The sequence below is a fragment of the Neltuma alba genome, unplaced genomic scaffold (genome assembly GCF_004799145.2).
Source record: "Neltuma alba isolate B1F8T4 unplaced genomic scaffold, ASM479914v2 tig00011414_pilon, whole genome shotgun sequence".
Taxonomy (NCBI): Eukaryota; Viridiplantae; Streptophyta; class Magnoliopsida; order Fabales; family Fabaceae; genus Neltuma; species Neltuma alba.
The window spans coordinates 365990-438078 of record NW_021636098.1 but is presented as its reverse complement, the minus strand read 5'-3'; the positions used below and the strand labels follow the sequence as shown (position 1 = coordinate 438078).

The 72089-nt window shown below is 33.5% G+C and overlaps 5 protein-coding genes and 2 pseudogenes across 5 annotated transcripts in view; 3 read left to right on the top strand and 4 right to left on the bottom strand.

Annotated features, from left to right (window-relative positions):
* The first annotated feature begins 4965 nt into the window (after positions 1-4965).
* On the top strand, positions 4966-7192 carry LOC114713067 (uncharacterized). Its single transcript, XM_028897644.1, has 4 exons — positions 4966-5888; positions 5977-6129; positions 6344-6749; positions 6885-7192. The coding sequence occupies exons 1-4, from the start codon at positions 5037-5039 to the stop codon at positions 7190-7192; spliced, it is 1719 nt and encodes a 572-aa protein (XP_028753477.1). The 5' UTR covers positions 4966-5036.
* A 2522-nt stretch (positions 7193-9714) lies between these two features.
* Positions 9715-12067, bottom strand: LOC114713066 (uncharacterized). The gene is made up of 2 exons (XM_028897643.1): positions 11763-12067; positions 9715-11674 (listed from the first exon to the last, which is right to left on the bottom strand). The coding sequence occupies exons 1-2, from the start codon at positions 11957-11959 to the stop codon at positions 9715-9717; spliced, it is 2157 nt and encodes a 718-aa protein (XP_028753476.1). The 5' UTR covers positions 11960-12067.
* A 1919-nt stretch (positions 12068-13986) lies between these two features.
* On the bottom strand, positions 13987-17387 carry LOC114713065 (disease resistance protein RPP5-like). Its single transcript, XM_028897642.1, has 6 exons — positions 17274-17387; positions 17040-17123; positions 16183-16418; positions 14844-15939; positions 14483-14758; positions 13987-14382 (listed from the first exon to the last, which is right to left on the bottom strand). Exons 1-6 carry the CDS (start codon positions 17385-17387, stop codon positions 14011-14013), a joined length of 2178 nt encoding a protein of 725 aa, XP_028753475.1. The 3' UTR covers positions 13987-14010.
* Positions 17388-21878: 4491 nt separating this feature from the next.
* On the top strand, positions 21879-26349 carry LOC114713064 (ent-kaurenoic acid oxidase 2-like; annotated as a pseudogene).
* A 5028-nt stretch (positions 26350-31377) lies between these two features.
* Positions 31378-41594, bottom strand: LOC114713063 (TMV resistance protein N-like). The gene is made up of 4 exons (XM_028897641.1): positions 41253-41594; positions 40570-40710; positions 32513-32679; positions 31378-32200 (listed from the first exon to the last, which is right to left on the bottom strand). Exons 1-4 carry the CDS (start codon positions 41592-41594, stop codon positions 31378-31380), a joined length of 1473 nt encoding a protein of 490 aa, XP_028753474.1.
* A 7291-nt stretch (positions 41595-48885) lies between these two features.
* On the top strand, positions 48886-66783 carry LOC114713062 (ent-kaurenoic acid oxidase 1-like; annotated as a pseudogene).
* A 3427-nt stretch (positions 66784-70210) lies between these two features.
* The window catches only part of LOC114713061 (TMV resistance protein N-like), a 4169-nt gene continuing 2290 nt past the window's right edge, over positions 70211-72089 (bottom strand). The window contains exons 3-5 of the mRNA XM_028897639.1: positions 71764-72039; positions 70427-70515; positions 70211-70259 (exon numbers count right to left, since the gene is read on the bottom strand). Coding sequence (XP_028753472.1) covers positions 70211-70259; positions 70427-70515; positions 71764-72039 — 414 coding nt within the window. The remainder of the gene's footprint in view (positions 70260-70426; positions 70516-71763; positions 72040-72089) is intronic.

Sequence of the window (72089 nt, the reverse complement as noted above, 5' to 3'; positions counted from 1 at the left end):
TCACACTCGATGACCACAACCAGCATCATCATCCTCGATCTTCATGATCAGGGAGTCATCACCAGCAGCGCCCTTACCTCTCCTCGTCATCCATTCATGGCTGCCGTGGGATTAAGTTTGTGTTAGCAAAATTTGACACCATGTGCAGTTAATTTCATCAAGGTTCTTAGAGATGAAGGATTCGGTTTGAGTTTCAGAGTTAATTTGGGGAGTTTTTATGTTCAATTTCTTTGATTTAATTAAGTAATAGATTTTCTGAGTTAGAATTAATATTGCTTGATTAAATTTTCTAAGATTACTGGTTGTAATTCTTAGTTTGGAATTGAGTTTTTGTAACTGGCATTAAGTTATGCAATTTGAGATATATATATATATATATTGTTTGAAGTTCCTTGCAATTATGTTGTTATTTCATAGTTTGGATGAATTTTATGACTGCATTGTACTTGTAGGACATCTCAATTTGAGTGTTATTTACATAGAGACCCAAATTGTATTAATCTAATCCCAATTACACATTAATCAGTTTTCAATGATATTTTCAATTGCTGGTTATAGTTATAGTTCTAGGATATCTATTAATTAAAATTACTTGATTTAATTAGTGATTAAGGTTTTAATTTTAAATTAGTGAACAAAATAACTCCCAAATCATTTTAAGTAAGGATAACCCAATTTTCATTTTTCAAGAAGCATTCTCTCATATTTCCCTAAAATCCAAATTTCATCAATTGCTATCTTTTTAATTAATTTTATTTGATTTCCAATTCCAAATTACCTTTTCATTTTTTTATTAAAAAATCCAAAAAAAAGGTATTTAGAATTATTTTTAATTTATTTGCAAAATAGTTTTCAAAATTTGAAAAACTCAACAACAAAAAACCGCTTTTTAATAGCAATTTTGATTTTAGTTAATTTAGGACCTAGTTAATTTTTAGCTCTAATGAGAGAACGATTTTGGTTTGCATCATTGGCTGCATTCTAAATTTAATTTAATTTGACCCTTAATGTGACATGAGAATCACATCAAAAAAGGTGTTTAAATCATCACTTTCAAGAGCAGCTCAAAGCCTATCTGTGAATTTGCAAGTTTTGAAATCTCCTTTGAAACTTAAATAAACATGGATTGGCCTTGATGATTGTAACATCACTTATCTCTAACCTGTTACTAACTTTTTTAAACTCCAAATTTAATAATACTAACCATGGTAGAAAAGAATCTTAGTATAATATTTGAAAAGGCTACCATGGTTATAAAAAGAAATCTTGGTTCGCCAAAAATGTTAACCATGATAGAAAAGACTTGAACTAATTATTCAAAATGTCTATTATGATTATAAGAGTTTTACCAAGCAAATTGTATGAAAATCATAATTAATAATATTTCACAATAACTGGACCTTGGGCTTTGCAAACCCCAGAATGTCACAATTCATCTCTAAGCCCATAACATGATATTTTTTTGAATAAAATTTGTCCAAACCAACAGTAATCAACTACTTTCAAAAGTTATTGTGGGTTCACAGCTTACAGACCCAAGCAACCCAGTAACAAAAGTAACTAAGACCAAAAGTCTCAAATAAAGCAGAGTATGCAAAAAGAGCTATATGTGGCAATATACAATACTCATCACATGACAAAAAGGAGGCTATACAAGATAAACTTGATAGCTAAGCCTTCGCTGCCTTCCCTGACGGACCAGCCCTAGAGCTATTATCTGAAAATGTTAAACCACAGGGTGAGACAAAAGCCTCAGTAACCAACAATCCTACTCATTAGGCATATAAGTAAGTGCTTGAGAGGTGTCAAGTGGAACAGTTACTAAAATTATAACATTCACAATTGTCACATGGTTTTATATATATATATACATATCAAAATACAATATCTCACTCTCAATTCCACCTTATTTCCTCTGACTAAACCCATGGGCTAGTACTATCCCATGTGACTGATAGTTCAACATAATAAGCTTACCGATCAAGTGATGTGAATAGGTCAAAATTCACAGAGCACAAGATTAGACCATGGGTTCCCCCTCTAGTCCACTAGCGGGGTGTCATACGCCCTACAACACATGATAGGGCCAAAGGATCAACTAGTGTACATCTGTCGTCCTCCCACCTTATTACCTCTATAATATGTACAAAATTCACCCCCTTATTCTCCCTATAACATGTCTCCCACCAATCAACGTTCACTGTCCCCTCTCGTATTTATACTCATAAGAATAGTCATTTACCAATAACATAATAACTTTCACATTTACCAAAATCGAGATTTCAAAATTTTAATAATCAACATCAATCCTCAAACCATTTCTCAATAAATTCTTGTTCCACATGACAAATTTATAAATTCATAATTTCATACTATTTTTCAATAACATAAAGTATCTGAAGGCAATTTCAACAATGATGCCTTTCATTGTTCAAATAATAATTCAATGGCATTTCAAAAATCTCATATAATTCGAAATCACTCACAAACATCATACAAGCATACATAACAAGTGGAAAGTGGTTACCTTTCACCAAAGCTATAAAAAGAATTACTACAAAGTCAACCCCGTGCTCAAACCAACAATCCAATAATCAATCTACACCATTAATATAACCACAAATTAATATAAGCTAATTAATTAAGCTTATATATATAGTTAAATTTCTAATTTAATAATTTTTATTCTAAATTCTCACAACTCTCATAACCCAAAATTAAATATTTTAGAACTAACTTATAAATTTTTCTAACAGGCTAAAATATTCATTTCCATCCTCTGGATTATTTACTTTAATAAAAAGAATTCTCCAAAATTCTCAAATATGAAATTATTATATTTTACATTCTAAAAAAAACTCTATTTAAAGTTTAAACCTCAAAATAAAATCATCAAAAATTCAATAGTAATTCAAATATTTATAAATAAATAATCTATTCAAAATTCTATTAGTATAACTATTATATTTCTTTTTCTTCACAAATAATAATCTCTTTTACCTAAAATAATTATTTTAAAATTTACAGTCATCCAATAACTAAAACTAAACCGATTAAAATCTTAATAATATGCCAAACAACTCAAATAAATTATTTAACATAATTTTGATTGGTACAAATATAATATATCTCATAAATAACAAAATTTTCAACTAAATAAATTAATTTAAATATTAAAAACCAACAAATAAGCAAATCTAAACCGATAAAAATGATATGCTATAATAGATCTACAATACTGTGGTTAAAACTCATCAAAATTCAAAACTTATCCCATATATAAGTCTCAAAATTTTCTCTAATTACTGTAATAATAGTGTTATTGGAAAGCTCAAAATATATAAGAAATATTTATGAAGAAAGTTTAATGAAAAGAAGTAATTTTATGTACCTAAATTATCTCCAAAACTTGCCTTCTCCTTCACAAAGACCGCAACTCCACTCTTGCTATCTCTCTCTCACTCTCTCTATCTTTCCCTCTTTCTCTCCCGTGCACTCACATCTTCTACCTCCCATTCTCTCTTTTATTTTTCATCTCATTCCATCCTCCAACCACCCCATCTCCAATTTTCCTCTTTCATTGACTTCTTCTCTCCCAAATTTCCTTCTTCATCTTTAATGCTACCTCCTTTTCCACCGAATTCGGTGGAAAAGGAGGTATGTTTTTTTTTTAATTACTAAAATATTATTATATTATAATAATAAAATAGTATTATTTTTTAGGGAAAATGACAGATAAAGAAGGCTGAAATAATAAAATGCCAGAATGGGAAGCTAAGCAAATGTATTACCAGATAGGGAAGTGTTGCCTGATTTGGGATTATGCAAATGTTGCACAATTACAAAACAGCCCCTGTCAGTCAGCGTTTGAAAGCGGAGAGAGAGAAGGCGCGCGCGAACACTCCTGCACTGACCGTCGTGCTTCCCGGTTTCTCGCTTCCACCATCCCCATTGTTGCCCTAAAAACGCCGGCAAGCTGGACAGTTGAGGACCCCGAAATAGTGTGTGCGTAAGAGAGCAGAGGAGTTGGAAGTGGAAGGGCGTGCTGTTCGAAGGGCGAACGTGGTCGCGTCTGACTGATTGTGTGGAAAGACGAAGGTTGGCGCACGGTGATTCACCATTGCAGTTAACAAGCATCAACAGCATTTCAGTGAGGTAAGTTCAGGCATTTAAGTTTCGTGCTGTGGTCGACGTTTCTGGGTGAGTCTGGGAATCAATGATAGGGCAATATTTAGATATGACGCGATGAAGTTTGTGAATGACAGGAATGGCGATTAAGGGTTTATGCTGAGTCGCTATGGCAAGCTATTCTGTTTTTAATAACGTAGTTGAGAACTGGAAAAATGGGTTTTGAAATCAGTAGGAAAATTGTCTGATTGACTGGAAAAATGATATGAACAACTGGAAATGACAATAACATACTGGTAAATGACTATGATCGAACCTAAAATGACCATATTCATAGTAATGACCTTACTGTCTGAATGAGTGGAAAGATTATATGAATAAACTGGAAATGACAATACCAAACTGGTAAATGACTATGAAGGAACTTGAAATGACCATATTCATAGTAATGACCTTACTGTCAGACTGTAATGGCCATGTTGGTAATGACAATGAATTAAGTGGGAATGACCATATTCATATTAATGACCTAACTGTTAGTCTGTAATGGGCATATTGGTAATGACAATAAGTTAACTGGAAACGACCATATTCATACCGGCATCCTTACTGTCACTCTGTAATGGCCATATTGTAAATGACAATGAATTAATTGGAAATGACCATATTCATAGTACTGACCTAACTGTTAGTCTATAATGGGCATATTGGTAATGACAATAAATTAACTGGAAACGACCATATTCATACCAGCATCCTTACTGTCACTCTGTAATGGCCATATTGTAAATGACAATGAATTAATTGGAAATGACCATAACGAATCTGGAAAGAACTAGATGTGTAGTAAATGTATTAAAATTATGATTTAATGATGGTACCTTGATGACTTTGCAGAACTATACGAGATGGTGTTGGAAGAAGGGGAAGGGTCCACAAGCAAAGGAGTCCACAGTGGGCTTGTGTTGTTCAGAAGGGAGTATATGGCTAAACGAGGTGAGAAGTGTAAAAACGCAAGAGAAGAAAAAATTGAAGTGGGGAAGGCATGGAGGGCCCTGAGTGAAGAAGAGAAAGATAGGTATAATGAGAGGGCAAGGAAAACGAAGCCACAGAAAGGTGAGAAGAAGAAGTATGATGTTCCCTTGTACACCCGGTGCTCATTGCCCGGATTTCTATCATTGGCTGAATATGTGAAGAAGAACAGGCGGTTGAGGCAGAAAGTTCAGAGGATGGGATTTGGGAACTTGCTTAATGTGAATGTGAAGCAACTTCCACGTGATCTACTTGTGTCATTGTTGAGATGCTATGACCCACCAACGCATTTTTTGACCATTAGAGGGCAAGGGCAGGCAATTGAGGCAAAAGATGCGCATGAGTTTCTAGGTGTACCTGACAGTGGGGAGGAAGTGAAATCTGATGTTAGTGAGGATGACCCGGAATACAAGAGGTTGAAGGACACTTATTGGAAGGTTCCATTTACCCAGATACTGAAGAGGATATTATCTGGGGAAGAAAGCGACAATTTTGAGTTCCTATTTATGCTTTATACAGTTGGAGCTTTTCTATGTCCTGGGTCAAGCACAACTGTACATATACGTTTGTTGAAAGTGATGCGTCACACGATGAATGGGTTTTGGAAATATGATTGGTCAACGTACATAATCAAGAACCTGTGGAAGGAAATGGGAGACTTTGTGAAGATGACAAAGAAGAAGAAGAAAGGAACCTGCAATGTTGGAGGGTGTCTTTATTTGCTGCTGGTAAGTCAATATTTTTCTTATGGTTCACTATATTTTTGTCTTTTGTTATTGTTGCAGAAGTGTGACCTATCTTTATTTGGTTTTGCAGCTGTATTTTGTTGAGCGTTTCCCGCTGGGATTGTCTGTTGACCGGGGTTCAACAAGCGCCATTGAATATTGGACCGAGGAGAAGATAAAGGAGAGGGTGGAGAAAGAGAGAGGCAGCAGCATGGGAATATTGCATGGAAGCAGTGGCAGCGAGGTATACTCAGCAGGACATGAGGACAGTTCAATTTTGCAGTCTTTAGATCCGGTATGTGGGAACTTAGAAAATATACGTGACCTGAGTTTAAGTCAGTCTATTAGCAAGGTTGATACTTGAGATGACAAGACTTTATTTAGAAATGACCAGTGAGATACTGGCATTTGATAACAGTGAACAATTTTTTTGATATCTTCATTTACTGTGTATGCAGGCATTGAAGGAGTTGAGGGCTCGTTTTGTGAAGAAGCTTGAAGAAAGCCAGAGGACGTTAATGAAGGCTCTTGATGATGAGCTACTCAAATTGCAGATTGGATTGAACGCCAAAGTTAAGGGGATGGGGAATGAGAATGCCACTGCTAAAGAAGGGGTTGAAACAGTTGGTGATGCAGCTGGTAACGATGCTGAAGAAGCTGATGATGTTGACCGAGTGGTGGAGGAGATTGCAAGAGAGGTTGCAGCGGGAAGTGCAGATGAGGAACTTGATGAGGATGAAACCAGCAAAGGAGATGATGAGAAGGATGAGGATGAGGAACAACATGACCTTCATGACAGGGAAGTCAGTGATGATTACATGGTTGAGGAGGTGGAAGAAGAGGGTGACCGTGATGGTCATGGAGGTGATGACGACGACGACGAGGATGAGGAGGAAGATGACCATGATGACAGGGAAGGAGGTCATGTGGTTGATGAGGAGGAAGATGACCATGATGACATGGAAGTCAGTCATGATTATGTGGTTGAGGAGGCCGAAGATGATGATAAGGAGGTTCGGGATTCAGATGATGAGGGGGAGGAAGCTACACATGTACTGACAATGACCCCTACCAATGTTCCTTTGCTGTTGGATCGAGAATGGGTGAGCAGTGACAGTGGGGAGGAAGGAGGGCCTGAAAAATCGATTGACCTTCGGAGGTCAACAAGGGCAAAGAGTTCCACAATTAAATCTCCGTGGATAGAATTCAAGGCAGCTCCGAGGACGAAGAGGCCAAAGGAGGAAAGTGACATCTTTTTCACTTTAATATCCCGTAGACCCAAGGGAGAGGAAGAGGGGAATATGTAAGTATATCCGTAGCTAGTGTTTTGTTTTTAAATGACACAGTGTGCCCTGAAAATGACAGCAATAGGATTGAAAATGACAATAACATACATGGGAATGACAAGTATTGATGTCCCCAACACCATACTTTCTGTCACTGACATCTGACAATGTTTGCAGGACTGTCATCAAAATGTTTGATGAAGATATAGACCGACAACAGCTGTTTTCCCTGGGTGGAGTGAACAGAGTAAATAACAGGGTATTTAAGAATGCTCTGTCCCTGCACCCACGATTATGTTTGATAATGTTTGGTGAGATTATTGTACCAGAATGACGTTTTCACTTGTGTTCTGTAGGTGCTTAATTTGGTGTGCAAGGCAGTGATGGAGGACATGAAGGCAGAGTTGGGGCCAGGGAAGAGGCACATTTTCGATGTTGATTTCATGGTGAGGTTGCATAATTCCAAATGCAAATACCAATGACAGCAATTGAATTGGAAATGACTTGTTCTCTGTTAATGGATTAACAATTTCATGTCATGCAGAACATGATGGCACATGATCCAACCTGGAAAGCCCAAAAATATAAGAAGCTCTTTCTTCCTGAGTTCGTTGGCTACAACTTAGCTGAATGTGATTTCATAATTGGTCCTGCTCTTGTTGGCCAACACTGGTTTTGCGTTGCCATTCAGCCTAGCACATTGGATTTCCACGTAATAGACTCCATGAGGAACCATTTCGGAACCAAGGACAGAAAGCAGAAGAAGAAGGTTGTCATCAAAGACCCAGTGGAAATGGCTGTGGATGATTGTGTAAGAAAAAACTCATTATCTTTACCCTAGTTTTTGAACTTGGAAAATCATTAAACTTTCTATGTTGGTCCTGAATGTTGTTGCAGAGGAAGAGGCTCAATATTATACTGGACTTGGTCAAGCCAGGATTGGTTGGGAAAAAGCCAATGTCTCCCATGATATTTGCAGCAGTTCCCCAGCAGAATAACCTGTCAGTTTTGTCAAATTCGATTTCTGTGGGGTAAATGCACATGTCAGATGTGTTAACTAACTGTGCTGATATTGTTGCGTCCACAGGAGGGATTGTGGGGTGCACTGCATGATGTGGCTGAGAAGATGGGAACCTGGTGTGACCCTTACCTACACAGAGGAAGAAGTTGCTGGCTTTCGTCGTGACCTGACATGGTGGTTGGTCAATCATGAACAGAATGAAAAACGTGACGAGGCATTGGCCCTTATTCGACGACCACAACCAACCAAGAGCACAAAGTCCAAGAAAAGGCGTCGGTCTTAGGTGTCTCGATGTTAGGGTCATAATTCACTTGTCCTCTGTTAGATTGCTGTATGTAATGTGCATTGTAGGCTGACCAAAAATTTACTGTGTATTGTTATGGTTAACAAGATTGGTGTCCATAAATGTATGATAGTTGAGAACCATGATGCCAATTTATTCCCCAGTGACATGAATGAATCTGGTTTTAACCACACAAAAACAGATGATGACAACAACCCCATTGGACATGTGCTATTGGTTTTCATTTTTTGTTCAGGTCACTAAATTTTACTTCAATATATCCTGTTGGTATCCAACAGAAAATGACCAGAACAAATTTAAAAATGATACGAAGTGAAGCGAATATGACAGCGATAATGACAAGGATCACCTGGTCTGATTTTACAACATCAGTTCAGCACGGCTGTCAGCTTATGCTGATAGCATCACTGCCAATGACCAGAACAAATTTAAAAATGACACGAAGTGAAGCGAATATGACAGCGATAATGACAAGGATCACCTGGTCTGATTTTACAACATCAGTTCAGCACGGCTGTCAGCTTATGCTGATAGCATCACTGCCAATGACCAGAACAAATTTAAAAATGACACGAAGTGAAGCGAATATGACAGCGATAATGACAAGGATCACCTGGTCTGATTTTACAACATCAGTTCACACGGCTGTCAGCTTATGCTGATAGCATCACTGCCAATGACCAGAACAAATTTAAAAATGACACGAAGTGAAGCGAATATGACAGCGATAATGACAAGGATCACCTGGTCTGATTTTACAACATCAGTTCAGCACGGCTGTCAGCTTATGCTGATAGCATCACTGCCAATGACCAGAACAAATTTAAAAATGACACGAAGTGAAGCGAATATGACAGCGATAATGACAAGGATCACCTGGTCTGATTTTACAACATCAGTTCAGCACGGCTGTCAGCTTATGCTGATAGCATCACTGCCAATGACCAGAACAAATTTAAAAATGACAACAAGTAATGCGCCATTAACAAAAGCTAACATCCCCATAACAGTAACTTCCTTTCATGTATTCAACAAGTGGACATTAAGATACTAGCCACACTTAATGCTCCGTTATCACTGAAATAACTATCAGCTTACTTACAAAAAAATGTCTCCACCTAGCTCCTAACTACAACCCCAGTCCCAAAAAAGTTGACAAGGGCGGAGCATACAACTATGTACACCAAAAAATGACCCATCCCCACTGTACTCGAAACTTCATGATGGGTTAGGATTTCTGCAATTCCTCCTTGTGTGTCCAGGCTGGTGGCATCTTCCACAGTGGTATATCCGTTTGTTCTGGAACTGTGATTCATCCCTGTTTACTTTTGGCCTTCCTGGTGGTCGGGATGTCATGGGAGGTAGCAAGAAAACTTGCTCACTGACATTTTCTATTCTATAGTAGTCATTTGGGTGAGGCATGTCTGTTGTTACCACAGGAATCATACTGCGAGCATAGATCTTTTCTTGTGATGACTTTTTATAGCAATTATCAATATAATCATAAACATTGCCGTGCACAATCTTGATGGCAGCACAAGCATGGGAACAAGGGATCCCCGTCATTTGCCAAGATCTGCAACTGCATTGGTGTAGTCCAAGATCAACCCGATGGTCTCCACGTGATGTTGTCACCTTCACTCTTCCCCCACCATAATTTTCAGCATACATATGGTCAGACCCAGCCACCATATCCAGCACCTTACTCTCTATATTTGGACCAACGCAATTCTTCCATTTGGTCATACCCACATAGGAGGCATGCAGCTTTCTTGCAACTTTATCTCGGTGCTCATAGATCAATTGGGGTACAGTATGCTTTCTCTCATTCACCATCCATGCATTGAATGATTCTGCTATATTGGTTGTAATATTGTCCCATCTTTTATATGGGAACCTACTTTTAGCCCACCTATCTACATCCCCATGATGAATAAGCCAATCAAATAGCCTTGGAGAAAAGGATCTCATGTCATCCATTGCTGCCTCAAATTTCTCATCCGTCCTTGCGTATGCAATTTTATCCAATAAATATAGTGCATCCTCCTTTGATCGGCCATTTGTCCTTGTTTGCCCCTTATTCATTTTCATAACTTCTGAACTAAAATTCTCCTTGATGTGTCTATAACAAAAGGCATGCCTTTGACCCCCAAAGATTGATGCCACTCCTCCGATGATAGCATTGTGTCGATCTGATACAATCGTTACTTCCACAGAACCCAGGATTTTTTTTATCATATAGAAAAACCACGTCCAGTCATCTAGTGTTTCTCCCTTCACAATTGCAATTGCAAATGGCAGCAGCTCGTTATCTGCATCATAAGCTGAAGCTGACAACATTGTCCCCTTGTATGGTCCGCTTAAGTGAGTTCCATCAACATACATAATATGCCTCGCGCCACCCAGGAAACCCTCAATGCATGCCCCGTAAGCAATGAAAACACGCTCAAACCGGTTCCCAATAGCAGTCCATTCAGCCACTGATTTTTCATCTGTTTCCTTTATCCTTTCGCATAGCCATGGTATGAGCATGTATGATTGTTCGGGCCTGCCATATATGTCTTCCAGTGACTTCTCTCTTGCTCTATAAGCCTGTTTATATGTTAGATCAATCCCATACTCTCGTTTCAACCTCTTCCTTATCTCAGAAGTGCGCTTGTCTGCATGATCCCTCATCTCATCAATTATTATTGATGAGTTCAAACTAGCTCTTCCACTATGCATCACGTCCAAGCTATCTTGGGCAGAATGAACATGCCGGTTTATAAATGTCGTCACTCGTAGCACATCACAACTCTTCCCCACATGATTTGCACATAGCTTCCATGGACAACCCTCAACTTTACACCTTATCGACATGAATTCCTTGCTATTCCTCATATACTTGGCCACAAACTTGTTTGCAAGTGCAAACTTGTATACAGACACCCGAAATACATCTGCACTAGGAAAACGTTGGCCCACTCCTGTTAAAAGTCCCCTCCATTCCGCATGAACCATCTCACTACCATCCGTATCTTCAGCTCCGATAGATTTATCCACATTAGGGGGCCCACTTATTTCATCATTGTCACATTCACGAGCATTTTCTTCACTGAGCCAGCCATAATCACAACACAAACTAATGGGAGACGCATCCAGTTCAGTTTGCTGTGACATGCCCATGAATCTCTCTGTTCTGCATTCATAATGACAAGACTCGTTAACACAAATGACAAGAAGAAATTCATAAATGACAACAAATAGTTAGGACAAACTCCACTTACATTTCTACATTGTCCCTTGGTTGGGGACCCACTTGTCTTTTTTCGGCGACATACACATGACCGCTGTTCCCATTGTATTGAAAGAGGTTATACATTTCAGCATTGTCATGAAGGTCAATCAATGTCTTCTCATCAAAGGCCACTGTGTACTTAATGTCATAATTTCTTCCATCGCCACCAATCCACTCAGATATCATTAGCCTCAATTCATCAAGTGTCAGCCCATCCTTAATGCTTCTTAACCTCACGCCACCTCCATTATATCTCACTTCACCTTCACCATTTGTCACAAATTTCCCCCCCACATGAAAATAACAGAACAGCTCCTTCCCACAAGATGACCCAGCTGCGAAATTCATTTATCTTCATTACCTGCACTGATAACATAACAGAAGTCGAATGATTATATGACTTAATACCATCATCATCAACTTACACGACCAACTTAGGGTTTGACACATTCATGCTTATAATTTGCAACAAAACAATCATTTCTTTCCTGTCCACACTAATGCTTCGTTTTCTCAGAATCAATCCACTCCATTATTCGAATCTCCCTCCAACATTGTCCATTTATCTGACACTAATCACTCTAACCCACTTGTGACGCCATCAAACCCCTCTCCCTCAGTGTTTTTCCTTCCCCTGCATTCACCCTCTGATCACCGTCCTTCCCCCCACACTTTCTATATACCCACGCCGTCTCCATGCTTCGCCACCCTCTCCACCTCAAAACCATCCCCACATCGACGACATTGCCATCCAACGGGAAGAGGAAAATCAACCGGCGCATAAAGGAGAGGGACAAAAGACACAGGCGAACAATATAGTCACTGGATACTAACCTCGCTTCCGTCGTTCAGTTGTTGCTTCGCGCGTTCATGCTCCCACGTTCGTGGTCCCTCCCAACTTTTTCCTCCAGCTCCCGCCACAACTTCCACACTTCCACCGGTCACTTTTTCGGTTTGCATATGAGGGGCTGTTTTGTAATTGTGCAACATTTGCATAATCCCAAATCAGGCAACACTTCCCTATCTGGTAATACATTTGCTTAGCTTCCCATTCTGGCATTTTATTATTTCAGCCTTCTTTATCTGTCATTTTCCCTATTTTTTATTTTTTCTTTAACTATTTTTTTTAAACCTAAAATAAAATTTAAGATATTACAATGACGATCTGCCAGCGAAACTCTCTATGCCACTCTCAACTCGCTGAGCTTTTGAAGATATTTTCATGGCTCTGCCAATGAAAGAGACCAATAAAACGAAAACAAGGGAGGACTGTTCAGGTGGAAATTTCTTGGAACTTGACCTGAAAGAGATATGAACAAGTGTTTCTAATTTCTACGCAATTGTGTGGCTTTTCGGCAAACTGCACCCCACTTGCCACTCACTCATGGCTGTCAATTCCTTCTTGACCATATTACATTCCTGACCATACCATTTAAAATATAAATAAAAAATCTCTTGCCCAATAAATAAAAACTTGAAATTTCTACCAATAAATAAAAAAAATTTCCGGTTTCCAAAGCACTACATATGAAGCGAATTTGTTCCTAACATGTAAGAGGATAAGAAAACTGCTTCATTTACACATTTTGACAGTTTTTTTACTAATTGATCGACACTTAAGTTAATATACGTGCCTGTAGTTTGCTAGTTAAGACTCTTGGAGCCTCGGGACAAACATGAGCAAAGAAAATTGAATAGGAATTGACCATAGTAATCCCACTAACAAAACCAACGTCCCATGATTCATCCATCGCTTTCGGAAGGTGAAGTGCGAGTGATTCTCCTGTTTTCTTCTTCTCATCATCTTGGCTTGGTTTCATTTAAGTTGAGGCTTCGACGATGATATATTTTGTGTTGCAGAGAATTTTTGTAAAAGAAGTGAAGCTACAATAATTCATGTTAGACGGCCAAAAATAGTCACTTTCAGGTAGGAAAATAGTGGCATTGGGTGAATCGGAGCAAAACAGAGCAAAGCAGAGTGTTGCTTGGACAGAATAACTAACTTGCTGAGACAAAAAGCAAAAGCGACAATCAGCAAGACCCACATTTGCAATATAAGAACAGAAGGGATTTGTTTCTATAAATAAAAGATATATAGGCATAAGAAACAGGAGCTGAATAAATAACACACACACACACACACACATATATATATAGACACACAGAGAGAGGGAGAGAAGGGCATGAGAAAGAGAGATGACTGGGAAATGATATAGCATTCCTGAACACCAAAGCACTTAAATAGATTTTCGTTTACATAATTTCTGTCTCTTACAAGAAAATGGTTGCTGCTGAGTTACTTCATTTTCATCAAGCACTTCAAAAGGGGAAAAATTCAAACAATGAGCAAGTTTTGAGCAGCAAGCCAGATTTAACATTTCCAAGTTGTTTAGACAAAACAAGGCATTAGGTATACTAGCAAGATTACTACAGCTTCTCAAATTTAAGAGCTTGAGCTTTGATATTTCAGCAATAGATGGATGAAGTTGCAATAATCCAGTACATGCTTCAAGATCTAAGCTTTCAAGATTTCGAGCCCCTCCAAAATCTGGCATCTTAACCAAATTTTTGGAACCACTAAGATTCAAGATTTTCAAGTTAGGGAGCGTCTGTAAATCAAATAGAGTGGGAGTACAGTCAATAATTAAACTCTTTAACACTTTGGGCAATGAAACAAAAAAAGTATAGAAAAGCGAATGTTAGCACTACCTTTCTGCCTTCCCATATATCTTCAATTTTACTGTCAGGCAAAATCAATTCAACCAATGCATAAGGCTCAAAGCTTGATGGTAAACTTGTGCAAGGATATTGATGCCACCAAACATATCGTAACTTGTTTGAAATGCAATGTAGGGTTCCGGAAAAGCTCACGTTATGAAATATAAGTAGTCTAAGATTGCTCAAGCCTGATAAAGCTTCAATTCTCAAAGCAGCCCTTTTTGAGTCTTCCAAAATTAGGACTATAGCTTCAACTCTCTCAACAGCCTAAGAATAAATTAATTTATATGAAAAGAAGTGAATTTTGTGGATTATAATGTTATACTAAAGGAAAAGAGTGAATAGAACGTACCATGCTTTCATCTTGTTGCATAACATAATCAATATCATCTAGAAGCCACAACCTATTCCATTCAGTTGGCTCATAAGGGAATTCTTGCCTAACAATATGTCGTCCCATTTCTTGCAACATATTATGCATTTCAATTTTGTGATTGGAAATGCTCATGAGTGATTTTTCAATCAAAACTTCAATTCCACTTTCTGCAGAGAAACCACAACACAATAGAATTTCCTTTACCCAATCAATCTTCATCCCTGTAAAAAAACATGCTATATCTAAAAATATTTCCTTGTTCATTTGATCTAACTCATCAAAACTTTTCTTGAGAACTTCCGTTATTTGACGATTAGGAATTCTCTTTAACTGAGCCAAGGCACTTCTCCACTCTTGCACGCTTTTTTGGCACAAGGATGAACCCAGAGTCACTATTGCTAATGGAAGGCCATTAGCATATTCAAGCACACTATGTGTCATCTCTTCATATCCTCTCACAGGACAGTTATGGCTGAAGGCTTTTACACAAAATAATTGAAGTGCTTCGTCCTCACTCAATAATTTAGGCTTGTAAATAGCATCCACTTCACATAGTTGAAGGACTCGTTCATCTCTAGTTGTTATGATAATCCTACTTCCCCTTCCAAACCAATTAGATTTCCGAATCAAATTCACTGCTTCCAGATTTTGTTCAAAACCAGCACCATCAAGAACTAGGAGAAACTTGTGGTGTCCTACACTTCTGTGTGTTGAGAACATTCCTTTCAGAATAGACCTTACATCTGGATCTCTGGTCTCCAGGTTCTGAAGAAGAATTTCTTGTAGAGATCCACCATCTTGCGTTAAAGCTTCATTCATATGCTCTAGGAAACAAGAAGCGTCAAAACAGCAAGAAATGCTTCTGTACAATACCTGAGCAAGAGTTGACTTCCCTATTCCGCCCATACCACAAATGCCCACTATTCCAACTTTGTCATCTAAACCCAAATTCAAAAGCCTTTTGACTTCGGCCACACGAGATTGCATCCCAACCATCTCAAAAGGAAAATCTCTTTGATGCAATTGTGTCAGGACCTCGTTAGTAATTCCTTTGATCACTCGCGAGCTTTGACTGAAGCAAAGAAGGAAAAAAACAAACACATCAAATGAATCGGCTTTGTTTTGTCCACAAGTGTCAGTAGGCAACCATGCATATAGCTGCCTGTTAACCTCAAAGATTTTATCAGTTAACCATGCATATAATTTGTTATTAGTACTAATTGTTTAACAGTTACTCTAATAAAAATCTCTACAATTGGCCTACGTATTGAGATTTAGGGACATGCATGATCTAAGAGCAAATGAAATTACTTACCCATGTCGGACATCCCAACCCGGGAGGTCCACCACTTTTTGTATAGCATACCTCCATTCTTGAAACCGTCCTATATATTTAGAAAAGCATTGTAACCGCATTAAATCGTCAATGGTTGGTTGGATGGAGAATAGTGCCTCGTTCGGGTCATCGTGGTAGATTCTCAACATATCCTCTGCTGTTAGTTTTTTGTCATTCCTGAGTCTTTTGGCCACATTCCAGATCGTATCAAAACCCTGGTGGCAAATTGGCATTACATATCATCAGAATTCTTGCAGATGATTAACTGATGCTTAAAAAGGAGGATTTGGAGATTGATGCATGAATCACTGATAATCACAATACATATGAATTTCAACTCCTTCTTTGAACTCAACCTCTTTTAAAAAGAGCACTACATATCACAATCAATTACACTAAAATCCTACCAGGCGCAGGAACAAGCAATAGGACAAAACTCATTCTGGTCAAGCCTCACAAGTGAAGTGTGTTTATAAGTTCAAAGAAGTTATTCTGCTAATAGGCTAGTCTTTTGAAATAGGTTCTCCTGGATTTTGTTCTTAGCAGTAGACATCAACAACCTTGAGAGGGGAATTTGTGGAGAGAAAGAAATGGTCAGTGGCAGCACCGCCAGTCAAGTTTGGATGAGGCCTCGGTTCGTACTTAGCATTAACATGTTTGTGTGTGGACGTGCATATAATTGTATTATATCAGAAAAGAAATGGAGCGAGAGAAATCTTTCAAGCCTATATAGCAGTCACACAACCTGAAGCTTAAGAAGGTAAATTTTCAAGAACTTGGATCTCTTCAAGGGCCAAAGTGATCGAAAAGAGAGACAATTGATAGAAGAATTTTACCTTTACCACCTTGATTGGATCGATAGAGTAGAAAATTGGTATCACAATGAGAAACTCAGGGAACCGAGAAATCCAGTGGATTTCCTGCAAGCACCGTGTTGAAGCAACATAAGTTTTGGACAAGACAACAACTAAAACCCATGATTCACGAATGGCTCTTTCAAGGTGTTTAGGTAGATGGAGGCTCATTATTGTGTCGAGCTTATTGTTGGGCGCAAAGGTAACTAAACCTACACTTTCAAAAGCAGCACAAAGCCTGTTGGTGAATTCGTAAACATCAACTTCATCGCCTCTGGAACTTACATAAACATTGATCTGCTTATTCGTTGATCGGCTACCCTTCTCCATGGAATTGATTCACAGTTGTTTACTCAAGGCTATTATGGATAGGCTTGGCCTTGTATCCCCTTAATATCTCTCGTCTTTTTCACTTGACGCCAAATGTTTATCTCTTAATTTTATTTTATCAGTTGATTTGGCTTCGTCTTTGTGGGGACTTCCAATCAAATTGCAACTTGTCTTGTCATAATAGCAAACTCCAACTAACCAATTTGACATTTTAAGATAGAAGCGAGATACGCTAGCAAGTCTCCTCTAATTTTGTTCATAAATTACTTTTAATATATTTTGATACAATAAAGGAAAACATTAAATATCATTAACTCTGCTTAATAATTTAATAATTTTCTTTTAAATTTTACTGCTATTATTTAATATTTATATTCTAAGAAAAGAACAATATACACAGTAATAAATGAAAGGCAAAATAATACATTTATATTAAAAATTTAACAATGTGATTTATAAATAGAATAATAAAACATTACCTCTCTACTTTATAAATATAGTTAGAGAACTATGTGCCAATGAGACAATTCAATAGGTTACCCTACAGTCAAATAAATTTTTTATGTAATATACCATTCTATCCTTATTATAGACTTGAGATCTGAGGGAAGTGGAGCTGAGTTCCATGAGGTGGGTGTGGAACTTGACTCTATTAATTTTGATGGAATTGAGTTCTGCAAGAAACTTAATTCAAAAATACCACTTCTCTGATTTGAGTTCACCATTGCCAAACGGGGCAAAAGAATTTCTTCAACATTTTATTAGAGGCTTTGTTTTACAAACCTAAATTTCTCCCTTGAATAAAATACATATCCAAAACTTAAATTATGTAATCAATAACATCAGCCCATTATCTTTAGCCACAAGCGCAAAGTTGCGTGTCATAGTACTCAAGCAGTCGCATGTCATTAAATTTCTTTCAGTTTTTCAAACCATATTAATTAGTCTCAAAGAATTGACATCTCAAGGTGCCCGCATCTATAACTGCCTAACAGTCAACAATATACTACATTTGATCCTAAATATAAGAACTAGTTTGTAGTGTAACCTGATCCTAAATATATAATCTAGTCTGTAGTGTAATTTATACTACAAATTAATTCGTATATTTAGAATCGAAAGAGGTACATGAATCGTTGATGGCTACTAACTTCGATCTTTATTAAAAGTTTCAAATAACAGATTTGTGTATAACAGAAAATAAGTTAAAATTAATTAAAAGCAATAAATAGGTAACTAATATACTCTTGATTTCAAATATGCTCGTATGATAAATAAAAAAAAGAGAGAGAAAATGTATGGAAAAAAATAAGGAAAAATTATAATCAAGTCCTAAGAAAGAGAAATAATTACTAAAATGTCCCAATAACAACTTGAGTAGCTTGTAATGACAAGTTTTGTAATTTTTTCTTTCTTGAGATGTCATTGTAATTCTCCCAAAAAAAATAATGAGACAGTGTGGGCCAAAAGAGAAAGAGAAAAAATAATTAAGAGTAAAATTAGCCAAATGATTAAATATTGAGATAAATCTAAATTAAAACTTATATAATAAACCATACTCTTTTATAAATTTGAGCTTATAATAGAAGCAGAGGGAATACAATATACTTGGCCTGTTCAGACAAAGTGTATGGACAGGCATGGTCTCAGGAAAAGAGATTGAATGAAGGTAAACATGATTGACCTAAGGTTGGAGGGTCAAAATGAACGTTAGAGTAATTAAGCTAGTTGAAAATAGATATGAACTAGGACGTAATTTCAGAGGGTGAAGACACTGGATCTTCCTTAGTTGAATTATGAGATCAACTGGCTGCTCATACAATGAGGTTTTGTGTTTGATGTGTTTTCCTTTTCTTTCATCAATTAGGAGTCTATTTGGGATCACAGTAGTGGCTCACAAAATTGACTTCTCCACTGAAAAAAGTAACTTCATGCTCAAAATAAATGTTTGGATTGGCTGTAAAAGTAAAGGTAATTATGTTTAAAAGTATTTTTTTTTCCCCAAAAGCTCCAACTTATTGCTTTTGGCTAGAGCCGGTAAAACAAGCCGAACTCGTTGGGCCGGGCTAGTAATTTGAAGCCTTCAAAGGTAAGTTGGCCTTAAAAGAAGTAGGGCCTTAAATTAAACAAGCTGGCTTGTTTAAGCCTGCCAACAATTTTTTTTAAAAATTCTATTTTTTAAATATGAACTTAGTGCTTGTTTAGTTGTTTAATATGAACTTAGTATTTTTTTTTTTGTCTGTCTTCTGTTTAGTTTGTCTATTCAACAAACTCTATTATAGTGTGATGGATGTTTTGGATGTTTACATATGATGATGTTTATGTTTGTGGCTTATTTTTATTTGCATTTATATATTATATTAGTAATTTGATTGTTTCATTTTTGTTATTTTAATAAAATCTGCAATAAACATTAAAAAAATTATACTTATAGTTAAACAAGCTAGAAGCCTGGGGGCTAGCCCTAAACCCGTCACCTCATAGGCTAGGCTTGAGAAAGCCACCTATTTTTGAGACTCGGGTTTAAATGGGCCGGCCTGTTTAAGGGCGGCTACCCTACCACCTACATTGCCGCGTGCCCAAAGAATCGAACCCGTGACCTTTGGTTAAGCTGGAACAATCCCTTACCAGGTGATCCAAGTACTTGGTGGTTATGTTCTATTAAAAATTTAATTGGTAAGAAGTAATTGATAGCTTTTATATACTAAGTGTAAATATTATACATATAGAATGCTTGTATTATGATTTAGATACTTTTCACTAATTATATTTTTAATAGGAGGACTTTTTCTCAAATTTTTCTAAAATTTATATGTATTATGTTAGTTTTAATTATTCTTAAAAAGAACTATTTTTATTTTTATAATTTTAATTTTAATTATTCTCCGACCATTATCATAATATAAATATGTAATATTCAATTTCTTTTTAGTTATTTTATATTTAAATTTATTTCTTATTAATTATCCAAATAACTTTCAGCTTCTCAAATTGAATTTTTTACAAAACCCAATCCAAATATAAATCATATTACAAGACCTAAATTTTACTTAATTTGACTTTTACAAAAATCATATTGAAAAAAATAACTTCTCCCATCATTAATTTAAACACACTCTAGCTCCATTCAAGGTTCAAAAAACCAAGCCGGCTATTGAACCGGTTGAGACAGTGGTTTAAGAGTTAATGGTTCAACCAGGATCAAACCATTTATAATTAAAATAATATTATTTAATTGTAATATACAAAGATATTTATATTTAATTATAAAAAAACAGTATTTAAATAAATACGTAGCCTAGTGATTGAAAATTGTGAGAGCCTGAGGGGCAGTGCGCAAATCGTGCTGGAGAAATTTTCAATTTTTCATTTTCCAGCGTTAAACTTTTGTAGCTTGGGCACCTCTATTTTGATTTTTTTTTTTCCCAGATAAAAGAAAACCTACAGATCTGACAAGAGGAGGAAGCGTGTGCAGGGAGAGAAGGATTTTAAATTGGGAGCTTACGACGTAAGAGAAACAGATGACCCAAGCATGCTTCTTAACCCATTTTTTTGAAATACTAATTTATCTATTGCTTCTGATCTTCTTTTCCTTCGGCGACCATCTTCTATGGAGGAGCGAAGGCTGAAGTCACACCTAGAGAGGGAGAAACATCACATATTTCATTAAACTCAATCTCATTCTTGCTCCTCCATTTCGAATTCATCTTGCTGGCTTAGCTCAACAATCATCACCCACCACTGCCCATTTTTTCATCTCTCCATCTTTTCAGCTCTCAGTCTCCGTCTTGGATCAAAGAAACCATAACCTGGGTAACCCAAGCAACCTAGCTGGCTATTCATATTGGTTATTACCAGTCCGTACCGACTCGAATTTTTCCCAGTTTAGAGGATGAACCAATCCAGGCAAGTGGCCAGGGTTCGGTCAGTCCAATCCGATTTTTTTGTATATTGGTTCGATTCCTTTTTTATATGTAGTATTCATGAATATAAATGCCTTTAGAAAACTAGTCTTGCAATGAACCACTTTTATTGGGCAGAGAGATTAATGAACATGCATTTAATTTCACTCCTCTAGTCATCAAACACCCATAAAAACAATTAACTAAAGTTGTTTATTATTATATGGGTCAAGGTACCTTCAGTATTCCTAACTATTTTTTTGAATGCACCGAATATCCTGAAATTATTTATGATGTAATTTTACCTTCAAAGTTATTAAATTGGTACAATCTCATTCAAAATCAATTCTCAGTTTAACTGTTAACTAGCTGAATTAGCAAAAATTTGATCAAATTAATCTTGGGTGGCATATAAAAGCACATGACATGGCAATTTTCCAAAGATAAAAAAATCCACGAGTGAGCAGCATGACTTGAAAAGAAGAGGCAGGCCAAGAAAAGGGGGGGGGGGGAGGAACAGGGACAAGAAGATACCCAGACTTCCCCTAGCAAATCTAATGCAACAAGGGTAAAGATCAGATCTGAGGCCATGGGCGATGACAAACAGGTTTGGTTAAGGGTAGACAAGATTGTATAAAGAGGAAGGTTGCCAGATCAACCAGATCTAAATCCCAAGACGCGAATCTTGGATCTAAAACAATTAGTCGAAGGTCGGACTCAACTAGGTCTAAGTGGTGCGCGTGCACCTCTTGCGATGCACAGAACGTCGCCGAACTCGGAGAATCCACTGATCAGAAGTTTCACTTTCATATGCTTTCGTTTTGGATCTAAATAAGGAGAGAGCAGAAGAGAAAAGAAAGCTTGGAGCTAAAGGCCTGGATCTGACCTTCGTCTTTGATTGTGCGTGTTCTTGAAAGTCATTGACTGGTTTGAACCCATCCATGAAAAGATTGCCATTATTATCACTATTAGCACCGCAATGCATGCACCTCTCCTTACAAAGATGACTGGTTTGGACCCATTCTAGAATTAGCTTCAGTGGTTGCTTCATGCCTTCTCTTCTTCCACCTTAGTCGCTTGCTTCATAGTACATTCTATTGTCGCCTTCTTCAGCCTCATGTAGCTTAAATCTTTTCATTTTCAAAGACTGATGAAGGATTGAAGAATTCACTGCGATGTCCATGAGTTCTATATCCGCAAATGTTTCTGCCATACATTTGTCTTTATTATTATTATTTTTTTAAACTTTGAAAAATTGTCATGTCACTTGCTTGTTGTATGCCCCGATTAATTCGGTCAAATTTGTGCTGATTGAGCAAGTTAATAGTCAAAATTAACTGAGAGTTGGTTTTGGATGGGATTACACCAATTTAATAACTTTAAGGATAAAATTGCATCACAAACAACTTTATAAGACATTGGATGTGTCTGAGAAAATAGTTGGGCGTATTGGGTACACCTTAACCCTTATTATATTAACCACTAGTAATGTTATGCATGGATATAGTCTCCAATTAATGTGTATCTCATCAATACATACATTAATTAGTCTCCAATTAATGTATATATCATCAATATATACATTAATACCATTAGAAGTGTATATAAGTGAACCATTTTCATTGAGTAAAGAGATTAATGAACATGATTTTAATTTCGTACACCTTTGTATTACCAAATAAAGTTATACATGGAGAGAGTCTATCTCAATTAATCTTGAAGAATGTATATGTAAATGAAACATTTTCGTTGGCCCAAAAACAAACCATTTTCAATGGGTAAATAAATTAATGAGCATGCATTTAATTTCGGACACCTTTAGTTGTCAATACATGCATCTCATCAAAGTTGTTTGTTATATTAACCAATAAAGTTATTCATGGAGATGGTCTCCAATTAAATTTGAATAAATGCAACTAAATCTTTCTTCATCATGAAACATCATGTTTAGAAACATTAGTGAATATGCATCCACGCTTTTAGTCATCGATGTATTTGTAAGAACTTTTAAAGTTGTTTATTTGATTGACCATTAAAGTTATTGTTTGAGAAAATCTTAACTTACACTTCCATTCATGTATAGTTATAAGCATTATACACAAACCTCTCAAAATCTGGAATATGTCCAAGAATGACACTAATTTTTAAGTTTTAGTGCAATATTTTTAGTGTTTAAAATTATGGTTTAATATTACGATAAATAAAAAATTTCACTTTATCCATATATGCTCATAAAAAACATACTATCCATTATTTATTATTATCAATGTATCAATATATTGATACTATTTACAAGTCATTTTTCAAACATGGCACAATGCATATAAAAATGTCTCCAGTTATATAAATAATAAATATAAAAACCTTATATTGTCGTGAAAATTTGTAATTATATAAATAATTTTTTCGTTATGAATAACGATAAATGAATGTCAATGCATCTTTTACTTTTAAAGAAAGGATATGCTTTTAAAATAGAAAATTGAATACTGAAATTCCAAAACATTTCATAGGGAGATGAATGAGAAGAGAATATTATAATTTACCATAACAAGGACCCATTAGTTTGTCCAAGACTAATATAAATAGATGATAACACAAAAAAAGAGAGACCCCACAATCTACCTCAAGTAACTACTCTTCTAATAGTAGTTCTACATAATATACATTGAAATGGGTCCCTTGATGCTAGCTGCAGCAATCTTTGGTGGTATTATGACGTTGAGATGGCTTCTCAAGAATATGAACTGGTGGATCCATGAGCGACCCTTAGGTGGCAAGTAGTGCTCTTTGCCTCCGGGATATATGGGATTACCTTTCATTGGCAATATGTGGTCTTTTCTCTTGGCCTTCAAATATGGTCGTCCCGATTCCTATGTTGACTCCTTTGTCAAGAAGTAAGTATATATGATCTCTTTCTCTCTCTTCTTTTCATAAATATGAGTTTTAATCTAATTATTGAAACTTAACATAATGATGTAGATATACCAACATTGGCATATATAAGGCATTAATGTTTGGTTTTCCAAGTGTTATTGTGACAACACCTAAAGGATGCAAAAAAGTTTTAATGGATGATGATAAATTTGAGCCTGGTTGGCCTGCTTCAACAGTAGAGCTCATGGGAAAGAAATCATTCATATCAATCCCTTGTGAAGAACACAAGCGTCTAAGGTGTCTAACTTCTGCTTCAATCAATGGTATGGACGCCTTCTCTTTTTACCTGACAAAAATTGAAGACATTGCCAAATCTTCATTAGAGAAATGGAGCAAGATGGAGGAGATTGAGTTTCTCACTGAATTACGGAGATTCACATTTCGCATCGTCATGCATATTTTCTTAGACTCCGAGGAGAAGGTGTTGTGCATAATCTGAAAAAAGTACACGGCTCTAAATCTTGGAGTTAGAGCTATGAAAATCAATATTCCAGGATCTGCATATCACAAGGCCCTCAAGGTATGTATGTACAGTTTTACTCTACAATTCGGATTACACTTTACATATGTTTATCTATTGTAACCTTTTTACTTGAAATTATGCACGCTCTTGTTTTTTGCCTTTCATGCGAGAAAAAAACTAGTGGCTGTATTTCAAAGTATTGTTGATTAGCAAAGAAAATAAATGAAGGAAAATGTTCCATGTAAAAAATTCTGGGACATGATCGATGTTCTTATGAATGCACAAGATGAAAATGGAAACAAAATGGATGATGAGCAAATCATTGATACTATGTTAATGTATTTGAATGCTGCTCATGAATCTTCAGATCACGCTACCATGTGGGCAACAATTTACCTACAACAACATCCAAAAATTTTCCAAAAGGCCTAGGTACCATGAATTTGCCCTTCTAGTTTCATAATATCGCAAAGTTCTGAAGAATTTGTGTTCTGCTACACTATTTCAAAATTAAGTGCAGATGAATTCTAAATTATAAGTTTTTTACATAGACAAAGATGGAGGGATTATGGTGTATTTTCACTTAGAGATTTTAATTTGCTATACGCATTGATTATTTGTGTAGGCTGAGCAAGAAGAAATCATTAGAAGAAGGCTTCCAGAATGGGTTGACACTCAAGGAAATTCAACAAATGGAGTCTAAGGGGTGTGTGTGGGTGTGTATGTGTGTGTGTCTCAATCTCTACACACTGACATGCACACACGTATGATTTGCAACTAAAAACCACTACGCAAATATTAAACTAACAAAGTCATATATATTATATACATGTTTTCTACATTGCATATGTAGGTGATTGATGAAACTATGATGAAACTATGCGTTTGGTTACATTCTCACTCACTGTCTTCAGAGAGGCAAAATCAGATGTGAATATCAATGGTTGGTTCCAATCCTTCTGACTTAAGTCATTTGGTTCTAATTTATCATAGCCATGGTTTTTGTTTTGTTTTTGGTGCTCTTGACTAATTTGGAATTGCATAGGCTACCGTGTTCCGAAAGGATAGAGAGCCCTTGCTTGGCTTAGGACTATTCATTATGATCCTAAGATATCTCCAATTCCTATGGAATTCAATCCTTCTAGATGGGATGTGAGTTGCACAGATAAATAATTTCATATCTAACTTTATATATTTCTAGTAACATTCCGTTATAACAATATCTTTTAACAGTTAACCCAAAAAAAAAAAATCTTTTAACCATTTATTTTATGCTTTTGCATTATAGAATTTTATCCCAGTAGCTACAGAGTTTATGCCATTTGGAGCAAGAAGTTGAGTGTGTCCAGGAAATGAGCTTGCAAAGCTAGAAATTATTGTGTTTCTTCATCACTTCCTTCTCCATTATCAGTAATAGTCAGTAACTTGTCAATTATTGGTTAAGATTATAACTGATTGTGTAAATACTCAAATTTTGATATAATTAGTTAATATCTTGGTTGGTATGTATGGAAGGCTTGAACACCTAAATCCACAGGGTCCTGTGATGTACCTTCTCCGTACAAGGCTTGTTGGTAACAGCGTGGCGAGGGTTCATAAAACCTCCAAAGCTCGATCAACCAGAAGTGATTATCATTCTCGCGTGGAATCTTTCATATAATAGTCAATGTTTTAATTATGTATCATGTCCTTATGTTGCCTTCTTCCAATAACATTCAGGAAATCTATCCTGATGTTGTCGTTTAATTTGTCTTATCTACTGTACTTTGTTTTATCTACTGTCCTCTATATAGATCCACATGTATGGTCTGAACTCTTTTGGATGTATGTTTTGATTATCAAATGAAAAAGAATAAATGATCAGGAAGCTTTATCCTGAGAATGATATGATATACACTCAATGTCTTTATATATTCTTGCGCATATCATTATCTCCTTTAAAAAATTTTAAGAATATTGATAAAGAGAATAAGCATACACTAAAAAATAAATTTGTTACATAATCTGTTTTTTGTAAATTTTTTTGTAATAATTAATTTAATATGTCCTCAACAAAATTCAATAATTTTAGTTAATTTTTAAGGTATCCACAAAAGTCTGTTTCCATTTATTTTAATTGTTACATATGCATATCAAACAGGACCAAGTATTTCATCCACCTCCAAGTAACCGATTAGAAGGATAAATTATCTTTCTTAATTATCTAAGATTCTATTCTATGTCTTTTTCCCTTGATTTCGCTAGATTCCCACTTGTTTTCTATAATTTGTGGATTTTAATGTGTAAAATATGATTTTGGTCCTCCATAGATGATATATTCTAAACTTCATTTCTCTTAAAATTACTTATCAATTTAGAAATACATCAAGTAAAATAACTAAGATGTATAGTATAATATCAAATAATTGATCTTCTAAGATTTTTATTACTTTTTAAGACACCATGACCCAAAAGATTTGATATGTAAAAGAATATTTTAGGTTGTATTATTCTAGCTTGGATGGGAACTTGTAAATTTCATTTATGGAATCTACATGCCAAAAAAATATGTAGGAAAAGCAATTTAAATTAGTCGGAACAAAATTTTTGCCAATTCAGAGCTAAAGAGTCAAGCGAGGGGAAATTAAAGGAAGGCCGGGTCATATTTCACGTATGGTTTATATATGCACTGATAGGGGTTAGAAAAAAATTCATACAATATTTTGTGATTATATTGCATTATTATTTCAGAGAAGAATTAGTTTCAGTGCTCACTACATTAACGAGCATCGTGTTACTCATCGCTATGGTAAAATCTAAATCATTGAGATTGTTTTAATGGTCCACATTTAAAATTTTTAACTAGTGAATTTCAAATAAAACATATTTTCTTAAAAACTTACAATTAAGATATTACATTTACTTTGGATTATGTACCTATTAAAAAAATATCTTAAAAAAACAAAAATACTAAATATTAAATCTAGGCCATCCATATTAAATCTGAATGATTGAAATTTGACGAGTAGCATGGTATTTATCATTATGATGAGTATTAAAGCTAATTCCTTTAAGAGGTATCTTTTAAAGAAAAAGTTCCCAGAGATTGGTTGATGTTTAAATATGTTAATTAATGCCAAAGTTCGTATAGTTGTATGCTAAGATGAATATGTGAATTATTCTTGCTAGAATTGGCGGTACCTTGCTGTGGAGTGGGAAAATTCGCTTGTTTAAGGTATTTAATTGGCAATAATTGTACTTACTCCGCTCCGCTCCTTAACTCTACTCCCTCCAGTTTTTAATATAAAAGCTCATTTGATCTTTATTTTGATCTTAAATATAAGACTTCAATTCATTTTATCTCTCATGTTTATCCATTTTTTCTCAAAATAATCCTTGTAATAATGATAATTTTAGCCAATACACTTAATTAGCAAGGATATTTTAAGAAAAATAATACCTATTTATTACAAATAATTAATTTAACAAGCTTTTTTAATCTACTCAAATTGGTCAACTAACTCTTATATTAAGGATCGAAGGTAATATATAACATACAATTTGTAGTTCAAATTGAACTAAAATTAAATCTTATATTAAAGACTGAAGATAGTATTACATATATATCCCTATTGTAGTGAGAGACTTATTTGGGCTTAATAGACCATCTCTTGGCATATCATAAGTTATACATAACAAATATAAGTTGAACAGCTCATCCAAGGTATATCGTCTTTTGATTTTATGAATCAGTTTAAGGTTTATGGTGCACCATATACATTCAAACTCAAGCTCGTAAACTGAACTTAACCTCAGCACTTTTAAGCTATCCTTAAACGTTGAGGATTATAACAAAGTCATTGGACCTTTTTTTCCTTTTTCCTTTTTGATATGAAGACTACATATATATATATATATATTAATAAAGGGCTAATTTCGATCGCACCATATAAAAAATTTTCTGCAAAAAAGTTGTACATTAAAAATTAGGTTAATGCCTAATTTTGTCCTAAAAGTTTTGGTTGATAAGTTGTGGGTATCCAGAATTTTTTTATTTTTACTAATGTCATCCTAGAAGTTATAAAACGTAACGATATTGTCCGGACTATTGGTTAAAATTAAGTTTGACGATTAAAAGACACGTAAAACTCACACATGGCACTCAACATGTCATCCCATTGCCCCATCATTGCCACTCAGTTCTTCTATCTTTCTACCTAATCATCACACTTATCAACTTCACTTTCCCTTTCCTCTCAGTGCATTCGAATTTCAGACCCACCGTCGATAACCAAGATCTCCTCAAAAAACAGTTCAAACTTTATAAAAGCTGTGACGATAGCTATTGCGATCCAAATGGGTTTACGTATGCTTTAAAAAAAAAAAAAAAAGCCGTATGAAACTATCACTGAAGCTTTCTATTATTTACAACGGCATTACACAAATTTTAAGTTTCTTCATGAATTGATGCTCCGTTTAATTGTTGGATTGTTTAATTGCTTTTGAGAAAGAATGATGGAATCACCTGAATCGAGCTTCTTGTCATCCAAAAAGGTGTTTAAATTGTCACTTTCAAGAGCAGCCCAAAGCCTATCTGTGGATCTGCAAGTTTCGAAATCTCCTTTGAAACTTAAATAAAAATGGAATGGCCTTGATGACGACGATGATGATCTGCCAATGAAACTCTCCATGAGTCTATAATCTCCCAGCCTTAATGATCAGCTGTCTCTATCAACTCGCTGAGCTTGATATTTTCACGGCTCTGCGAATGAAAGAGAACAATAAAACGAAAACAAGGGAGGACTGTTAAGGAGGAAATTTCTTGGAACTTGCCCTGAAAGATTGTGTTGCAGAGAATTTTCGAAACAGAAATGAAGCTACAATAATTCACATAGGATGGCCAAAAATAATCACTTGCAGGTGGGAAGATATTGGCAGTGGGTCACTCGAAGCAAAACAGAGCAAAGCAGAGTGTTGCTTGGACAGAGAAACTAGCATGTTGAAACTAAAAGAAAAAGTGATACTAACTTCAGTCCCTAATATAAAAACCAGTTAAGGAAGCTAAGTAAATTATTTTAAAATATTTATATTTATTATTTTTTTATAATAATACACATAAGTATTTTAAAGAGATCATGTAGCATATTCTATAACTAAATAATTTATTTAGCTTTTTTAATTTTTTTCAAATTAATCAACTGGGTTTTATATTAATAATAGGATGTAGCATATAGACATAAAAAATAGAAGCAAAAGAATAATATACGCTACCGGTTCTTAATATATGCCCTAATTGAATAATTTGATGAGATTAAGCAAGTTACTATATTACTTAATTATAACATATGTGACATAATCTCTCCAAAATATTTATCTATATCATAGATTATATATCAATTTATAAGTGAGATAAATTAGTTTAGAGAAAAAAAGATAAATATAAATGCTTTAAAATAATTTATCAACTTTCTTAATTTTCTCAAATTAGTCAATTGGGTTTTATATTAAGTATTGATATATACACACATACATACACAGGTCGAGAGGGGGAGAGAGGCATGAGAAACAAAGACAACTGGAAAATCACATAGCATTCCTGAACACCAAAGCATTTACACAATTTTTGTCTCCTACAAGAAAATGGTTGCTGATGAGTAACTTAATTTTCATCAAGCACCTCAAAGGTGGAAAAATTCAAACAATGAGCCAATTTTGAGCAACAAGCTAGATTTAAAATCTCCAAGTTGCTCAGACAAAACAAGGCATTAGGTATACTAACAAGATTACTACAGCTTCTCAAATTTAAGAGTTTGAGCTTTGATATTTCAGCAACAGATGGGTGAAGTTGCAATAGTCCAGTGCATGCTTCACGATCTAAACTTTCAAGATTTGGAACCCCTCCAAAATCTGGCATCTTCACCAAATTTTTGGAACCACCAAGCTTGATTTTCAGGTTAGGGAGCATCTGTCAATGAAATAGTGTGGCAGTACAATCAATAATTAAACTCTTTAACATTTTGAGCAATGAAACAAAAAAAAAAAAGTATAGATAGAAAGGAGAATGTTAACACTGCCTTTCTGCCTTCCCATATATCTTCAATTTTACTATCAGGCAAAATCAATTCAACCAATACATTAGGCTCAAAACTTGATGGTAAACTTGTGCAAGGATATTGATGCCACGAAACATATCTCAACTTGTTCGAAATACAATGCAGGGTTCCAGAAAAGCTCACGTTATGAAATATATATAAGTAATCTAAGATTGCTCAAGAGTGATAAAGTTTCAATTCTCAAAGTTGCCATTTTTGAGTCTCCCAAAATTAGGACTATAGCTTCAACTCTCTCAACAGCCTGAGAATAAATTAATTTATATGGAAATAAATGAATTTTGTGGATTATAATAATGTTTTACTAAAGGAAAAGAGTGAATAGAACTTACCATGCTTTCCTTTTGTTGCATAACATAATCAATATCATCTAAAAGCCACAACCTATTCCATTCAGGTGGCTTATAAGGGAATTCTCGCCTAACAATATGTCGTCCCATTCCTTGCAACATATTATGCATCTCAATTGTGTGATTGGAAATGCTCATGAGTGATTTTTCAATCAAAACTTCAATTCCAATTTCTGCAGAGAAACCACAACACAGTAGAATTTCCTTTACCCAATCAATCTTCATCCCTGTAAAAAAAGCATGCTATATCTAAAATATTTCCTTGTTCATCTGATCTAACTCATCAAAACTTTTCTTGAGAACTTCCATTATTTGACGATTAGGAATTCTCTTTAGCTGAGCCAAGGCACTTCTCCACTCTTGCACGCTTTTTTGGCACAAGGATGAACCCAAAGTCACTATTGCTAATGGAAGGCCATTAGCATATTCAAGCACACTATGTGTCATCTCTTCATATCCTCTCACAGGACAGTTATGGCTGAAGGCTTTTACACAAAATAATTGAAGAGCTTCATCCTCACTCAATAATTTAGGCCTGTAAATAGCATCCACTTCACATAGTTGAAGGACTCGTTCATCTCTAGTTGTTATGATAATTCTACTTCCCCCACGTAACCAATTAGATTTCACAATCAAATTCACTGCTTCTAGATTTTGTTCAAAACCAGCACCATCAAGAACTAGGAGAAACTTGTGGTGTCCTGGACTTGTGTGTGTTGAGAACATTCCTTTCAGAATAGGCTCTAGATCTGTATCTCTGGCCTCTAGTTTCTGAAGAAGAATTTCTTGTAGAGATCGATCATCTTGCCTTAAAGCTTCACTCATATGCTCTAGGAAACAAGAAGCGTCAAAATAGCGGGAAATGCTTCTGTACAATACTTGAGCAAGAGTTGACTTCCCTATTCCGCCCATACCACAGATGCCCACTATTCCAACTTCGTCATCTAAACCTAAATTCAAAAGCTTTTTGACTTCAGCCACACGAGATTGCATCCCAACCATCTCAAAAGGAAAATCTCTTTGATGCAATTGTGTCAGCACATCGTTAATAATTCCTTTGATCACTCGCGAACTTTGACAGAAGAAAAGAAGAAAAAATAAAACACATCAGATGAATCCGCTTTGTTTTGTCGACATGTGTCAGCAGGCAACCACGCATATAGCTGCCTGTTAACCTCAAGGATTTTATATCAGTTAACCATGCACATAAATCGTCATTATCTTTGCATTTTTGGTCTCCTGGACGACGAACACTGCTATTTTAAAAGTGTAGATGCTGTACTAATTGTTTAACAGTTACTCTAATAAAAATGATCTCTACAATTGGCCTGTGTATTGAGACTTTATGGACATGCATGATCTAAGAGCAAATGAAATTACTTACCCATATCGGACATCCCAACCTGGGAGATCCACCACTTTTTGTATAGCACTCCTCCATAATTGAAACTGTCCTATATAGTTAGAAAATGAAGGTTTTCGGGCATACTTGGAGTCTGCAATGAAGTCAGGTTGCCACGCGGAGGTCCGATCACGGTGACGAAGTCGGATCTAGGAGACACAGCAAATTACACCAGTGAGAGAGGTTTTTGGAGAGACTGAGAGGAGAGTTTGATCGTGAAGGGGAGAAAGAAAAACGCAAGTCACGTTCCCATAAACTGATCCCTATCTATCAGTTATGTAACTCCCCAAAACCGTCTCCTCTGCACAACCGTTCCCGCCTTTTGGCAAAATATATGAAAAGGCAAAAATTACAGTTAAAGACCCAAGAGTTTTGCTATTTACACTGGAGTCCCAAATGATAAATGGGCTTGGGTCCAATCCACCAAGGGTGGACTGGCCCATTTTCTTACATCTCCCACTCACACTTGGTGGATTAGATGTCGCGGGTCTAGTCTCTTCATCTTCCCTCAATTTCATACTTAGTGCTTTGCCGTGACTGCGTGGGCATGACGTCTTCGCTTGGGTCCCTGTACTAGAAATCCCTTTTAAAGGATCAGCACAAGTCACCCTCTCTTTTGTGTAGCTTGAATTTTAAAATTATGCCTCAGATGTCCTAGATTTACTTATATACACTTTTTCATGGTAAATCTAATCCCTCTGGAGTCAATAGTTGACTCAGATTATCTTTCTCTTATGTCTAGTATGCACACTTATGATCACAAAATGTCATAAGGGACATGTCACAGACACTAGCATAGGTGTGTATATCACAGTCAATCTTCCTTTCGCCCAAATATCACTTTGAAATGAATCAGTCGCTTTCTTAGCATACTACCTTAGATCGCATCAATCATGACCATAGGACATATGCCAAAGTAGCAGTCACTGAAACATATCTTCATGATATTGTCAAAGTCAAAGGACACCAATAGGAGGATAATTCCTCCCTGGGACTCACACAGCAATGAAGCAGGGATCTTTCACTTGCTTCCCTTTTGCGGTTCTCTCAGCACATGTGGTATGAAACACATGCTACGGTGTTACTCTTTTACTATAAGAGCGTATGTCGATTTGGGTTAACACCGTACAGACTTAGGTCCAGACACACTCAGTATCTAAACCCAAATTCTTCAACTCTGCTTATTGTTATGACGTCAACGTTGAAGAGTTTGTTATCTGGCTACAGGTATTATGGAAGTGGGATTCCAAACTTCGATCCAACTTTATCAACGTGGATCTCATCTTGACTTGCTACACTTTAGTCAAGGCGACATAAAGTTTGTGTTTCTTCTCTACCATATCAGCATTCATTACTGCTTTACTGATGAACACAAATGTCTCATCTTTGTTCACTCCACCTGAGTGTCAAAGGCGGTTGCCCGTGTGAGAGAGCCAACCTTTTTGACCTGTATGACATACTAGACATTGTATACTTTCAGACAGACACATAAAGTGATAACAAAATATAATTTCATTAATGAAGAATTCATATTACACTTTACGTATGCCAAGGGCTTGTACATGTTCTTTAAAAACTCTTTCGCCTATTGGCTTTGTCAGAGGATCTGCTACCATACATTTGGTTGAAATATATTGTACAGTAACAATCTTTTGTGCTATGTAATCTCTAACAAAATTATACTTGATGTCGATGTGCTTGGTTTTGCTGTGATACTTAGGATCTTTAGTATAGGCTATGGCTGCAGTATTGTCATAGTATATCATCACCGGATTGGTACTCTTGTTTCCAAATCCAAGGTGTTCTATAAATCTCTTCAGCCATAAAGCCTCTTGCACTGCTGCAGTGCAAGCCACAAACTCAGCTTCCATCGAATGTAAGGCAATGCACGTTTGCTTCTTGCTACTCCAACATATGGCGCCATTGTTGAGTAAGAAGGTATAACCTGAAGTTGACCTTCGTTCTTCTTCATCTCCGCCTACATCAGCATCGAAGTACCCAACAAGACGCAGGTCACCTCCTTCGTAGCACAGTGCATAATTGGAAGTGCCCTTTAAGTATCTCAAGATCCTCTTCATTACTTTCCAATGCTTTTCACCGAGGTTAGACTGGAATCTGCTCACCAGTCCCACTGCATAACAGATGTCTGGTCTTGTACACATCATTGCGTACATCAGACTTCCAACAGCACTGGCATATGGAACTCTTTCCATCTTCCTTTTATCAGATTCGGTTTTGGGACACATGTCAGAACTCAAAGCCACTCCAGTGGCAACGGGTGTACTCATGGGATTGCAGTTTTTCATGTTAAATCGCTCAAGAATCTTGTTGATGTAATTCTCTTGTGAAAGAGAGAGGATTCATTTTGAACGATTTCTTTGGATCTTAACTCCAAGTATATACTCTGCTTCACCCATGTCTTTCATTTCAAAATTCGACGAAAGCCATTCTTTAATAGCCACCACCGAATCTAGACTATTTCCGCCTAATAGTATATCGTCTACATATAAGGATAATATGACAAAATTACCCTCAAACTGCTTAATGTAGACGCAGTGGTCTTCCTCTATCATTTGGAAGTCATATGAGGTTGTTGCTTTCTGAAACCTCAAATACCACTGTCTGGATGACTGTTTCAATCCATAAATGGACCTTTTGAGTTTACAAACTTTGTTTTCTTTTCCTTTTTCAATGAAATCTAATGGTTGTTCCATATAGATTTCTTCATCCAGATCACCATTCAGAAATGCGGTTTTTACATCCATTTGATGTAATTCTAAATCTAAACTGTTTACTATTGCCAGAATAAGTCTAATAGAATTGAAACGCACAACAGGTGAGAATGTATCTTCATAATCTATTCCTTCCTGTCGTGTGTACCCCTTTGCCACTAATCGAGCCTTGTATTTGTCAATTGATCCATCCACTTTTCTTTTAATTTTGAGAACTCACTTGTTCCCAATGGCTTTACGTCCTTTTGGAAGATCAACTAACACCCAAACTTGGTTCTTTTTCATTGAGTCTATTTCTTCTTCCATAGCTTTCATCCATTCATCTTTCGCAGGACCTGACAAGGCCTCTCGTACAGAACGGGGCTCGTTATCCCCTTTTGGAGTAACTAAGAGAGATTCGCCTTCTATTTGAAAGCGTCTTTTGGGAACATTTTCCCTGTTACTCCTTCTGATGGGAGCTATTTGCTTATCTTTCTTTCTTTGTTCAGGTCTTGGTGTTGACCTTTCTTGGCTCCCACTCAGATTGACACACCTAGACGATTCTGGTCTGTCAATTTGTTCTGCACTGACTTGTTCATGTGTCTCATAAAGAGAAACAGTACGGTCAACATCTCCTCTATTAGGAAATTCAGTCTCAATGAATGTTACATCCCTTGATTCTATTTCAGTCACGGTTCCATCTTTGTTTTCACCTATGAAAACGTATCCCTTTGATTGTTCAGAGTACCTTATGAAGATACACTTCTTTCCTCTAGGACCCAATTTCCCATGCTTGTGGGAATCATCATGAACATATGCTGCTAACCCCCAGGGTCTTAGGACACTTAGATCCGGTTTGCGTTTTGTCCATAATTCATAGGGTGTGGAAGCGACTGATTTTGAGGGCACACGGTTAAGTATGAAGGTTGCCGTTAACAAAGCATCACCCCAATATGAAATTGGTAGGTTTGCTTGAGCCATCATAGAGCTAACCATGTCTAGAAGAGTTCTATTCCTCCTCTCAGCCACTCCATTCTGTTGTGGAGTGCCAAGGATAGTCAGTTGTCTAATTATCCCTTTTTCCTCACAGAGCTGTTTGAATTGATCAGATAAATATTCACGACCTCGATCAGTACGTAATGCTTTAATTTTACTATCTATTTGATTCTCTATCTCATTTATGTATCGTCTAAAGCACTCAAGTGCTTCAGACTTATGCGAGATCAAATAGACATGACCATATCGTGAAAAATCGTCAATAAAGGTAATAAAATACCAAGCTCCGTGTCTCGCCCTCACACTCATTGGATCACAAATATCAGAATGGATTAATTGCAATGGATTTTCAGCTCTTGTTCCCTTACCGAAAGGTTTTCTAGTTGCCTTACCAGCTAGACAATTTTCACATAAGGACATTTCCATGTTAGGGATTGTGCCCAACATTCCTTCTTTTGCTAGTTTAATCATTCTATTTTGATTAATATGTCCTAGTCTAATATGCCAGATATTCATATCAGAATTGCTTGAAGAAATAGCAAAACAATCATGAGCGTTAAAGCCAAAAGCAAGATCCATAACAAAAAATTTCTGGAATCTGAATGCTGAACCATAAAATTCAGAGTTGAAGGAAATGTCTGCAACTTTATCATGAAAATAAACATTAAACCCAAAGTCTACTAAGCAAATAACAGAAATTAAATTCCGTCGGATGTTGGGAGCATGAAGCACATCATGGAGTATCAAGGTCTTTCCACCACGCAAAGCAAGCTTGCAGGTGCCAATGCCTCGAACCTCGATTCTCGCATTGTTCCCAACATAAAGCCACTTGCTTTGATACGGCAACCGACGGTATTCCACGAAGGATCCCCGATCCCTGCTTACGTGGTCTGTGGAGCCTGAGTCTATAATCCAAGAAGAAGAAACAGGTTCTGTTAGAAAAACAGTACTAGAAACATATGAAACATGTGAATTCACATAATTCACTAATACCTTTTCGCTTTCAGCCTGTTTGGAACAGTCACGTGCAAAATGGCCCATTTGTTGGCAGGCGAAGCATTTGACCTTCTTCAGGTCTAGCTTCTTCTTCCCGCCTTTCTTTCCCTTCTTCTTAAATTGTTTCTTGCCCTTTTTAAATTGAGGACCGCCCTTCTTCCCTTTCTTTTGGGGCTTCTTGCCCTTTTTGAAATTGGGCTTAGATTGGGAAGTACCAGCATCCTCAGTTAAATAAGTCTGTCCAGAGCTCTTGTAAGCCTCTAGACGTTCATCTTCCAGCTCCAGATGCTTAGCTACATCATTAAAAGTGATGATGTTTTCATTGTGGGTTAGGTTGACTTTCATGTGCTCCCAACTTGTAGGGAGTGACCTGATGACAGCCTGCACTTGCTGCTCATCAGACAGGTTATGTCCAGCTTCCTTCAGTTCCCGGATCATATTGGCCATCTCTCTCAAATGTTGCTTCATAGGATTGTTTGGCTTGAGCTTATAGGTATCAAACTTAATCGTCAACCTTCTAAGCTTGGTCGTAGAGACTCCGCCAAACTTATCCTTCAATGCTATCCACATGGTCTGTGCAGTTTTGTGCGACTCAAACTCACACATTAGGTCATCAGCCATGGAGCTCAAAAGCATGATTCTTGCTATGCTATTCTTCTTTTTCCAGGTTAGATATGCCTTTTGGTCTCTCCTGTGCTGGTTTGTGTTGCCAGCCTCAGGTTCAACCATAGCAGTGGTGAGAGGCTCTATCGCATCCTGTTCCTCTAGGATATACTGGACCTTTCGGTGCCAGATGTCCCAGTTGTCCCCATTAAGCTTTTCTCCCTTGTTCAATTCAGCAATTATGTTCTTGGTTGCCATTCTTAGTTCTGTGACAAATCTATCCCACATTAATCTATTTTCTCTTAAAGGAGAACCGAACCAAAGAACATTTCAGTTATATAACACAATGAAGTATACAATGTAATGTGCCTATATTATCCTCGATCAGTAAATAATGAAATTACTAGATCTATGATCAGGAGAATACGTTTGTACATCCCATCACACAGATACTAGCAATAATCATCATGTCCTATCAAGGATTTTATATAAGCACTTCAAAGATTGTAACTTTTAGAAGTCTCATCTTCTAAAAGCTCCCACTTGTAAAAGGCATACATATGATATTCATAAATAATCATACAACAATAATTCAAGTAATTTCATTAAATGAAATAACATACTTAGTCTGTTTACAATGCATGAAACCATAAACTTAAGACGAATACAAATATTACATCATTTGATATGAACATAAAGGTAATCAAGCATTGCTTTTCTTAGGCTTCTAAGTTTGCGCGTTTTGTTCATAAAGGAGGATACTAGCTCTATGGCCCAAATCCAGTAAGACTTTCTTATGGGTTTGCCTTTAGGTCCGCCTCTAACTCTTATTGCTCTTATGTACTCCATTATGACTCTAAGGTAGAATTCGGTATTCTTCTTATCCGTCATGTAATGGACGTAGCTAGCGAGCACGCCATTGATGCCTTTTATGTTTGTTAATTTAGCTGCATCTCTTTCAGCTATTCTTATAGCTAAAGCAGGGGTACAGGGTTGATCCACCTCTTCGCCTTCCTCTACTTCAGTTTTATTGGGAAGATCTAATGAATCATTACAGACCAAATGAGGTTCAGTGCGGAGGGGTTCAGTGGGAAATAAAGATTCTGACTCAGGTCCAGAATCCATTAACTCCTCCGGGATTTCTTGAGGAACCTCTTCAGGGTCCTCTTCAGGATCCTCATCCTCTGGTTCATGTTCTGGAACTGCATTATCCATGTATAAGTATTCCAATGAACCATCTTGGATATTTTCAGTGCTACTAGAAGCCTCTTGCTTCATTTTCACCTAGAACAAAATAGTTTAAATTATTTTGAATATTCTGGAATTTATTTCCGCATAAAAAATACCAGAAAATACACTGAAAATACTCACAAATAGATCCTTAATTATCTCCAAAATTATCAAATTACATATCAAAATGAAGATCTTGATTTTAGGGATTTTTAGAGACAAACCGCACCTCAAACGGACCTTCCACGCACCTACACGCACCCCTAGAAGGAAAAATTAGCGAAAAACTAGAAAAAAAAAATTTTCCTACTAGCATAGTCGGCGCGTGTAATACACGCGCCTCCCTGCAGCTCGCCCCCGGTGACACGCGCCGAACCGGCGGCCTCCACGCGCCACGACCTGTCAGATGGTGGGCCCTATGTGTCCAGATGGCACGCCACGTGGCGACACGCGCCACGTGGCAGTTCTGCTCCAAAAAATTTTTTTTTTGGCACCAAAATGTTTTTTTTGCTGTTTGGGCTCGGCCCATATCTGCCCCCAACCAAAAAACATTGTTTTTTTTTTGGAATTTCTGGGCCTTAAATTTTTTTTTTTTTAAAAGGAGGGCCAAAACGACGCCGTTTTGGCCCTGGAGGTTATCTTCAACCTCTAGCCGGGTCGCCTTGACTCGGATTCTGCAATCGGGTCGGGTCCGACGGACCTGTCGGACCCGATTTCTTCTCTCCTCCGTATCTCCGCCGTCCGGTGTCCGTTTTTAGTGTACTTTATATCATTTTCTTCGTTTTTTCGAGCTCTACGCAATGGGATAAATTTTGAAGCCTAAAAACTTGATTTTAAGCAACCCAAAAACGAACAAGCGTATGGCCAAAAAAATATACTGTATAAAATGATTTTCATAGAGGCAGAGAAGTAACCCAATATGTCTAAACATAAATATAAGACACAAAAACTATCATATTGGAAGTAAAATGGAGGATTTGCATAATATATTGAAGCAAATCACTTAAGGTGTACTGAAAATGCCAAACCGTAAAAATGAATACGCAGAAGAACTCGGGCAGCGGAAGAAGAAAAGAAAAAATATAAACCTGAGCTTTGATGCCAATGAAGGTTTTCGGGCATACCTGGAGTCTGCAATGAAGTCAGGTTGCCACGCGGAGGTCCGATCACGGTGACGGAGTCGGATCTGGGAGACACAGCAAATTACATCGGTAGGAGAGTTTTTTGGAGAGACTGAGAGGAGAGTCTGATCGTGAAGGGGAGAAAGAAAAACGCAAGTCACGTTCCCATAAACTGATCCCTATCTATCAGTTATGTAACTCCCTAAAACCGTCTCCTCTGCACAACCGTTCCCGCCTTTTGACAAAATATATGAAAAGGCAAAAATTACAGTTAAAGACCCAAGAGTTTTGCTATTTACACTGGAGTCCCAAATGATAAATGGGCTTGGGTCCAATCCACCAAGGGTGGACTGGCCCATTTTCTTACAGAAAAGCATTGTACTCGCATCAAATCATCAATGGTTGGCTGGATGGAGAATAGTGCCTCGGTCGGGTCATCATTGTAGGTTTTCACCAGCTCTTCTGCTGTTAGTTTTTTGTCATTCCTAAATCTTTTGGTGATATTCCAGATCATGTCAAAACCCTACCGTCAATTTGGCATTAGATCAGAGTTCTTGCAGATGATTAATTGATGCTTAAAAGGAGGATTTGAAGATTGATGCATAAACCACCAATAATTACAATTAATATGATTTTCTTGTTTCCTTTGAAAAAAAAAGTATTGTGAAGCATTTCAATTCCCTGTTTGAATTCAATTTCCCCATTAAAAAGAGCACTTTATATATCATCATCAATTACACTATAATCCTACCCGGCGCACCACAGGGCAAAACTTTTTGCTGTCAAAGAGCCTCGCAAATGAAGTGTATAAATTCAAGGGACTCTTCCGTCCGACAAGTTTGTCTTTTGAGACCTTTTCATATTTTGCTTATTACAGTAGATTTGCCACAAACAACTTAAAGATGGGAACTTAATGGGGAGGGAGAGAGAGATCTTCCTAGTTAGTCTATAAAGCAGTCATACACATCTCGAAGCATTTAAGAAGGTACATTTTCAAGAATTTCTGAGTTTGGATCTATTCAACTGCCAGTGAGAAGAGAGAGAAAATTGACAGCAGAATTTTACCTCTACCACCTTGACTGGATCGATAGAGTAGAAAATTGGTATCACAATGTGTGACTCAAGCCACCAAGAAATCTCGTCGACTTGCTGCAAGCACCGTGTTGAACCAACATAAGTTTTGGAGAATACAACAACGGAAACCCATGATTCATCAATCGCCCTTCGAGGGTGTTTAGGTAGACATGGGCTCACTGTGGCGCGCTTATTATTGTGCGGAAAGGTTGTTAAACCTACACTTTGAAAAGCAGCACAAAGCCTATCGGTGAATTCACAAACATGAACGTCATCGCCTCTGAAACTTATATAAACATTGCTCCGCCTCATTGATCGGCTACCTTTCCCCATGGCATTAACTCGCATTTGTATGCTCAGGCTATTATGGATGCTTCGCCTTATGTCCTCTTTGATGTCTTTGCTCTTCTGCTATTTTTTGATTTTTCTAATGAAGTACTGTAATCGACTAAATAACAACAAAAATAATAAAGAACAAAAGCCTAGCTTCCCTCTTCAATCTCCACATCAAGATTTAAAGTTGGAGGTTGATCAAGGCTGTTGAGCTGTTTTCACTTCGCACAAAATTTAATTTTCTCTTTTAATTTAATATTAATATTTTATGAAATTAAGAATTAAGAAATTAAACTGAAATCTCATATAAAATTAAAAAATTAAAGGACCACAAATTTTTGTTATCTGAATTATCTTGTGAAAATTAAATAATTAGTTAAAATTAATTATTTTCTATAAAATTGTAAAAAAAATTTATCTTAGGTAAAATCTCAAAATTACTCTCAATAATTTTTTATAATTTTTTTGCCAGAATTTTTATAATTTGTTAGCATTTAAGTTGTTTATCACCTGACTTAGCTTAACTTAGTCTACGGGGAGCATCCAATCAAATTGCAACTTGTCGTGTCTAATAAAAAACTTCAACTAACTAATTTAACATTATAAAATTAAAAAATTAAAGGACCAAAAATTTTTTATCTTAATTATCTTATGAAAATTAAATAATTAGTTAAAAATTTTATCTTCGGTAAAATCTCAAATTACTCTCAATAATTTTTATAATTTTTTGCCAGAATTTTTATAATTTGTTAGCATTTAACTTGTTTATCACTTGACTTCACTTAGCTTGGTCTATAGGGGACATCCAATCAAATTGCAACTCGTCATGTTTAATACTCCCCCATCCTTTATATAGGATCCAATTATAGAGTTAGTTTTGATCCTAAATATAAGACTCATTTCTCATATTTATTGATTTTCTCTAAATTACCTCTATAGATACTCCCTCAATCATAATGAAGTAGAAGAGGAAGAGAGGATATTAAGAAAGATGATTATGGTATTTTAGAAAAAACATGTCACACTTCTTATAATCAATTAAATCACCTAACTTTCTTAATCTAATCAAATTAGTTAAATGGGTCTTATATTAAGGATTGGAGGAGTAATCAACTTTGACCAACTAATTTAAGTTAGGAGAAACATTGCTTTCTTTTTGCCAGCTAGGAGTGAAACATGCTAGCAATTTATTTAGAAAAAATGACACAAAAAAAAAGGTCTGAAATTGTGATTTTTCAATTTAGGAAGTTAAGCTTTGAAATGACAAAGAGAAGTAAATTCAAATTAAAATTTTAAAATTCAAGAGAAATAACAAAAATACTTCTCTATTTTTCTTTTTTAAAAAAAGATTGGCCATGCCAGAGACTGATTGCCGACCGCCATCAATGATTGGCCCTTGACTTGATGGCTGCTGGTATTTTTTTTTTTTTAGTAATAAGAAATTATTTGAAGAAAGTGGTGAGATGGGTAACCAATAGGTGACTATCGGACTAGCAATAATCTTTTAATATTATAATACAAAAAAATATAAGTTATTAAGTTAATTTTCTTACTCTGAGTTTAGTTTGTGATAATAGTGTATCAAGAAATGATAAGTTTAAATTTAACATTAACAAGACTTTTATATATATATATGACATGAAATAATATGTGAATTAATAATAATTTATTTGGGAACAATAAATCTTGATTGAAAAATAATAAAATCTAAATTTTAGATTAACAAGGTATTTTTTCCTGATACATAACATGTAATAACATATGAATGAACTAAAAATGACAATAATTTATCTAGAAATGACAAGTCTTGATTGAAAAATGACAAGTCTAAGCTTAAAATTAATAAGACTTTTTTTCCTGATACATAATTTGAAATAACATGTGAATTAATTAAAAATGACAACAATTTATTTGAGAATAACAAGCTTTGATTGAGAAATGAGAAGTTTAAATTTGAGATTAACATGGTATTTTTTTTCTTGATACGTAACAAGAAAAAACATATCAATTAAATAAAAAAATGATATCATTAATTATAAGTCTAGATTTGTCATTCCCAGATAAATTGTTATCATTTTTAAATAATTCACATGTTATGTATCAGAAAAAATGTCTTGCTAATCTCAAGTCTAGATTTGTCATTTTTTAATTAAGATTTATTATTTCCAGATAAATTATTGTTAAGAGCTAAAGCCAAAGTTAAAAAAACTCGCCAATTTGTTTTTTTGCATTATAATATTAAAAAAATCATTGACGGCTTTAGTTGGCCCAAATAACTATGGGGTGGTGGGATCAAATCCCAACTCCATCATTTTCTTCAAATAATTTCCCATAACAAAAACAAAAGTTTTTTGTAAAAAGAAAAAAAAAAGGGTGCAGCCACCATGCCAGTGGCCAGCGATGGTGTTGGTAGCCAACCGTCAACAATGGCCTAGCGGGGGTTGAAGTTTTTGAAGAAAAAAGACATTTTTGTTATTTTTTTACATTTCAAAATTTTAATTTGGGTTTACTTTTCTCTCTGTTATTTTCAACTCTTAACTTTCTTAATTAAAATTTACAATTTCCTCTTTTTTTGTCATTTTTCTATTTATTTATTTATTCTTTCTCATATCTTCCAAGAGAATCAATGAAAAAATATTAAACCTCATTAGTTTTGCTTAAAATGAAATAACTTTGGAACTTTATCCCCAATTATTTAATATAAAAAATATTCACAATAATAAATAAAAAGGAAAGTAGTATTACCTCCATCTTATAATTAGGGCATGAGAAAGTATATATTTATATTAAAAATTTAATGATTTGACTTATAAATATAATAAAAAGGTCTTATCTCTCTATTTTGTAAGTAAGATTTGTTTAGAATTGCAGCAAGAGCCTTTAAAAGCAGCTTTTTAATGATAATTTGCGGAATACAAAGTATAATTATAAGTTCTTATAAGTACATTTAACGTAAATTGAAATAATTTTTTTCAAATATTTACCATATATTCTATAAATTATGATTAAAAAATTATTTATAAATTATTTTAAACGGGTCCTAGGTAAAAAAAAATTTTATTTGACCCACGTAAATATATTTATAAGTACCTAAAAATGCGGATGCAAACAAGGTTTTAAATAACAGTGTCCAATAAAATTTTTATTTAATATATATTATTTTCAGTTTTTAATATAAGATTTCTTTTAAATTTTATTTTAGTTCTAAATATAAGATCTTAATATATTTTATCTGTCATGTTTATTTATTTTTTTCTTAATTCTAATAATAGTAGATCCAACTCTTAACCAATAAATATGATTAATAAAGAGTTTTAAAAAAGACAACACCTAATTATTATAAATAACTAATTTAACTTATTTTTTAAATTAATTAATTAGTTTTCCTCGTGATTCGCTCCTCAGGCCAAAACGTTGTTGGGATTTGTGGAGCCCGGAGAAGCCGAGAAAGACTTCAAATGGGAAAGAGCGACCTTTCTGTTTTCTCTATTTTTTTCTCACAAGACTTGAAAGCCATTTTTATTTCGTTAATTATTTTATGGCTTACAGAAATTTGTACTCCTCCGGTCCTAATTATAAGACCCAATTGATTTATTTGAGGAGATTAAGGAAGTAAGTTAAGTTGATTATTTATAATAAATAAGTGTTGTCATTCCTAAAATATCCTTGTTAATTAAGTATATTGACTAAAACTATCATTATTAGAATGATTATCTTGGAAAAAATACATAAATATAAGAGACAAAATGGATTGGGGTCTTATAGTTAGGACCAAATAAAAAATCAAATAGGATCTTATAATAAAGATCGAAAGAGTATTATTTAGCAGAGTGAAGTCGTTTGCTTTCTCTCTACGCACTATCTTTCCGTGGAAGATTATGGCGTTGTTGTCAAAATGGCTATTCATCATTTCTATGTGTGGGTCCAGTGAAACAATTTTTTATTAATAAAAACCTTTACCATTTATTATTTTTAAATGTATATTTTTACCTAAAAACTAACATTGGGCAAGATCCTACGTGTTTATGAAATAGGCGTATTACTCCTTCAATTTTAAATGTAAGATACTTTTTGTGATTAGAAGAAATTTTTGATCCATTTTATGAAATGGTTTGATAGTTTAATAAGTATTAAATATTTTTTCTCATATATGCTCATATTTAATAAAAATAGTGAGATAGCAGATATTAATATAATATTGAAATTTCATGTGGTTAATAATCATAATATTGAAAATCATTTAATTTAATGCAAATTTAATATTTTTAATTATTTTTATTAAAATGTGTAAATTAGTTAGAAATATTTTATATTATAAATCAAAGGGAGTAGTCAATATTTGCATTACAAGAGTGTTTAAAGATTATTAAACAAAGTTACATTAAAATATGTGTTTGGTTTTCTAAATTTACATCAAATTTTAATTTAGTTTCTTAAATTTTTAAAGTGTATTTTTAATTCGTTAATACTAACACCGTAATCTCATTTAATAAAAAGATATTCACTGTACAATTTAAATAATGACTTTGCAAATTACATGCTAACAAAACAGATTCTAATTTTAATTTTTTAATATAAATACTTTTTTATTTAAATTTCAACATGCTTTAACTTGTCAGCATTCAATATCAAAGTCATCGTTTAAATTTGCTTAAATCAATATATTTTTCTTAAATAAGGCTAAGGGTGTTAATATTAAAAGATTTAAAATATACTTTATAATTTTAAGGGATTAAAATAAAACTTGATGTAAGTTAAAAGAACTAAATGCATACTTTATTCAAAAAATTATTACTAATTAAAAAAATTTATTAATGGTAACAATATTAATGTTAATAAAATGTACGCTAACTTCTCAAATTTTAAATTGTAGCTGTTGATAATTTTTATTGTTTCTGTAATCATACAAATACTACCTCCAGTCCTAATTATAAGAGCTAGTTGATTAATTTAAGGAGATTAAAAAAACAAGTTAAGTTAGTTATTTGTAATAAATATGTGTAGTCTTTCCTAAAATATCCTTACTAATCAAGTTTGTTGGTTAGAACTATCATTATTAGAAGAATTATCTTGAAAAAAAGGCATAAATATTGGAGACAAAGTGGATTGGGATCTTATAATTAAGATCAAAATAAAAATCAAATGAAATCTTATATTAAGCACTTGAGGCGGTATTTCACTAAAATCACAACATTCCATGGATTGGATTTAATGCAACAGTATATAGAGCAGTAGAGCAGCAACTTTGGACCTTATATATGATTTATTTCAACTTTTTTATTTTTTATATGTGATCTTATGATTTTAAACTCTAATAAAATGAAAATTAAATATTAAAACAATCTTCTGAAGAAAAAAAAGTATTATAGGACCCCAAATTTTGACTGTCGTTAAAATCAACTATTTTAACACTCCAAAAGATCCACACACGTAAATTTCTTACAGAGTTTGTTTTACAAACCTAACTTTCTTTCTTAAATAAAATACACACCCAAAACTTAAATCATGTAATCAATGACATCATCAGTCCATTTAACCACAAGCTCGCAGTTGCATTGTGTGTCACACACAAGCAGTTGTATGTCATCAAATTTCTCAGCATGTCAATTCATATTAATAATAGAAAAAATTACAATAAGGTGTCATAGAAGAGAATTAAATACAAAAAGATCTCTAAAAATCAGTAAATTATTCTGAAGTTTTAAGGTAGGGTTTCTATTTGTTTAATTACCAAATTGTTCTTATTTTTTTAAAATATACATTGACAACTAAAAGTGCAGTTGTTAACAACTTAAAATGTAATTATCAATAACTACCGCAGCAGATATTGACAACTCATGCATTACATTTTTGTGATACACTAAGAAAATGTGTTGTTAATACTTGTCATGATAGTTATTAATCGTTACACATTAAGTTATTAATGACTGCTTTTTCAATGGTCAATGCATACTTAAGACAAAATAAAGACAATTTGGTAATTAAACAAATGAAATCTTTTACAATGAGGTCCCTTGAGACTTCATAATAATTTAATGATTTTAAGAAACCTTTTTGTATTTAATTCTCTTAGGTGGGACGTTATTGTAATTTTTCCTTAATAATATTCCTCTGCAAAGAAAGAGTATTTTTTTTAATTATTTTATAATTCACATTATTAAATTTTTTTATATGAGAATTTGATGGAATTATGTGATCAACTGATTGCTCATGGAATGCGGTTACGTGTTTGATTTCCTTTTCTTTCATTAAGTTAATTCATTTGAGGGAGAATTACTATGAAATTTTTAGTAAAAAACATAACAAAAAGTCTCAATGACAACAAAAATAGCCTGCAATAACAAGTTTTATTGTAGTACATAACAATTACTCACTTGTCAGTAAGACTTATTGATTTTTTTTTCCTTTAGAATCTCACTATAATTCTCCCTTCATTTTATATATAATTATACATACAACAAGTTGTACTATTTATGATTGGCAAAAAATTTATCTCCCTTTTTTATAAGCAATAACTACCATCTTCTTGATGGAGAAATACTCTCCGATCAAAATGCAACAGCTCACCCAATTTTTATCTAGCTGTCGGCTTATGTGTTTTTACTTAATTTATATTTTTTTTAAAGAATAATGCTTCTAAAGTGAAAAACCAATTTGAATAAATTATTTACTGAACAATTATTGATCAAATCTCTCCTCCATCTTTAAAGAATATTAATCATGAAGAGTGGAACGCTACTTTTGCGATTATATGCTGGTGGATTTGGAGGCGTCGAAATCTCTCTCTCTTTGAAGGGAAGAAGGTTGCTAATAAAGCTACTCCCTCCGTTCCTTATTATAAGAGACGAATAACCGAATTATGTTGATAAAAAAACAGTTAAAATTAGTTAAGAACAATCAATGTATAAAAAGTATAATTTTTTTCCAAAAATACCCTCATTAATAAGGAGAGAGAGCATGAGAGAGAACAATTAAATTATTAAAAGAAAGAGAAGTGGGAGGGAGAGAGTGTGTAAGTTGGAGACAATAAATATGGATAAAATAGAAAATCAGCACAAAAAAGTAGAGACAACTTTTAAGTGTCTCTTATATATCGGAACATGTCATAAGTATCAAATGTCTCTTATAATAAGGAACGGAGGGAGTATTATTGATAATACAGCTACACTCCTTCACAGTCTCGAGCAAGTCCAGAAATCTCTCTCACGGGTCTCTCTTCCTGAAGTTCAGAGTTCGACTACGGCCGCTGGATGGTACGCCCCAAGACATGGGTGGGTTAAATTCAACGTAGATGGTGCATTCCCTGCTGTCACACACTTGTGCATGTGGGGGGCTTATACGTGATGAAACAGGAACCTTCGCACGAGGTTTTATCCACACAATCCACGAGGGAGACGCATTACATGCGGGGCTGTGGGCTTGCTTGCATGGGTTGAAGCTAGCATGGGACGTCGGTCACCGTCGAGTGATCTTTGAGTCAGATGCAAGTGAGGCTGTAGAGCTGATACGTAATGAACCTGATAAACTGCATGCGGATTATTCAATTATTAAAGAAATGCACTGGCTATTAGGTAGAGATTGGGAGGCTCAAATAGCCCTTGTAAGCAGGGGGGCCTAACAAAGCTGCAGATCTTTTGGCTAAGAAGGGACTTGGGCTTTCAAGAGGATTCCATTATATAGGTTCAGCACAGACGAGCTGCTGCACACTCTCAATGCTAATCCCAATCATAGAAGGCATATAGACACTCTGTAAGGTGTAACTCGTTAATATAAAAAATAAAAAAAAAACTAAAAACCCCCATGTTTTCTGGTATGAAGCTCCGCCGCTAACAAGGGGTGTTGGGTAACCACCCTTTTTCTTCTTCTACTCTTCATCGATGGAGCCTCACCGCTAAATGTTAGTCGCTTTTGATTAGTTAGCGAACTGGTTGTTGGCCTTGCCTTCGATCTCAATCGTACCTGTCGAGAAAGTCGATTTCTTTGGTCTCAGACTCCATCGTTTCTACGCTATTCAGTCAACTCCGACGTCTTTAGCTTCTTCGTTTCTCCTCTTTATTCCTCCAACCCCATCGTTAGTTTCATTGTTGCTAGCTCTTTCCAAAGGTTGGAGTTGGTGCTCTTACCTCTGACATTTCTCCCTGAGATGCAAATCAGATTGCTTTTATCACTAGAGACGGGACGGCAAAAGTGATGGTTGCTCTTATTGTGCTTCTTGCCACCCCATTTCAAGAAAGGGAGAGAGAAGTTGTGGAGAGGCTAAGACTTCACTGGTGCAGCAGCCACACAGAACCCCCCTGCTAGCGGTGGGGTTTCATACGGAAGAAGGATAGGATTCTCTAGAATAAGAGAGAGATATGATGAATAAACTAATTAAAATAATTTATGCAATAATATAAAACAAGCAAATAACACACAAGCTGACGGCTATGATAAAACTTAGATGAGCTATTGCATTTTGATTAGAAAGAGTATAGATGATCTAGTACTCTTAGTTTACCGTAAGTATTTCTCCCCCTCCTTCTCCCTAAATATATAAGTAACATTTATAAATTTTCTTAAATTATTATAGAAAATTTTTTATTTTGCCCCTATTAATTACTTATTTTAATACTCAATTTATTTATTATCTTATTTTTCAAACTATTATCTCTCTATCACACATTCTCTCTTTTTTCATAACTCTCTTTATTATAATAATTTTTTTATTCTACTTCGCATATTCTCTGCCTAAAAATAAGGGTATTTTGAAAGGAAAAAAACTTTTAATTTTTACACATTTATTATCCTTAATCAATTTTAACTAATTTTTTATTTGCGTGATTGAGTTCAAAGTTTTTTATAACTAGGGACGGAGAGAATACTATTCATGAATATAAATGCTTTTATAAAACTGGCCTTGCAATGAACCACATTTACTGGCTAAAGAGATTAATAAACATGCGTTTAATTTCACTCCTCTAGTCATCACTCATCAAATACATGCGTGAAAACAATTAACTAAAGTTGTTTGTTGTATTAATTAATTAACCAATAAAGTTACGCATGGAGATAATCTCCAACTAATTTTGATGAATGAATATATCATCAATACATACATTTTGAATACAATCAATAGAATGCCATCATAAGTGTATACAACTGAACCATATTTATTGGGTAAAGATATTAATGAACATGCATTTAATTTCGTACACCTTTAGTCATCAATACATGCATATCATTAAATTTGATTGTTATATTAATAAAATCATTTGGAGATAGATTTCAATTAAATTTGAATACATGCAACTAAATCTTCCTTCATCATGAAACATTTTATTTAACCAATAAACATATATTTGTAAGAACCTTTAGAGTTATTTATAGGATTAGCCAATAAAGCTATTGGTTGAGAAAATCTTAACTTACACTTCCATTCATATAGTTGTAAACATTATACACAAGCCTCTCAAAATATGGAATATGACCAAAAAATGACACTAATTTTTAAAGTACAATATTTTTTTAAAATTATTGTTTAATATTATGATAAAAAAACTTCGCTTTATCCATACTCATCAAAAACATACTTATTGTTATGAATATTATGTGAATGTCCATTTACCCCTTCCTCTTCATCTTCTCCAAATAACTTCCACTACCTCCACTATCCATTACTCCTCCACTATCCATTCACTCTTGTAACTCACCTCCATTCACATTCATGGGATTGATTATCCACTATTTGTCATTTGAGGACAATTGTAACTTATGTATAAAACTTTGCCTATAAATAGGGCATGTCATTTGTGTTGTAGTGCAAGTAAAGAAATATAAAAGTTCTCTCATTCTCTTGTCTTCATATTTCTCTATTCTGCTTTGGTGGTTTCATTTTGGATCCATTTCATAACACGTTATCAGCACAAGACTCTACCATCAGAGTTCATGGCTCCTAGTTGATACACGTTGAGGTTTTGTTCGTTGAATGAAGATAATTTGATCCAAACAGTTTGGTAAGATTTCTCCAATTTATTTAGAGGAAATGATGGTTTTGTATATTAATCTTATTGATTCATTGGTACCCGAATATTTTATTTATTGTACTGACATATGAAAATTTTTATTTTTATTTCTTACTTTTCTTATATTCTTATGATCCTACTATCCTTATATTTCTTGATTTTCTATGAGGTTTATGTTCATCTATAACATTATTATATATGATTATTATCTTCGATATTAGTTAATTGTTGTCTTAGAAAGTAAAATGTTAAATATATAAATGAATGGCTAATAGCTATTGTACTCTTGATTTTGTTATTAGATGGCCAGAAGCCACATCATGTTTTAATGATTCTTTGATAAAAGACTATCTTGTGGTTGTAACAGAAGGCATGGCAAGATTGTCACAATTTGATAATCTATATCAAAGTCCTAAAAATTGATAATTTAAAAATTAAATGATACAAAAGAACTTTGTAATTCTGAAAATTTTGTCATGGTCTAGAAGACTAATATTTGAGAAAATTGATGGTGTGCTATTGAAAGCAAGAAATATATCCATAAGAGTGATAAAGAATATGATCACATTGTATCAGTAAAATTGATAACTAAAAGAGCAATAATTTTGGGGCTTGACTATTGAATCATAACAGAAGAATTAGTAATAGCCCTATAATCAATATAAAATTATGAATAAATGTTATAATATGACCAGAAGTCATATAGACAAATATGTATCAATTCATTGAAAAGCAAATGTTAAAAAAAATGGTTGTGAAGCCAAAACGACAATGTGATATTATGAAAATATCAAAGGTCATTTTAATACCTGAAGACAATAAGTTGTAAAGAAAGATAGATGCCCAAATTATATATAAAAATAAAAAACATATAAGTATATGCCTAGAAGGCTATATGTATAATATTTAATTTTTATTGGTCTTTAAATTTATTGTGATTTGTAAGAAACAAATTGTTATAAAAATTTGATATCATGATATTGATAAGTGTATCATATAAAACTAAATAGATCAAATAGACCTAAAAGTTATTAGTTATATTTTGTTTATTTATATCTTATTTATATGATCTAATTTAATATTAGTTTTGAATATTTAAAATGTCTATAATACCTTGATTAATATTGAGAAGTTTTAAACGTTAAGTCTTATTTGTACTTTATTTTTTTAAAAAAAATCATTTTAAATGTTTTTCATCCTTTTTGTGTGTTTTCTATGTGTATTGCAAGTTAAATCTGTTATACACATAATTATTTGTTATTATGTTAATGATATATTGAAATAGAGTTGTCTTTCATATTCTTCTTAAATTATATAGTTCTTGAAGAACTATATGTAATAGTTTTAATATAGTTCCAGAAGAACTAATATTGATTTTTCTTTATGAGCAGACAAAGTATTGATAATGAAAAATATGACCCATAGATCTACATCACAGCTTTGGTTCTCCAAAGAGCGAAAATGTTATAGTACAATTAGATTAAAATCTGTAATTATATATGAACTAGGAAGTACTTAGGCTTCCAAGCAAAAGATAGGTTATTGGCTTTAAACTATTATATGCGAGCAACTGTTTATGAAATATATGAATAAAGGAATCATGTTTGAATGACTCAATCTTGAGGGGAAAAACTGTTGGAATACAAGTATGAGTTGATATTGAATATTTTTTCATATCAATTTCATAAATAGATATCATCAATCATATATTATATTAAAAAATTTATTGTTGCTAATGAAGCATGGTACAGTAAACCGGAACTTGACTGATATAATTAGATTTATTATTGGCATAACTTGTCTGATCATCTTAAACTATATGATGCAACAAATTATTGAAGATTATGTATTGATATCTATTAAAGAACTAGTAGATTCTTCCAAATAGCCAACATTTTTAAGAATTCGTATATGCTGCTTGTTCTCATAGAAAATTAATTATAAAATATCGCTAGTTATGTTTTGTTTTCAAGTGGATCACTATATTTCTGGAAATATATATAGGCCCATTTAGAAGCACATAAGCCATACAAGTATTCAATATTTGATAGATGCATCTATATAAAATGGTAAGATGTATGATTGACATTAATTTGCAACCTAAAGTTTGCAAGATTATTTAGATAAATATTTCCGGACTATATGATTCTCAAAACTTGATTTTAAAGATGCTAGTGAATTTATATATCAGGCTTTTAATGTTGAAAAACCTACTTAACAAATTGATCTAGCAAAATCATTTGTTAATGCCTCTGTGAATAGCTTGATCAATATTTATGAGAACAATTTTTTTTATTTTAGTGTTGGCATATTTGATTTAATATATTATAGCACTTATAGACATCAAGGCAACAAAATTCTCCCAATAAAATTGGCTTTTGGTGAGGAGCAAGATATTTTTCATAAAAAAAAAATTGAAATGTGCAATATTTATTCTTATCAATCCACCATAATATACATAGATAGATATTAAAAGAAAATTGGGACATATATTAGGTAAGAACTTCCTTCTTCTTGTTTGCTTCTCTAAATAGAACCAAACAATGTTCCTAAATGAAGCAAATGGATTTAGAAGATTTATACTGTACAATTAGTTGATTGTTATTCGATAAAGTTTTCCTAACATAACAAGGAGAAATTGAGTAGTTGGAAAAGAGAATGCATAGAATGCATTATTACTATCAAATACAGATCCTCATATATATCAATATGGACCAAAAGTTCATCAAAATTACATTCATGAAATGCTACAAAATATTTTACTGACCTAAATGAAAATTTTTAAATCTCTTATTTTAGCTGAAAATGCTCCAATTATTATAAATAAAAATAAGACACACCAGAAACATGAGAGGTTAATCGGTTCCAATATAAATATCTTGAATAAAGAGGAGCATACAATTTAGAAGTTGTATTGAGGAGGAATGTACTCTAGAAGAGTGTCAAGACCTAATTATAAAATCCTTGAAGAGGTTCAGGTACTTGAAAAGGAAGAAAGAGATCTCAACAAGTTATGTCACAAAAGAAAAATGGAACCGAAAAGATAAAGTTGTCGACAATGATTTTTATAAGAATATCACGTGATAAAAAGAGGATCTTACACATAGATCTATCATACAGAGTAAATATAAATTTTGCTAAGAAGGAAAAGAAAAGGGAAAAAACGTGATAAAAATATTATTTCAATATGTGAAAATGGGCCCATAGTCCCAATACATGAAATATAAAGTTTCTATAAAATATATGGTCGTTTATGTGAAAATAAAGATTTTCACAAATAATTATGATGAGACATATTACTTTGTGGTGGATATAATTTTACATATTTGAATAGTGTGGTAGTTATGAAATGCGCCTGTTAGATATTATTATGACCCATAGATGAGGATCATTAATAGTGAAATTTACATGATAATCCTTGAAGGATCCAAAATATGCCAGGAGCATATATAAAAAAAAATCTTTCAGTATATGAAATATTATGAAGATTAAAATAATTTCAGTAAGTATCATTCATTTTATAGTTCTAAATCAAAATATATGAAATTCCCTGAAGAATTTCACTTGCCAGAAGCATACAATTCAAGTTCTTGAGAACAATGATTAAGTTAAATAAATTCCCAGAAGCAATCAGAGCGTATGTAGTATAACCGACTAAATAAATATCGGTTGAAGAAATGATATAAAAATGACCCAATTTGCCCATGTATTTTTATGAAAAGATCTAAAAATGAGTTTGCTATAATTGTTGTTTATGTTGATGACATGCATATTATTGAAACTCCTGAAGAGCTTACAAAAGCTATGAATTGCTTAAAGAAAAAATTTGGAATGAAGGACTTGGGAAGAACAAAGTTTTGTCTCGGGTTGCAAATTGAATACTTGAAAAATGAAGATTTTTGTGTATCAAATGATTGATACAAGAAAGGTCTTAAAGTGTTTTATATAGATAAATCACATCCATTATCTACTTTGATGGTTGTGAGATTTGTGGAGGTGAATAAAGAACCTTTTAGATTTTGAGAATGTGATGAAGAACTATTTGGTCTAGAAGTACCAAATCATAGGTCCAAAAGTACTATATGATATCTTATCAGTCACTCATAACTTGACATATCATTTGCTGTTAACTTATTACAAAGACATAGTTCTTCGCCAAAAACATTGGAATAGAATTCTAGATTCTTTTCTGATCTACATTCAAAAGATGGTTAAATATATATTTAGCAAATCCGTTCAAATAAAAATCTAGCAGATTTGTTCACCAAGTTGCTTCCAATCACAATATTTGAAAAACTTGTTCATGATATCAAATGCCACAGACTCAGGGATATCAATTAATGTTATTAAGAGGTGGAGTTAAATACACGCTGTACTTTTTTTTTCCTTTTCTATGGTTTTTCCCATTGGGTTTTCCTAGCAAGGTTTTTAATGAGGCAGCACCAAATAATATATCAATGAATGTGTACTCTTTTTCTTCTGCTAGGTTTTTGTCCCATAGGATTTTTCTTAGTTGAAGTTTTTTAGCAAGGCACATATTTGTATAATAGACATCCAAGGGGGGTGTTATGAATATTATGTGCATGTCCATTTATCCCTTCCTCTTTATCTTCTCCAAATAACTTCCACTACCTCCACTATCTATTACTCCTCCACTATCCATTCACTCTTGTAACTCACCTCCGTTCACATTCATGGGATTGATTATCCACTATTTGTCATTTAAGGACTATTGTAACCTATGTAGAAAACTATGCCTATAAATAGGGCATGCATTTGTGTTATAGTACAAGTGAAGAAATACAAAAATTCTCTCATTCTCTTGTCTTCATATTTCTCTATTCTACTTTTGTGGTTTCATTTTGGATCCATTTCATAACACTTACTATCCATTATTTATTATCATCAATGTATCAATATATTAATATTTGTTATGAAATTAACCAACAAAGAAAGTAGATTAAAGAAGAGATGTAGAGAAGAAAAAAGAATGATATTGTATTCCTTCACTTCCTTCACTTTTTTCACAATACAATGGCATGCCCTATTTATAGGCATAGTCTTACGCATAGGTTACACTTATACTTAAATGATGGATAAAGCACAGTAAACCACATGAAATGTGAATGAGGGGTGAGTTACAAGATTAAAGGCATAGTAGAGAAGTAATATAGTAGTGGAAGATTAATGCCTAGTAGAAGTAATGGGAGTTGAGGAGGAAGGAAAGATGGACATCCACATCTGATAATATTCATAATACTGCCCCTTGGATGTCCATTATATAAGGATGTGCCTTGTTAGAAAACTTTAACTATGAAAAACCCTGTGGGACAAAAACCTAGAAGAAGAAAAAGAATACACATTCACTGATACACTATTCGATGCTGCCTCATTAAAAACCTTGCTAGAAAAGCCAATGGAAAAAAACCATAGACAAGGAAAAAAATTACAGCATGTATTAACTCCCCCTCTTGATAACATCAATTGATATACCTGAGTCTATAACATCTGATATCATGAACAACCTTTTCAAATATTATAATAGGAAGTGACTTGGTGAACAAATCTACTAGATTTTTATTTGAACGGATTTGCTAGATGTAAATTTCACCATCTCTTGAATATTATGAGACAAATACTCCATTTCGAATTACCAGCATGTGAATCAGGAAAGAATCTAGAATTCTATTTCAATGTTTTTAGTGAAGAACTATATCCTACTAGTAAGTTAACAGCAAATGATATATCAGGTCAAGCGTGATTAATAAGATATGATATGATATTTCTAGACTTATGATTTGGTACTTCTAGACCAAGTAGTTTTTCATTACCTGCTCGAAATTTAAAAGATTCTTTATTCACCTCCACAAATCTCACAACCATCAAAGTACATAATGGATGTGATTTATCCATATAAAAACACTTTAAGACCTTCTTTGTATCAATTATTTGATACAAAAAAGTTTTTATTTCTCAAGTATTCAATTTGCAATCCGAGACAAAACTTTGTTCTTCTCAAGTCCTTCATTTCAAATTCTTTCTTTAAGAAATTTATAGTTTTTTATGAGCTCTTTAGGAGTTTTGATGACATTTATGTCATCGATATAAACAAAAATTGTAACAAACTCATTTCAAGAATTTTTCATAAAAATATGTAGGCAAATTGGATCATTTTTATATCATTCCTTCATCCAATTTTTATTTAGTCGGTTATACTACATACGTCCTGATTGCTTCAATTCTTATAGAAACTTATTTAATTAAGTATTGTTCTGAAGAACTTGAATTGTATGCTTATAGCAAGTGAAATCCTTCAGGAAATTTCATATATTTTTATCCAAAACTATGAAATGAATGATACAAACTGAAATTATTTTAATTTTCATAATATTTCATATACGGAAAGATTTTCTTAAATATGCTCTTGGCATAGTTTGGATCCTTCAAAGATTATCATGTAAATTTTACTATTTAATGATCATCATGCATGGATCATAATAATATCTAACAAATACTTTTTATAACTGCTAAACTATTCAGATATGAAAAATTATATCCACCACAAAGTAATATGTCTCATCATAATCATTTGTGAAAATCTTCATTTTCACATAAACGTCCATATATTATATAGAAACTTTATATTTCATATGTTCGGACTACAGGCCTATTTTCACATATCGCAATAATATTTTCATCACGTCTTTTTCTTTTTACTTTTCTTCTTGGCCAAATTTATGTCTACTTTGTATAATAGATCTATGTGTAAGATCCTCTTTTTATCATGGGATATCTCATCAAAATTGTCATTAATAACCTTTATCTTTTCGGTTCTATGTTTCTCTTGTGACATAACTTATTGAGATCTCTTTCTTCTTCCTCTTCAGGTACTTGAACCTTTTCTAAAGTTTTACAATTAGTTATTTCTTAACACTTTTTTAGAGTATATGCCTCCTCAATACAACTTCTAAGTTGTATGTCCTCTTTATTGAATATATTTATATTGGAACCGATTAACCTCTCATGCTTCGGGTATGTCTCATTTTTATTTATACCAATTGGAGCATTTTCAACTCGAATAAGAGATTTAAAAATTTTCATTCAGGTCAGTAAAACATTTTGTAGCATTTTATGAATGCAATGTTGATGAACTTCTGGTCCATATTGATATATTTAAGGATTTATATTTGATAGTAATAATACATTCCATGCATTCTCTTTTCCAGCTACTCAATTTCTCCCCCTTATGTTAGGAAAACTTCGTCAAATAACAGTCAACAAATTATACAGTATAAATCTCCTAAATCCAACTACTTCTTTAAGAAACATTATTTTGTTCCATTTAAAGACAAACAAGAATAAGGAGGTTCTTACCCAATATATGTCCCAACTTTCTTTAAATATCCATCTATATGCATTGTGGTGGATTAGTAGGAATAAATATTACACATTTCAATCTTTAGATGGAAAATATTTGACTCCTAACCAAAAGCCAATTTTATTGGGAGAATTTTGTTGCCTTGATATGTATAAGTGTTATAATATATTAAATTAAATATGCCAACACTAAAATGAAAAAACTTGTTCTCATAAATATTGATCCAGCTATTCACGGAGACATTAACAAATGATATTGTTAAATCAATTTGTTAAGCAGGCTTTTCAATATTAAAAGCCTGATATAGAAATTTACTAGCATTTTTAAAATCAAGTTTTTAGGATCACATAGTCCAAAAATATTTATCTAAATAATCTTGCAAACTTCAGGTTGCAAACTAATGTCAATCACACATGTAACCATTTTATATAGATGCATCTATCAAATATTGAATACTTGTATAGCTTGAGTGCATCTAAATGGGCCCATACATATGAGTTTAATATATTTCTAAAAATGTAGTGATCAATTCCAAAACAAAGCATAACTAGTGATATTTTATAATCAGTTCTTTTTAGAACAAGCAGCACATACGAATTCTTAAAAATGTTGGCTATTCAGAAGAATCTTTTTGTTCTTCAATAATTTGTTGCATCATATAGTTCAAGATAATCAAACAAGTCATGCTAATAATAAATCTAATTATATCAGTAAACTTCTGGTTTACTGTACCATGTTTTGTTACCAATAATAAGTTTTTTAATATAATATATGATTGATGATATCCATTTATGAAATTGATATGAAAAATATATCTAATATCAACTCATACTTGTATTTTTATAAAAATAATTACTTTATTCATATATTTCACAAACAATTACTAACATATAATAGGCTAAGGCTAATAACCTATCTTTTGCTTGGAAGCCCAAGTACTTCTTAATTCATATATAGTTACAGAGTTTAATCCAATTATGCTCTAATATTTATACTCTTTGGAGAACCAAAGTTATGGTGTAGATCTATAATTCATATTTTTCACTATTAATACTTTGTCTTTTGATAAAGGAAAATCAGTATTAGTTCTTCTGGAATTATATTAATACTATTACATATAGTTTTTTGGGAACTATATAATTTAAGAGGAACATGAAAGACAATTTTATTTCAATATATTATTAATATAATAACAAATAATTATAAGTATCATAGATTTAACTTGCAATACACATAGAGAAAATACAGAAATGTAAAAGAACATTTAGAATGAACTTTTGAAAATAAAGTACAAATTAAAATTAACGTTCAAAACTTCTCAATATTGATTAAGATACTATATAAATTTAAAATATTCAAAACTAATGTTGAATTATATCATATTAATAAGATATAAATAAACAAAATGTAACTAATAACTTTTGAGTTTATTGGGTCTATTTAATTTTATATCATATACTTGTCAATATCACACTATCAAATTCTTATAACGATTTGTTTCTCACAAATCACAACAAATTTAAAGACTGATAAAAATTAAACGTTATATATATAGCCTTCTAGGCATATGGTTATATGTCTTCTATACTTTGGGCATCTTTCTTCACAATTTATTGCCTTCAGGCATTAGAATTACTTTTGATATTTTTATAATATCATATGATCTTTTTGATCTCACAACTATTTTTTTAACATTTGCTTTCAATGAATTGATACATATTTGTTTATATGACTTTTGATCATATTATAACATTTGTTCATAATTTTAACATATTGATCATAGGACTCTTACTATTTGTGCCGTTATGATTCAATAGTCAAGCCCAAAGATTATTGTCTTTTTAGTTATTAATTGATGTTATCAATTCCACCGATACAATGTGGTCATATTCCTTATCACTCTTATAGATATGTTCCTTGCTTTTAACAGCATACCATCAATTTTCTCAAATATTAGTCTTCTGAACCATAACAAAATTTTCAAAACTACAAAAAAATTTTATATCGTTTAATTTTTAAACCATCAATCCTCAAGACTTTGACATAGATTATCAAATTGTGACAATCTTGTCATGTCATCTGTCACAACTACAAGATGATCTTTTATCAAAGAATCATCAAAATGTGAAGTGGCTTCTGACCATCTAATCACAAAATTAAGAGTATAATGGCTATTAGCCATTCATTTATAGGTTTAACATTTTACTTTCTAAAGACAATAATTAACTAATATCAGAGATGATAATCATATATAATAATGTTATAGATGAACATAAACCTCATAGCAAATCAAGAAGTCTAAGGATAGTAGAATCATGAAAATATAAGAAAAAGTAAGAAGTAGAAATAAAAATTTTCATATCTCAATACGACGAAATAAATCAGAGAAGTGTTACCAAATTACTCAGATCAAACTATCTTCATTCAACGAACAAAACATTAACATGTATCAAGTAGAAGCCATGAACTCAGATGGTAGAGTCTCGTGCTGTTAACATGTTATGAAATTAACCAACAAAGAAAGTAAATTAGAGAAGAGATGTAGACAAGAAAAAAAAAAAAAAGAGAATGATATTGTATTCCTTCACTTGCTTCACTTTTTTCATAATACAATGGCATACCCTATTTATACGCATAGTCTTACATATAGGTTACACTTATACTTAAATGATGGATAAAGGACAATAAACCACATGAATGTAAATGGGAGGGTGAGTTACAAGATTAAAGACATAGTGGAGAAGTAATAGAGTAGTGAAAGATTAATGCCTAGTGGAAGTAGTTGGAGTTGAGGAAGTTGAGGAGGAAGGGAAGATAGACATCCACATTTGATAATATTCATAACAATATTGATATTATCTACAAAGTCATTTTTCAAACATGGCACAATGCATATAAAAATGTCTATCATCAAATAATGAATATAAGGACATTATATTATAACAAAATTGTGTAATTATATATAATCTTTTACTGTGAATAATGATAAATGAATGTAATGCATCTTTTATTTTTAAAGAAAGGATATGATTTTAAAGTTGAATGATGAAGTTCCAAAACATTTCATGGGGAGATGAATGAGAAGATATAGGATTATAATTTACCATAACAAGGACCTATTAGTTTGTCCAAGACTAATATAAATAGAGGAGAACATAAACAAGAGAGACCCACAATGCTAATCTTCTTATAGTAGTTCTACATAATAGACATTGAAATGGGTCCCTTGATGCTAGCTCTAGCAATCTTTAGTGGTCTTGTGGTGTTGAGATGGCTTCTCAAGAATGTGAGTTGGTGGATCCTTAAGTGATAAGTAGTACTCTTTGCCTCCAAGAGATATGGGATTGCCCATCATCAGTAATATGTGGTCATTTCTCTTGGCCTTCAAATATGGTCATCCTAATTCTTATGTTGATTCTTTAGTTAAAAAGTTAGTATATATAATCTCTCTCTCTTTCTCATAAATATGATTTCTAATCTAATTATTGGAACTTAACATAATGATGCATATATGGTGACATTGGCATATATAAGGAACTAATGTTTGGTTTTCCAATTGTTATTGTGACAACACCTGAAGGACGCAAAAAGTTTTTAATGGATGATGATAAATTTGAGCTTGGTTGGCCTACTTCAACAGTAGAACTCATGGGAAAGCATTTCAATCCCTTATGAACAACACAAACGTCTAAGGTGTCTAACTTCTGCTTCAATCAATAGCATGGATGCCTTGTCTTTTTACTTGACAAAAATTGAACATTGCCAAATATATCTTCATTACAGAAATGAAGCAAGATGGGGGAGATTGAGTTTCTCACCAATTATGAAGATTCACATTTCGCATTGTCATGCATATTTTCTTAAGGCTCTGGGAGAGAAGCTGCTGTGCATAATCTAGAAAGGAGTACACAACTCTAAATCTTAGTGTTAGAGCTATGCAAATCAATATTCCAAGATTAGCATATCTAATGTAAAACTAGAAGAGGGAAGAGGAAGGGAAGAGATTAGAAAGAGCAAAGAAGAAAAAATAGAGAATGGAGAAGAGAAAAAACAAGCTTTGAGAAAATAGTACCTGCCATATCATTTGATAACGAAGGCTATTGTAGAATGAAAACCCTAGATCTAATTATACTAAAACAATAATAAAAATAAAATTAGTAATAATAATAACTAGCCCTAATAATAAAAATACTAATAATCTAAATAAATCCTCAAATGATCATAAATCCAAATAACCCAGATATCCTAGAAATATAATAAAATTATAAATATTTCTTTTCATGTCCCATCATTTCTTCCCAGCCTGAAGAACTCAGCTCCAAAAGAGTTAAAAGTGATGCGTAAAGCTAGAGAGGGAAGGACGGGATAAGACTTCGACATAATGCTTCAATCTAGCAATCCCTTCCAACAAGTGAGGTACCAGAAAAGAAAACCTTGACAAGAGTGAGTAGCTAGATTATGGAGAACATCTGGAAAACCTTTCTAATAGACAAGATATTGTTGAAAAAATTCATTTAGGGTGCAACTTTCAGATAAGGTGTCATTATAGAATGATTAAGCTAATTCTTGCTGACCACAACATGAGAATAATCTACTTGCAATTATGCCAATCGAACAACATGATCAATATTTGAAGAAATTTTACTGTCAAAAATAACAAGATCAGGGGTCTCACTCAATTAAGTCACAGATATGCCCAGTGATGCCTATTGAGTACTATGAATGGGCTCTACATAAGTTGTGGGCACCACTTCAATTGGCTTTGCAATATCTTCTTTTGTGTTTAACAAAGAAGCTTTGACCTCTATTGGTTTGATTACTTGGAGAACTTCTTCCACTTGATTCTCTGAATTATTGAGAAATTTTGTAAACTTATCAATTCCCTTATTAACTTGCTTCTCAAACTTCCCCAATGCATAGTCACATGATTGCTTCCAATAGTCAAGTTTTGCTTCAAATCATTTTATTCGTACCTTTCAATCAAGTTGTTGTTGCACAAGATGCTTACAATGGTGATGATATTTAGAATCAACATAGTAGTAAGCAATGTAATAATCACAATCAACATGTTCATAACACACCCGGTTGGCATATCGATAACTGTAAGTAGTATATCTAGTATAGTCATGATCAATATCCTTATAAAGAATGTCATACGCATAGTGACACTTCCTATAAGGGCATTCTCTATAACTCATACTTAGAGCTAAGTAGCATGACAATCTTTTTCTTATTCTCCCTTTTTTTTCTAAATTTCCTTTTCCTCTTTTTCCCCCCAAAATTCTTTTTTTAAAAAAATAAATGTTTCAAAGAAATATCAGTAAAGGAAGCTAAAAAATCTGAAAATTTACTCCAATAGTGCTCTTGTAATTCTTCTCATTTTCTAGAAAGGCTAACTTGGAAAATGGTTAAATCTAAGTTGAAAGTGTAATTTTCATGGAAACTTTAGATTGAAATTGTCATTTTCTCCAAACATTTGGGTCCAAAAATGTAACTTTAGTGAAAATTACTTCTGATGCAAATAGTGACAGAGGCGTGTGGATTTACATGTCTGAACTTCCTTTGGAGCATGGTGTCATGTCCAGAGGTCAATGGCCATGGTCCTGGTGTGGTTAAGCCACGTTCTTCAAGGCGCCTAGGCTAAAAGTGGTTACGCATTGATCTAAGGTCTAGATAAGGCACAATGATGATGAAAAGCTGCGGCACATGAAATACCTAAACAATGGAGTTAGGTTGCATGTGGAGGTTTCTTTGGTTGTGAAATTTTAGGGTTTGGTCATGCTTTGGATGGCGAATGTAAGGGTGGTGACTGTGTGGTGAGATGATGATAAAAAGGGATTAAACAGAAGTGATATGCAACAATTACCAAAATTTTGTGGTGAAAGGTGCGTGTGATTGTGAAAAGAAGAGATTTTGAGTACAAAAAAGAAGATGGAAGCTACTCTGATGCCAAAATTGATGTAAAACGAGAAGAGAGAAGAGGAAGGAAAGATATTAGTAAGAGCAGAGAAGGAAAAATAGAGAACGAAGAAGAGGAAACAAGCCGAGAGAAAATGATAACTGTAATATCATTAACTAATGAAGTTTGCCGTAGAATGAAAATCTTGGATGTAATTATACTAAAACAATAATAAAAATAAAAATAACTAGCCCTAATAATAAAAATAGTAAAATAATAATAAATCTAAATAAATCCAAAAATGATAATAAATCCAAATAACTCACATATCTTAAGAATATAATAAAATCATAAATATCTTTTTTCATATCCCATCAATATCATAAGGCCCTCAAGGTACGTATCTACAATGGTTTCACTCTATGATTAGAATTGCACTTTACATATATTGATCCACTGTAACCTTTTTCACTTGAAATTATCTATGCTTCTGTTGTTTGTTTTTTAGGCTAGGAAAAAATTAGTGGCTGTATTTCAAAGTGTTGTTGATCAGTGAAGAAAATAAGTGAAGGAAAATGTTCAATATAAAAAATCCAGAGACATGATCAATGGTCTTATGAATGCACAAGATGAAAATGGAAACAAATTAGATGATGAGCAGATCAGTTATGCTATGTTAATGTATTTGAATGCTGGTCATGAATCTTCAGGTCACACTACCTTATGGGCAACAATTTACCTACAACAACATCCAGAAATTTTCCAAAGGGCCAAGGTACTATGAATTTGCCTTTCTGCCAGTTCCACTGTTCTGTATAGTTTTGAAGAATTTGTGTTCAACTATAAAATTAAGCCGCAATTGGACTCTACTAACAAAGATGAAGGATGTTTATATATAGTGTATTTCACCCAAAAATTTTAACTTGTGCTAATATATAAATATATATACATATATTATTGATTATATTATTTGTGCAGGCTGAACAAGAAGAAATCATTAGAAGAAGGCCTCCAACACAGACAGGGTTGACCCTCAACGAAATTCGATAAATTAAATACCTATCTAAGGTATATATCAATCTAACACACACATACATATGATTTGCAACCACAAACCATTCTACAAACATTAGACTAACATCATCAAATACTATTTTTTGTTCTACATTGCATATGCAGGTGATTAATGAAACCATGCGTCTGGTTACATTCTCATTGACTGACTACAGAGAGATAAAATCATATGTGAATATCAATGGTTGGTTCCAATCCTTTTGACTTTAGTCATGTAGTTCTAATTTATCATAGGTCATGATATTTTTTTTTTTTTGGGGTGCTATTGACTAATTTGAAATTGTTTAGGCTACCTTGCCCCGAAAGGAAGGAGAGCTCTTGCTTGGTTCAAGACTATTCATTATGATCCTAATATATATCCAAATTCCATGGAATTCAATGCTTCCAGATGGGATGTGAGTTGTACGCGCGCACACATATTTTCATATCTAACATTACATATTTCTAGTAACACTTAGTTATAACAATATCTTTTAATTAACTATTTATTTTACGCTTGTTTATTATAGAATTTTATCCCAAAAGCTACGGAGTTTATGCCATTTGGAGTAGGAAGTAGACTGCGTCCAGGAAATGAGCTTGCAAAGCTAAAAATTATTGTGTTTCTTCACCACTTCCTTCTCAATTATCAGTATGCACATAGTCATTAATTTGTCAAATATTGGTTAAGATTATAACTAATTGTATAAATACTCAATTTTTGATATAATTAATTGATATCTTGGTTGGCATGGAATACTTGAACAACTAAATCCAAAGAGTCTTGTGATGTATCTTCCACATACAAGGCCTGTTGACAACTGCGTGGCGAGAGTTCGTAAAATCTCCAAAGCATAATCAACTTGAAGTGATTATCATTCTGGCATGGGATCTTTCATATAATAGTCAGTGTTTTAATTATGTACTATGTCCTTATGTTGTCTTCTTATAATAACACTCAGGAAACTATAGCCTGATGTTGTCGTTTAATTTGCCTTATATACTGCCCTCGATTGATCCACATGTATGGCCTGAACTCTTTTGGATGTATGCTTTGATTATCAGATAAGAAAAATTAAATGACCAGGCCAGGAACTTTATCTTGATCGAAAATGATATGATATATCCTCAATGTCTTTATATATTCTTGCGCATATCATTATCTCCTTTAAAAAAATTTTAAGAACATTGACAAAGAGAATAAGCATACACTAAAAAATAAATCTGATACATAATCGTTTTTTCGTAAATTTTATTCTGTAATAATTAATTTAATATGTCCTCAACAAAATTCAATAATTTTAGTTAATTTTTAAAGTATCCACAAAAGTCTCTTTCCATTTATTTCAATTGTTACATACGAATATCAAACATGACCAAGTATTTTCATCCACCTCCGAGTAACCCATTAGGAGGATAAATTATCTTTCTTAATTATCTAAGATTCTACACTATGTCTTTTTCCCTTGATTTCGCTATATTCTCTCTTGTTTTCTATAGTTTGTGGATTTTAAATGGAAAGCGTAAAATATGATTTTGGTCCTCCATACATGATATATTCTAAACTTCATTTCTCTTAAAATTACTTATCAATTTAGAAATACATCAGGTAGTGTCATTTAAAGATATATAATATAACTAAGTGAATTTCCATAGCCATTATCAAATGATTGATCTTCTAGGATTTTTATTAATTTTTAATACACCATGACCCAAAAGATTTGGTATGTAAAAGAATCTTTTAGGTTGTATTATCCTAGCTTGGATGGGAACTTATAAATTTCATTTATGGAATCTACATGCAAAAAAATATGTAGGAAAAGCAATTCAAATTGGTCAGAACAAAGGTTCTGCCAATTCAGAGCTAAAGAGTCAAGAAGGGGAAATAAAAGGAAGGCCGGATCATATTTCATGTATGGTTTATATTTGCATCGATGAGGGTTAGGAAAAAAAATTTATACAATATTTTGTAATTATAATACATTATTATTCCAGAGAAAAACTAGTTTTAGTGCTCATCATAGTGATAAGCACCATATTACTCATCATTGCGGTGCAATCTAAACTGTTGAACTAGTTTTAATGGTCTATATTTAAAATTTTCAACTAGTGATTTTTAAATTAAAAATTATATTTTTTTTAAAAACTTGCAAATTAAGATGTTACAATTATGTTGGATTATGCACCTATTAAAGAAAAATATTTTTAAAAAAAATATTAAATATTAAACCTAAGTTATGCATGTTAAATTTAAATGACTAAGATTTGATGAAAATCATCGTGCTCATCAGAAAAACTGGTTCCTTCAATAGGTATCTCTTCAAGAAAAGTTTCCAGAGATTGGTTGATGTTTAAATATATTAATTAATGCCAATGTTCGTATAATTGTGTGCTAAGATGAATATGTGAATTATTCTTGCTAAAATTGGTACCTTGCTGTGGAGTGGGAAAATTCGCTTGTTTAAAGTATTTAATTGGCAATAATTGTACTTACTCCGCTCCTTAATATATAAGATATGATTCATAGTTTAAATTGAACTAAAAATTAGACCTTATATTGAAGACCGGAAGTAATATTACATATATATCCCTACTATAGTGAGAGAATTATTGGGACTTAATTAACGGCCATCTCTTCGCATATTATAAGCTATACATAACAAATATAAGTTGAACAGTTCATCCAAGGTATATCGTCTTAGAAGATTTGATTTTAAGAATCAGTTTGAGGTTTATGGTGCACCATATGCATTCAAACGCAAGCTCGTAAACGGAACTTAACCTTAACACTTTTAAGTTACCCTTGAACGTTGAGGAGTATACAAAGTCATTGGACCCTTTTTTTCCTTTTTCCTTTTTAATATGAAGACTGTGTATTAATAAAGGGCTAATTTCCATCCAGCACCATATAAAAAATATCATGCAAAAAAGTTATACATCAAAAATTAGGTTAACGTCTAATTTTTGTCCCAAAAATTTTTTCTGATAAGTTATGGGTATCCAGATTTTTTTTTTTTTTAAAACCAATGTCATCCTAGAAGTTACTAAAACGTAACAATATTGCCCGGACTGTAAGTCAAAGCTAAGTTTGACCATTAAAAGACATGTGAAACTCACACATGGCACTCAACATGCCACCTCATTGCCACATCATCGCCACTCAGTTCTTCTACCTTTCCACCTAATCATCACACTTCATCATCTTCCCTTCCCTTTCCTCTCAGTGCATTCGAATTTCAGACCCACGTCGACAGCAAGACCTCCTCAAAAAACAGTTCAAATTTTATAACAGCTGTAAGGATAGCTATTGCGATCCAAACGGGTTTGCGTATGCAGCGTGGGGAACTATTACTGAAGCTTCCTATTATTTACAACAGCATTACACAAATTTCAGGTTTCTTCAAGAATTGATGCTTCGTTTGTATAGCATTTCCTCCATTTCGCATATTTACTTGTTTAATTTGCTCTTTTTATACGTTGTAATAGTGACCAATAGATTTTCTGTATAAAAACTATTACATCGTATTCTTAATATAAGAGCTAGTTCTAGTATTAGACTTGGTTCTAAATATAAGACCTTAATCCACTTTGTTCTCTAAATTTAGTTGAGAAAAATCAATACATATTTATTATAATTAACCAACTTAAACAATTTTCTTAATCTCTCTAAATTAATTATCTAGTTCTTATATTAAGTTTACATTAAGCACAAGTAGATAACATTAGCTGAACGAAGATGTTCTATTGTCGAAATATTCTTAAAACTGGATGGTTCTCTTAAAGATTATGTTGTCATGTCTAGAATCGATGCCATTTGATCCCATAAATGAGAAAATTGATTAAAGCATATATCATTCCAGATTATCTACCACGTTTATTCAGACCTTCTTATGTAAAATGGGAAGGAGGAAGGGGAGAGAAGAGAGAGGAGAGAGGAAGGCCAGGTAATAATAATTCTTCTTCAATTCCTAATCACAATCTTTAAAGACAGCAAGGATAATGAAGATAATTGCAAAATATGAAAAACAAATATCCTTACTCAAATCCCATATCCCATCACTTTCGCCTCAAACCATAAATGAAAAAGAAAACTTATATGAGCCTATAACTTTATTTACCCTTAACTCTCTAGGGCTTTTCATTATTGGACTTGGAAATAAACATTAGGTAAATAAGGCAACAAAAAACAAACACCCTATAATCTCTGCGTTTTGGTAAAAAGAATATAAGAAAATATGCCATCTTCTCCAAGAATGGACAATATTGATTGATGAACAGTCGCACTTCAATAACTGAGCTCCTCAAAGGGGCGAATTTCAAACATTGGGCAAATTCTGTGCAGCAAGCCAGATTTAAAAGTTCTAAAGAGCTTAGTGCAAATAAGCAGTTGGGAATACTCACAAGATTGATGCATTTTCTTAAATTTATGGACTTGATCTTTGAAAGTTTAGTGATGGAAGGATGAAGTTGCAATAATCCAGTGCATCCTTCAAGGTCTAACCTCTCAAGATTTGGAGTTCCTCTGAAATCTGGGGACTTGGTCAGATTTTTTGAGCCACGAAGATTCAGATTTCTCAGCTTAGGGAACACCTGAGAATAAAGATGAGAATGTGAGTTGAGAAAATTAGATATATTTAAATCATAATACTAACTAACCCCATGTTGGATGGAGAGAATGTATAGTATGGAACGAGAAAAAACTAGAGGAGAAAAACAGAATAGAAAATATTTTTTTTTCCTGTTTGGATAGCAAGATAAAGTACCCATATATTAAGCTAGCTTAATGCGATATTTTATCAAGCTACTATTTGTAAGACTAATAATATTTTGTAATAGTGAGTGTTGGTTATTAAAGGAATAACAAGCTAAGAGCGAAAATCTGGGAGTAACAAAGGCAAGGATATAAAAATGAATGTGATTATCTAAGGAAAGATAAGATCCTTAATAATTTAAGATAACTGGTACTAATATGGTACTTATAGAGTAGAAAATGATAGAAAATTATTTAAAATAGTTCAAACACGTGAAAACAAAATGTCAATGAAGTGTTAGTAATTAAGGAGCGTTGAGTAGATGTTCTTTAGCCTCTGAGGAGATTTAGACTGAGACTAATATGAAGGACACTGAATAATATATTTGAATAGGTTTTGGTTGGACACAATACACGTAGCACCTTTTTTTTTTTCCCTCTAAGTATAGGCATCCTCCTATTGGAAGTAATCATGTTTGAAGCACTGTCTGACACTAAATGTAGGCATCTTTTTCAGTAAGGATTCAAATCTTTGTTCATCACATTATAAGGGACTAGCTCTTTCCACTAGACTCAACCCTGTTAGTACCCACATGGCAACTTTAATTAGTAGGATAAAGTTTGTTTGTTGTTATAGTTGGCTAACAAGAGAAAAGAAAAAATAAGTAAAAGTGGAGGAGGAAAAAAGAAGTAGGCATAGGGCCCACATGTTTTTTCTCCAAAGTTTTCTCATCAAGAAAGGGAGATCTTGAAATTTCCACAAGGGCTTAAACAAGTTAATTAAGTATGTGGCCCACCTGTTGTTCACATGGATATTATTACAATTGTGAAATTGGTTACATTTTTTCCCTAATTTTTCTCTGGTTCATCCAAACGGGAAAAAATATATATTCTTAATATGCTATTCTCTTCCGTCTAATTTCTCTCTACTTGTTTTCATTTCTCATCTAACTAAAAACATAACAGACAACACAACCAAGCAAAATACACACACACACTATAATCATGGTTGCGAAGGATAACTCACTTTTTAAATGCATAATGCAATTTTAAAATCAGAACAAACAAAAGAATATTGAGTTTATTACCTTGTTGCCCTCCCATATTTGTGTGATGTTGCTCTCAGGCATAATCAATTCAACAAGTGCATGGGGCTCAAAACCTGACGGCAAACAAGCCAAAGGATATTGATGCCATGAAATATGCCGTAGCTTGTTAGGAAGGCAATTGAGCGTTCCAACAAAGTTCACATTATGAAATATTAGTAGTCTTAAGTTGCCCATTTGTGATAAGGCTTCTATTCTCAATGTACTGCTTTCTGAATCTTCCATATCCAAGACAATAGCTTCAACTTTTTCAGTGGCCTAGGGGGAAAAAAGGCATTCATGCAAAAATAATGAAAGATTAGAATATT

Excerpts from the sequence above, each read along its gene's own strand:
- LOC114713067 (XM_028897644.1), top strand. The coding sequence starts at position 5,037 with ATGGTGTTGGAAGAAGGGGAAGGGTCCACAAGCAAAGGAGTCCACAGT. Across the intron at positions 5,889-5,976 it reads GGTGTCTTTATTTGCTGCTG|CTGTATTTTGTTGAGCGTTT; the intron begins GTAAGTCAATAT and ends TTGGTTTTGCAG. Across the intron at positions 6,750-6,884 it reads TGACCGTGATGGTCATGGAG|ATGATGATAAGGAGGTTCGG; the intron begins GTGATGACGACG and ends AGGAGGCCGAAG.
- LOC114713065 (XM_028897642.1), bottom strand. The coding sequence starts at position 17,387 with ATGGAGAAGGGTAGCCGATCAACGAATAAGCAGATCAATGTTTATGTA. Across the intron at positions 15,940-16,182 it reads GGTTGGGATGTCCGACATGG|TCAAAGCTCGCGAGTGATCA; the intron begins GTAAGTAATTTC and ends TCTTTGCTTCAG. Across the intron at positions 14,383-14,482 it reads ATATATGGGAAGGCAGAAAG|ACGCTCCCTAACTTGAAAAT; the intron begins GTAGTGCTAACA and ends TTTGATTTACAG.
- LOC114713066 (XM_028897643.1), bottom strand. The coding sequence starts at position 11,959 with ATGATATCTGAGTGGATTGGTGGCGATGGAAGAAATTATGACATTAAG. Across the intron at positions 11,675-11,762 it reads CCAAGGGACAATGTAGAAAT|AACAGAGAGATTCATGGGCA; the intron begins GTAAGTGGAGTT and ends TTATGAATGCAG.
- LOC114713063 (XM_028897641.1), bottom strand. The coding sequence starts at position 41,594 with ATGGGGAAAGGTAGCCGATCAATGAGGCGGAGCAATGTTTATATAAGT. Across the intron at positions 32,680-40,569 it reads CCATTGATGATTTGATGCGA|ATCCGACTTCGTCACCGTGA; the intron begins GTACAATGCTTT and ends TGTGTCTCCTAG. Across the intron at positions 32,201-32,512 it reads GGTTGGGATGTCCGATATGG|TTCGCGAGTGATCAAAGGAA; the intron begins GTAAGTAATTTC and ends CTTCTGTCAAAG.